The 68,392-nt window shown below is 42.8% G+C and overlaps 2 protein-coding genes across 3 annotated transcripts; one reads left to right on the top strand and one right to left on the bottom strand.

Moving 5' to 3' along the window:
• The first annotated feature begins 24,628 nt into the window (after nt 1-24,628).
• On the top strand, nt 24,629-41,301 carry LOC112255705 (elongation factor 4-like). Its single transcript, XM_042326295.1, is given in 12 exon segments — nt 24,629-24,841; nt 25,326-25,397; nt 25,506-25,706; nt 25,943-26,027; nt 36,538-36,646; nt 36,863-36,954; nt 36,957-36,994; nt 39,997-40,031; nt 40,033-40,189; nt 40,257-40,387; nt 40,620-40,731; nt 40,945-41,301. Coding segments are annotated over 12 exon segments (1,299 nt in total). The 3' UTR covers nt 40,999-41,301.
• A 5,353-nt stretch (nt 41,302-46,654) lies between these two features.
• On the bottom strand, nt 46,655-65,606 carry pcdh12 (protocadherin 12). Of its 2 annotated transcripts, XM_042325646.1 has the most exons (5): nt 61,719-65,606; nt 60,316-60,407; nt 56,047-56,195; nt 47,449-47,891; nt 46,655-47,411 (listed from the first exon to the last, which is right to left on the bottom strand). In XM_042325646.1, the coding sequence occupies exons 1-5, from the start codon at nt 64,626-64,628 to the stop codon at nt 47,367-47,369; spliced, it is 3,639 nt and encodes a 1,212-aa protein (XP_042181580.1). In that variant the 5' UTR covers nt 64,629-65,606; the 3' UTR covers nt 46,655-47,366. The 2 variants fall into 2 exon arrangements, with proteins under 2 accessions (XP_042181580.1, XP_024285241.2); XM_024429473.2 differs by having other exon boundaries at nt 46,655-47,891.
• Nucleotides 65,607-68,392: the final 2,786 nt, after the last annotated feature.

Raw genomic sequence — 68,392 nt, 5'->3', positions numbered from 1 at the left:
AGACTCAAGGCTGTAGTAGCTGCCTAAGGTGCTTCAACAAAGGACTGATTAAAGGGTCTGAATACTTATGTAAATGTGATATTTCAGTTTTCTTTTTAATACAATTGCAAACATTTCTAAAAAAAAAACTTTTCTTTGTCATTTTGGGTTATTGTGTATAGATTCATGAGGAAAAATAATTATTTAATACATTTTAGAACAAGGCTGTAGCGTAACAAAATGTGGAAAAAGTTAAGTGGTTTGAATACTTTCCAAGGGAACTGTACATAGCTTGTCATTCATACTTATGTGCAGTACCCACATGGGTGATGCTACTGCTTCCGTCAGGCACTGAAAGCTCACCACACTTCTGTATGAAGTAGTTTGTGTTTCACTTCGACAAGCCATCGCAGTCCTATCTCTGTTCTGCTCATCACTGTGTCAGGATGTTTCAAGTTGATAAAATTATATTTGGATGATTGACCATTCTACATTGGAGGCAGGTGCCATTTTCCTTGCTCAAAACATCACTGAACTGTGCAAAAAAGAAGGGTGCAATTTTTCCCCTTTATACTTCTATTCATCCATTTTTAAGTTAGGACATGCGGAAGGCGGAGGAGCTCCAGTACAGTAGGTGGCGTTAATGCACAATAATGTTGGATGCCAGCCGCCGATAAACCCCAGAAGAAGGGCACTGTTAACGATGGCGAGCTCAGGTGTTCAGCAGGCCAGAGCGAAGGACATTGTGTGCTAGCTTAGCCAGCTAGTCCTAAGGAGGACTCCGGTACACAGCAGGTGGGAGGTGGGGGCGACACTGTGTGCTAGCTAACTAGCAAGCTAGCTAGCACAAGGTGCTGCTAAATATTATGCTAGCTAGTATATGGTGTCACCCTAGCCTCCCATCTGCTGTGCTAGCGGGAGGCGGGGATGACTAGTAGACAGTGTCCTACCCCACGCCTATCGGGCACGGTTTTTGCCGGTACACAGCAGGCGGGAGCGACACAGTGTTAGCTAGCACATAGTGTCGCTAACTAGCAAGCTAGCTGGTTAGATAGCACACGGTGTCGCCCTAGCCTCCTGTCCTCTGCTGTGCTAGAGGGAGGTGGGGGCAATGGTACACAGTGTCCTTCGCCACCTGCCTGTCTGGCACTGTTTTCCCGCAGTTCTGTTAAGAACGGTGAGAGCAGGTGTTAAGCAGGCGAGAGCGAAGGACACTGTTTACCGGTGTCGCTCCCTTGCTAGCAAGGACTCCAGTAGGCAGGGGTGAAAAAAAACTCTGATAAGACTTTCATTTCCATTTTGACACATGTATATCATATCAGAAGGCGGATATTATGTATCAGCGCGTTAAAATGTGTTGCACATTTACATGCCTTTCATTCACTGAGGTTTGATTCCTGGTTGGTGCTACAGTGTACTTCCATGTCTGGTTTCATTGACTCTCTCCTTTAACTGCCCCTAATTTACAAATGTTTAGCTACAACTTCTGAGTCCGTTGGAGAGGATCAGCTTGAGCAAAGTGAGGTGTATAATCACTGATCTTCAAATAGTATTCGCTGGCAAATAATAGGCTTTTGTGAGATTAAGATTCGCAGAGCTACGCCTCCCCTGGCGTAGGCGATCTCCCCCACCAAACACACACACACACACAACCAGACATTGACTGACTGATTGGAGACAGCTTGTGTCAATTAAATAACACTTCCTAGGATTTTCTACCTGCAGGAAACCTAAAGGATAATGCTGGAAATACTGTTAAATGCCAAAAAAAAAGCCGAAAATCATGGCCCTACACATGACATATTTTGAAAAGTAAAAGTTTAGGCACAGCTTATTGGCAGTTTATTTTCATTTGTTATGAGGGTAGCATTCATTTTATCTACCATCATTCAGTACCTTGGTTATATACATTTTCCACCTCACAAACACAAATGAATACAGGTGTGTTTGCGAGAGAGAGAAATGTCACCCAACATCTATGTTAGTTATGTACACTGTCACACTGACCTTGTTGATGAAGATTATTGAGCACCCAGAAATGAATGGAACTTATTTTGTCATGAACAGGCTTTGTATGAAGTGGCATCAATAGGATGTGTTGTTTGATTGCTACAATGGTGCTAGCCTGTTCTAAATCCTCAGATCAATTTAGCCATATTTCACAGGTAATTGGGTGTTGGTCAAAGACCCTATAGACCAAACACCCACAAGTGCTTCAAAACAAAATTGCACCAGTGTCTACACATTATTATAACAATTGTTTACATTTATATGAAGTTATGTCATGTATATATTTCCTAAGTTTGTGTTAAATAATGTACGTCTTCTACCAATTTGCTCACCATCAACTGTTTCAATGGTTATGTACTGTACAGGGCCCGGAGTTTTCATGGTCACATGGTCAGGGAAAACTTAGGGCACTAGCTAAGAATGCGTTCATCAGATCTTTACAGATGTTGACATGCAACATTTCATGTTTACATACTGTATGTTTGTTATTCACCTTGCAGTTACAATTTATTTCAAAAGTTAGATGTTGTGCATAGACATTATACGTAAAATTAAGTCTTAACAAATCCCCTGTGTCTCAAGAGATTTGTGCATATATTATTAACTATTGAAGTGAACATTTTCATGAATACTTCTACTATTGCCAAAATTGGTGCCGTAGACAACAATTTCAATTGTTTTGCTATTTAGTTTGTCTGACAAATGAACACTAAATTGTGTTGTGAAAATCTTCCTAAAACAACACGACCACATGATGGTGTGGAACACACATTCGGGAAAGAGTGTCATGTGAAATGTGATACAATGTGGGACTCCTCTCTCAGTCATCACCTCTAGTCTAATCCGATATCAATCTAAAAGTCTGATCTCATATAATTTGAGAAGTCATATCGATCTAATTGCAGATGTTCCACTGTGATGTCTCGTGGGAATCCAAGTTCACTGTCATGATCTTTGATGATTCGTTGGCACGTTGTGATCTATTCAAATGAAATGTGACTAGTGCAGACAGGTGAAAAGAAGAAGACTTCTCAGTTGAGCCTCTGTACCAGTTCAAGTCGCTTGAGAAATGAGCGTGTGGATGCGATGCTCAGTGTTTGCTACAGCAACATGACTTCAGGACTTCAGAAGGGATCTTGGCACCATTGCAGTTTACCAAGCAGTTTTACTCATCAGATTGGATATGGAGGTAGAAGGAGTAATGTGCTGTTCAGATTGTATGAGCTTTTATAAGGACGCCGCATCACGGTTCATCTGACGAAATGTCAAAGCAATAAAAATTTAAAAAATGACAGATGAAATTGTCACAACATGGTGTAAATATGGATTGTGTTTGTGCTTTGGAAGATCGTGCATGCAAGTGTTTGACGTTGTGTTGTAGGGGAGCCAATATACTCTGCTGAGCAGCACCAGCGTTAATTAATGTATTCATATATATGACTATACAGTAGTTTAGACTGCATAGTCATGTATTCATTTGAGTAGTTTCACCACCATAGTCTGTATGACACTGCCATTCTACAGTCTCTGGATTGTTTGACTTGAAAATTGATGTGAAAGATGCAATGGGGCCGTCTGTATTCAATGTACTTAACTGTCCATAAGCTATTGTTATACACTGACGTAGAATCAAACAAAACAAAAATACATATTTTTTTACCCTTATTTTCCAAATGGTCTGGTAATTTGGAATCATTTTGACCCCCAATATCTTTTTCACGTATTTGAATTTGACGGTATAAGGAACACACCCATAGAAATCCACCTGACATTCCTACCCAAACAGCTTCTATTTTCTACAAACTCCAATTGTAATTCTTTCCATAGCGGCAAACTAAAAAGACAGAATATCTGAATAAAGTATTCCATTAATTAATTATACATTTGGGTCTTTTGATTTCTCTCCACTGCTTCTCCATTGATCGGGATGTCATGGATGAATTATGCTGATCAGAAATGTAAAAGCAACATGCAACAATTTCTAACATTTGATTGAGCTACAGTTCATATGAGGAAATCAGTCAATTGAAACAAATTCCTTAGGCCCTAATCTATGGATTTCACATGACTGGGAATACAGATATGCATCTGTTGGTCAACGATACCTTAAAAGAAATGGGCCTCAAAATGGACCTCAGGATCACTCAGGAGCATTCAAATTGCCATCGATAAAATGCAATTGTGTTGGTCGTCCTTAGCTTATGCCTGCTCATACCATAACCCCACCGCCACCATGGGGCACATTGTTCACAACGATGACATCAGCAAACCACTCGCCCAAACGACGCCATACACGTGGTCTGCGGTTGTGAGGCCGGTTGGGTCAGCTTATGGTAGTCAGCTTATGGTAGAGAAATTCACATTACATTCTCTGGCAACAGCACTGCAGTCAGCATACCAATTGCATAATCCCTCAAAACTTGAGACTTGATAAAATTGCACATTTTAGAGTGGCCTTTTATTTTCCCCCAGCACAAGGTGCACCTGTGTAATGATCATGCTGTTTAATCAGCTTCTTGATATACCACACCTGTCAGGTGGATGGATTTTCTTGGCAAAAGGAGAAATACTCACTAACAGGGGTGTAAACAAATTATTGCAGAACATTTTTGAAAAATAAACTTTTTCTGCAAATGGAACATGTGTGTGAAGCTCATCAATCTACACACAATAACCCATAATGACTAAGCAAAAACAGGTTCAGAAATTGTAGCAAATGTATAAATAACTAAAAATAAAAAAACATATTTACGTAAGTAAGAAGATAGTCCCATCACCATGTGATTCAGGTACTCAGTCACCACATACCTGTCCGAGAACTGGGCTGGGTTCACTATGCTGATCTTCTCCTTCCCATGCTCCTACAACACAATAGGAGAGTTATAACCTTTGTGATCACTGTTACCAAACAAGGGCTACCATATTTTAGGTTCACATGACATACAATACAGTACATTCGAAAAGTATTCAGACCCCTGGACTTTTTCCACATTTTGTTACAGCCTTGTTCTAAAATGTATTAAATAAAAAATGTCCCCATCCATCTACACACAATACACCATTGTGACAAAGTGAAAACAGTTTGTGACAATTTTGAAAATGCATTACAAATAAACAGAAATACCTTACTTACATAATTATTCAGACCCTTTGCTAGAAGACTCGAAATTGAGCTCAGATGCATCCTCTTTCCATTGATCATCCTTGAGATGTTTCTACAACTTGATTGGAGTTCATCTGTGTTAAATTACATAGATTGGACAAGATCTTGAAAGGCTCACGCCTATCTATATAAGGCCCCACAGTTGACAGTGCATGTCAGAGCAAAAAACCAAGCCATGAGGTCGACATAATTGTCTGTAGAGCTCCCGGCCAGCCAAACTGAGCAATCAGGGAAGAAGGGCCTTGATCAAGAAGGTGACCAAGAACCCGATGGTCACTCTGATAGAGCTCCAGAGTTCTTCTGTGGAGATGGGAGAACCTTCCAGAAGGACAAACACCGCCAAAGCACTCCACCAATCAGGCCTTTATGGTAGAGAGGCCAGATGGGAGCCACATCCTGCTTAGAGTTTGCCAAAAGGCACCTAATGACTCTTAGACCTTGAGAAACAAGATTCTCTGGTCTGATGAAACCAAGATTGAACTCTTTGGCCTGAATGCCTAGCGTCACATCTGGAGGAAACCTGGCATCATCCCTACAGTAAAGTATAGTGGTGGCAGCATCATGCTGTGGGGAAGATGTTCAGTGGCAGGGACTGGGAGACCAGTTAGGATCGAGTTAAAGATGAATGGAGCAAAGTACAGAGAGATCCTTGACGAAAACCTGATCCAGAGTGCCCAGGACATTTGCAGCTCTATCAGAACATTGGCTATCTGGATTTTGATGAAGGATAAATGGGGGAGGCTTGGGCAAGTTGCTGTGTGTGGTGCAGGGCTGTTGGGGTAGCCAGGTGGAAAGCCAGGTGGAAAGCATGGCCAGCCGTAGAAAACTGCTTATTGAAATTCTCAATTATCGTGGATTTATCGGTGGTGACAGTGTTTCCTAGCCTCAGTGCAGTGGGCACCTGGGAGGAGGTGCTCTTATTCTCCATGGACTTTACAGTGTCCCAAAACTTTTTTGAGTTTGTGCTACAGGATGCATAGTTCTGTTTGAAAAAGCTAGCCTTTGCTTTCCTGTCTGTGTATGTTGGTTCCCATCTTCCCTGAAAAGTTGCATACCGCGGGGGCTATTTGATGCTAATGCAGTACGCCACAGGATGTTTTTGTGCTGGTCAAGGGCAGTCAGGTCAGGAGTGACCAAGGGCTATATCTGTTCCTGGTTCTACATTTTTTGAATGGGGCATGCTTATTTAAGATGGTGAGGAAAGTACTTTTAAAGAATAACTAGGCATCGTGTACTGACAGAATGAGGTCAATATCCTTAGAGGATACCCGGGCCAGGTTGATTAGAAAGGCCTGTTCGCTGAAGTGTTTTAGGGAGCGTTTGACAGTGATGAGTGGTGGTCGTTTGACCGCAGACCCATTACGGACGCAGGCAATGAGGCAGTGATCGCTGAGATCCTGATTGAAGACAGCATAGGTGTATTTGGAGGGCAGGTTGTTCAGCATGAGATCTATGAGGGTGCCCATGTTTACGGATTTGGTGTTGTACCTGGTAGGTTCCATGATAATTTGTGTGAGACTGAAGGCATCTAGCTTAGATTGTAGGACAGCCGGTGTGTTAAGCATGTACCAGTTCAGGCAGTTCTATCTTGTCAGAAAATGTTATAGTTAGGGATGGAAATTTCAGGGTTTTTGGTGGCATTCCTAAGCCAGGATTCAGACACGGCTAGGACATCTGGGTTGGCAGAGTGTGCTAAAGCAGTGACTCAAACCAACTTAGAGAAGAGCCTTCTAATGTTAACATGCATGAAACCAAGGCTTTTGCGGTTACAGAATTCAATAAATGAGTGCGCCTGGGGAATGGGAGTGGAGCTAGGCACTGCAAGCCTGGATTAACCTCTACATCACCAGAGGAACAGAGGAGCGGCAGGGTAGCCTAGTGGTTAAAGCGTTGGACTAGTAACCGAAAGGTTGCACGTTCGAATCCCTGAGCTAACAAGGTACAAATCTGTTATTCTGCCCCTGAACAAGGCACAAATCTGTTATTCTGCCCCTGAACAAGGCAGTTGACCCACTGTTACTAGGCCGTCATTGAAAATAAGAATTTGTACTTAACTGACATGCCTAGTTAAATGAAGGTTAAATAAATTTAAAAAAGAGGAACACAGGAGTGAGATAAGGGTACGGCTAAAGGCTATAAGAACTGGTCATTTAGTGCTTTCGGAACAGAGAGTAAAAGGAGCAGGTTTCTGGGCACGGGAAGAATAGATTCAAGAATAGCTTCAACTAAGTACTAACTAAAAGGTCTGAATAAATGTGATTTTAAAAGGTTTTTTTTTTTTTTATACATTTTTTTTTTTTTAAGAAAAAAAAATCGTCATTTTAGAATAAGGCTGTAATGTAACAAAGTGTGGAAAAAGTCAATGGGTCTCAATACTTTCCAAATGCACTGTAGTTCACTACTCCCCCAACACTGGTGATGGCAAGTGATAGCGAGACAGCACCCCTTAACCACCTTAAAAAGGGAGGGACTCTTTGAAATAACACATAGAAAGTACTCAAACTTAGTCCAACAAGACCCTTCTCTCCCCTATCAAGTGTACTAATGCCAGTAATTTATCCAGCACAATCCTGAATTCGTCAATTATATGCTGCATCGTGGCACCCTTAAGATTTTCGGAAAAGACTGTCCTTCGCACCGGATAAAGCTTACCACAGTGACTAAGGTGTGTTCCATGGAGAATACTGGTGGATTCCTCGTCATCTTTCAGAAGATGCTCTTGCCGGCAGGAATATGATTACCAATGCACACTGTCACTCAGTGGCTGCCTACCCATCTGGCTCTCCCCTTTGGTAGAGACGTTGGTGAGACGAAGCTGACCCCTAGCACGTGACAGCCCCCAAGCTTCATCATGAGTGACAGGTTCTCATTGTCATACTCCCATGCTGCTGCCCTCAGTGACTCCTGGTGGCTCAATGGGATTCTCTAGAAGTACCCGTTTCTCCCATCATGCAAATCACAATTGGGTTTGTTCATTTGATGTATTCCATGTAGGTGAAAGTTTTACAAAAATGTTCATGAAATTTTTTATTTTCCTGAAATTCATTACAAATTAGATGTAATTTCTAGAATTGCTCTTTGACTTTTGACATTTAATTTCTAAAATCGTTAAGGAATGATTTACCAAAGTTTGGTTAATGATAAAGAAGCTATGACATTGCAACTTCAGGGTGACATTTTCACCTATTTCTTGGTGTAGTAGTAGCCTGCTGTGATCGGGAGTCCCATAGGGTGGCGCACAATTGGCCCAGCATTGTTAGGGTTTGGCAGGTGTAGGCTGTAATTGTAAAATCAGAATGTGTTCTTAACTTGCATAGTTAAATAATATATATATATTTTTATATACTTTATCCGAAAAGACATAGAATTTCTGAGGCAGAATGCTCTCCACACAACCTTAACTTGGCGATACTATCTTCGTTCTCGATTCGGCCATAGATGGATCTTCTAAAATGTCAGTGTCGAGCTGCAGGTGGTCCATTTGAATTTAGAAAAGGTTAGGTTATTAAAATAAATAAATATTTTTAAATCCATCGCCAAATTGAGGTTGATCGGAAATTATTTGTGCTACGACAAACAGTAGGCTTACCTATCAGGGGAGTCATGCACCCCAAAAATCTGAGAATCACAAAGTACATGAGGATAACATGGGGGGTTAGAGAATTTAGCATTTTTCAAACACATGAAACAGCTTTTTCCTGCAATTTAGAGCCATAGTCAATATGCTTAATTCTACGTGAATACAAATGTTTTCAATTTTTCTGCATGTCTAAGGATTCCCCCTGAGCTGTCTGTATCCGACTGAATGGTGTTTAATTTTGTTTCTCTGCATCTCTGTTAAAATCTGGGTCAAATATTATTCTTTGGGATCAGTGTCCCTTCCACAGGACAGTTGAGCTAACGTAGGCTAATGTAATTAGCAAGAGGTTGTAAGTAACAAGAATATTTCCCAGGACATAGACATATCTGATGTTGGCAGAAAGCTTACATTCTACCTGCACTGTCCAATTTACAGTAGTTTTTACAGTGAAATAATACCATACTATTGTTTGAGAAGAGTGCACAATTTTAAACATGAAAAGTTATTAATAAACAAATTAGGCACATTTGGGCAGTCTTGATATAACATTTTTAGAGAAATGAAATGATTCATTGGATCAGTCTAAAACTTTGCACATACACTGATGCTATATAGTGGCCAAAATCTATATTGCACCTGGGCTGGAATAATACATTATGGCCTTTCTCTTGCATTTCAAAGATGGTACAAAGATGGTACAAAAACACATTTTAGTTTTTTTATTTGTATTATTATTTTTTACCAGATCTATTGTGTTATATTCTATGACATCTCTTTCACATTTCCATAAACTTAAAAAGTGTTTCCTTTCAAATGGTACCAATAATATGCATATCCTTGCTTCAGGGCTAGGAGCTAAAGCCAGTTAGATGTGGGTATGTCATTTCAGGCAAAAAAAAATTTAAAGAGGGGGCTAATCCTTAAGAGTTAAAGGAATGTGAGTCTTATTTAGTACATTTAGATATTACTTGCTTTTCTAAAGTCTACCAAAACATGCCAGCAGACATGTCAGCTAAAATAATCAATGGCTTCTTTGTAGTATGGCCTAGCTAAATATGGCCCATCTAAAGGCAACTTCATAAAATTGGTAGCTAGTAGTATTACAGCGAAACAACATTAAATAATACAGTACATACACATGTAGACATGCATATATATACACTACCGGTCAAAAGTTTTAGAACACCTACTCATTCAAGGGTTTTTCTTTATTTTTACTATTTTCTACATTGTAGAATAATAGTGAATACATCACAATTATGAAATATCACATATCGAATCGTGTAGTAAACTAAAAAAAAGTGTTAAACAAATCAAAATATATTTTATGTGTGAGATTTTTCAAAGTATCTACCCTTTGCCTTGATGACAGCTTTGCACACTTCTGGCATTCTCTCAAGAAGCTTCATGAGGTAGTCACCTGGAATGCATTTCAATTAACAGGTGTGCCTTCTTAAAAGTTCATTTGTGGAATTTCTTTCCTTCTTATTGCATTCAGCCAATCAGTTGTGTTAGAATTAACAGGGTTAATGTAACAGACACATCTCAACATCAACTGTTCAGATGAGACTGTGTGAATCAGGCATTCCTGGTCAAATTGCTGCAAAGAAACCACTACTAAAGGACACCAATAAGAAGAAGAGATTTTCTTGGGCCAAGAAACACGAGCAATGGACATTAGACCAGTGGAAATCTGTTCCAACCACTGTGTCTTTGTGAGACGCAGAGTAGGTTAACGGATGATCTCAGCATGTGTGGTTCCCACCGTGAAGCATGGAGGAGGTGTGATGGTGTGGGGGTGCTTTGCTGGTGACACTATTGGTGATTTATTTAGAACTCAAGACACACCTAACCAACATGGCTACCACAGTATTCTGCAGCAATACGCCATCCTATCTGGTTTGCTCTTAGTGGGACTATCATTTGTTTTTTCAACAGGACAATGACCCAACACACCTCCAGGCTGTGTAAGGGCTATTTGACCAAGAAGGAGAGTGATGGAGTGCTGCATCAGATGACCTGGCCTCCACAATCACCTGACCTCAACCCAATTGAGATGGTTTGGGGTGAGTTGGACCGCAGTGTGAAGGAAAAGCAGCCAACAAGTGCTCAGCATATGTGGGAACTCCTTTAAGACTGCATTCCAATGTAGAAAATAGTATTTTATTTTATTTTAATTGAATGAGTAGGTGTTTCCAAAATTTTGACTGGTACTGTGTATATATAGTAACAGTCAAAAGTTATATATATTAATTTTTTTACAGGACAAAATCTGAGGGGCACATGCACCTGTGCCCCTTATGGGTACGACGCCTCACCTACCTATCCTGTAATGGCTAATGGAGCATCATATTGGCCATTACAATCTTTTAGCTAGGCTAAACAGATGTCATAAAAGGTGACGTCAAAGGTCTCGGCTGACAAATACCTAAAAATAGCGCGCTCCTTAATCTCTCAATTTGGACATGGACTCTGATCAAAGATGATGCAAACACTTCCCATCTATCGTGCTGTGGCACTTCCTCATTTAAATATGACCCTCTACTGTCAGTGTGACATTCCTTGGGTGGTGCACTTCCATAGGAATGAACTTACGATAACAACACATAGTTATACCTACACTTTTCAATGACATGCTAGCTAGAACCAACTCTGTAAAAAGGTAAACATGGATAGGTATTTCTTGCCGTCACTGATTTTCACCTTTTGTAAACATTATAAAAAGGCACAAAAAATAAACCTCATTGAACTATACACTGTCCTTTGAGTGGTGGACCATTATTGATACACAGGGGAAACTGATGAGCGTGAAAAACCCAGCAGCGTTGCAGTTCTTGTCACACTCAAACGGGTGAGCCTAGCACCTACTACCATACCCTGTTCAAAGGCACTTAAATCTTTTGTCTTGCCCATTCACCCTCCGAATGGCACACGTACACAATCCGTGTCTCAATTGACTCAAGGCTTAAAAATCCTTAATTAACCTGTCTCCTCCCCTTCATCTACACTGATTGAAGTGGATTTAACAAGTGACATCAATAAGGGATAATGGCTTTCAACTGGATCCACCTGGTATGTCATGGAAAGAGCAGGTGTTCCTAATGTTTTGCAAACTATGTGTATGGTTGAGGGGAAATAAGATCATACAACGTTTCCATTGACTGATGTTATTTTATAATAACAAGTCAGTGTGTTTTTTGCTTGCTGATTCACTGCACTCTGAATCTGTGTTTTCTATGAAAAAAATTTTGAGGAGAAAATAGACTCTGTAAACAGTTTCCTTGGTAACCATCGAAAGAAGGGATTTTCCTTTTTTAACAGCTAAGCTTCCCATGATGGTACAAAGGCTAAGAATATGAACAATTAAGAAGACTTTGTCTGGACAAAGAGTATCCATGCCACGAAATTACAAACATGTCTCACCAAAAACGAATACCCTCTTATCACTCATATTCATCTGACATTTTAAAGACATCAACATCATGATACCCTCTGCAATCTTTGCAATGTACAAAATGTGCCCTTGAGGAGCAGCAGAGTGTAGAAAATGAATACTCTGACCCATACTTAGGATGTTACACTATGGATGTTAGATGATGCGTTTATAATTACAGAACAAAAGCAACCCTTGCCAAGTTTAGTACCGTGTCACTGGCCAGTGACCATAATACGTTGTTCTGAGCAGAAGACCATTGAGGTCTGCTACACCAAAGCAGTCGGTTCTCATCATGCAAGTAAATATTGATAGTGGTCACTGTAAGGGTAAATACACTTTCTGAGCTCTGTATGCATCCCTCAATGTCTGAAATAGCTCTAAGACAAGACGGAAATGGGTCACATTTCATGTGCAAAACGGTATCATTTCATTCACATTCAGTCACTTATTGTTGAAAGGTAACTGCATTGCTGTTGTTTGGTAATTGCGGTAGTCGTTTTTTTTAACCAGCACAATAATGCAACATTACAGGACAGTGCAACTGCTAATGTATGAAAATTATGGATCATTTTAAATGTAACTATTCCTTTACAAAGGGAAAAGTAAATATGGCCCGATCTTCGTCAAATTTGAAAGACCAAGGTCATAAGAGACTATGATCGCTGACATGCCTTTGGACTTGGCATCTTGCATGGATGGCATGATCTGTCCATATGGGCCTAGTTCTGAAGCCCACGCCAGTCCAGATGGCCTATGCTCAGCTGTCTGACAAGAGACAAACAGGATCCTAGCAGAGGCCATTTCCCTGCCGATGCCAGGTGTCCAACATACTCCATATCATACTCTGGTTCTTAATGGAGTTTGAGATCAGGGACTGATGAGACAGGTGACTTCAAAGTGGTCAGTGCTTTAAAATGTGCTTTAAAATTCATTATTATCCTTCCTCGTTTTTCAACCACTCCACAAATTTCTTGTTAACAAATTATAGTTTTGGCAAGTCAGTTAGGACATTTACTTTGTGCATGACACAAGTCATTTTTCCAACAATTGTTTAGACAAATTATTTCACTTATAATTCATCGTATCACAATTCCAGTGGGTCAGAAGTTTACATACACTAAGTTGACTGTGCCTTTAAACAGCTTGGAAAATTCCAGAAAATTATGTCATGGCTTTAGAGCGAGTGTGCGAGCAAGGAGGCCTACAAACCTGACTCAGTTACACCAGCTCTGTCAGGAGGAATGGGACAAAATTCACCTAATTCATTGTGGGAAACTTGTGGAAGGCTACCCGAAACTTTTGACCCAAGTTAAACCATTTAAAGGCAATGGTACCAAATACTAATTGAGTGTATGTAAACTTCTGACCCACTGGGAATGTGATGAAAGAAATAAAAGCTGAAATAAATAATTCTCTCTACTATGATTCTGACATTTCACATTCTTAAAATTAAGTGGTGATTCTAACTGACCTAAGACAGGGCATTTTTACTGGGATTAAATGTCAGGAATTGTGAAAAACTGAGTTTAAATGTATTTGGCTAAGGTGTATGTAAACTTCAACTGTATTTGTTGATTTGTAGAAGTTCCTCACACAAAACATCTTATATCCTATCCTATTTTAGTAACCCTTAGAACAGAAAACCAGAACTCATGTTAGTAAACCACAGGGGTAATTCTAGTCATGTCACTGACAAGCCTGGCAGTTGCCATGCCAACAGTACAGTGTGCAACTTCACTTTGGAAGAGCTCCAGTCACTCAGAAGAACCTACAGTCACTCTCTCAGGAAGGAAGGAAGAAAAGGAAGACCCACCAATCAGGTTACGATTCTTTTTGCCAGTGGATGATAAGTGAGAACGTGTAGACCTAGATATAGAATATCTCTTGAATTGAGTTTATAATTAGAAGAAACCATCCATTATTAAGAGCTGAAATTCCCTATGTGGGTCAGTCTTGTGTGGAATAACTAGAGCATTTGACAAAAACCTCTTTAATGTATATTTAATAGTGCAATGGTGGCCGATGTTTAGCAGCACGGGTCATGAAGCACTACGCATTCTGCCTCTTAACTTGTCAGTCACACCACAGTCTGCAGCTGCATGTTTCCCCTTGAGCAATTACTGAGAGATGAACAGCAGACGGTGTGCACGCTCAACAGAGCCAGATCTAATCCACAGCTGTGTTGACGCCGGTAACAGGAACCTGTAATCAAGACTATTATTTTTCTTCCAATAAATGTGATTATACAGAGCCTATCCATTCCAGAAATTGGAGGAGAGAGATTACTTCATGGTCTACTTGGCAGAAATCAAATAGTAGCTGTGTGCGCATTGCCCTTTTAGTAAGCTGAAGAGGAAATGAACATCTTGATCTCTAGCCTGAGTTTGAAGTTTTTACCAACTGTCGGCTAAATCCCATGTGTGCTCAGAATACCACAGTCGACCTATAGATAGATAAAACACACTCTGTCATCTGATGAAATATAACACTTTCCAGTTGTCTTCTATACTTCTATTCACATACCTTATATTACTGTCTTTCCTCTGCAGATGTCTTATCCACAGTTTATTAGATAGAGTCCGGATTAGAAATGGCGATATAGCTCAAAATGAGATAATGGAATGGGGGTGCTGTAATCTTGACAAAGATCTGTCTCCTGATAGCAGTGTCGGTTGTCCACTGTCAGCCGCAACCATCAGTATTCATTACAGCTTTAATTAAAATGTCATTACAGAGCACTGTCACAGCTCGCCATGCCAATGTATGATTACTGTGGACACGCAGCTTTCCATCCACAGCATTGTGTTAATGACATGCATTTGCCTCAACACGACACACATCAAATTCTGTTAGATGTAAAAAGCTCAAATTTGGAAAGAAGCACACCGCTATGGCATAATTGCTACCATTTCATGCCAGACAGGCAACTACACAAGTCTTTCATTGATTTAGCATCTTTTTGTAATGTTCCAGTTCTCCCATTCAAAGGCAAAGACTTTATATCCAAGAAAATTACATGTTTTCTAGCCAAAATCATCATGGCTTTGATTATCCTTCCAAATAAAGCAACTACTGTATCTCCTGAGCTAAAAATAGAACCCTCGTTGTAAAACTGAAGTATGCATCATGAATTCTTCATGCAATGCTCAACTAGCAATGCAGATTAGATAGAATATTGTCTTCTGGCTATAATTAGAATGAACCTATGACTATCAACATCTGCTTGTGGTAAACTGATATGATGAGATCAGATGATGACTGAATCACCACATCGTGTGAAACTAGGTGCTACAGTGGGATCTAATGCTTAAGTTACATAACTGTAAAATACCATGTAACACTAATATCAGTATGGCTAAGACAATTGATTGCTGGAAATGATCAATAGTAGTACATTGCTGTTCAACAAGGCAATCATCAAAGGCTCAAATAGCGATGGAACCAGGGATTTAATTTAAGATTTTAGGCACTGGCCAGCCGGGTTCAAATGTCAGGGGCAAATGTCTCCGAGCATTGTACTGGTTGGAATACTTACTTAAAATTGAAAAAAAAAACAGCTTTCACCTCTCAAAAACATAGAGGGCTTTAAATATAAAATGTTTGGGTAATACAAATAGTTTTGGCTGACTTTAGCCATACAAAAATAAAAAGTATATAAACTCAACAAAAAAAGAAACGTCCTCTCACTGTCAACTACGTTTATTTTCGGCAAACAAGATTCAACAACTGAGACATAAACTGAACAAGTTGCACAGACGTGACTAACAGAAATTGAATAATGTGTTCATGAACAATCTGGTGTGGCCACCAGCTGCATTAAGTACTGCAGTGCATCTCCTCCTCATGGACTGCACCAGATTTGCCAGTTCTTGCTGGGAGATGTTACCTCACTCTTTCACCAAGGCACCTGCAAGTTCCCGGACATTTCTGGGGGGAATGGCCCTAGCCCTCACCCTCCGAGCCCAGTGCGCCTCCACAGCCCAGTACGTCCTGTGCCAGCTCCTCGCACTCACCGTGCGAAGTGTGTCATAGTTCCGGTACAATTGATGCCGGCTATACGCCCCAGGTCTCCAGTGCGCCAGTGGAGCTTCCGCCGACAGTCCCCGGTCCGGAGATTCCTGGCGAGGGTCCACGGTCCGGAACCTCCTGAGACGGTCCACGGTCCGGAACCTCCTGAGACGGTCCACGGCAGGAGCCTCCAGCTCCAGGGCAGGAGCCTCCCTCTGAGTCGGTGCCTAGTCCAGGCACAGCGTCCAGTCCAGCTCCAAGGCCAGAGACTTCCTCTGCACCGATGTCCAGGCCAGCGCCGGTGTCCAGTCCCGCTCCATGGCAGGAGCCTTCCTCGGCATCTAGGTCCAGTCCAGGCACAGTGTTCAGCCTGGGTCCATGGCTGGAGCCACGGGATGAGCGGGTTCTTCGGCCCACACCAGAGCCATCACCGACACTAATCACCCCCCATACCCTCCCCATTTGGTTTCAGGTTTTGTGGCCGGAGTCCGCACCTTGGGGGGGGGTACTGTCACACCCTGACCATAGAAAGCCTTTGTTTCTCTATGGTATAGTAGGTCAGGGCGTGACTTGGGAGAATTCTAGTTTATATTTTCTATGTGGGGTTCAAGTTCATTATTTTCTATGTTGGTGATTTTGTATGATTCCCAATCAGAGGCATCTGGTAATCGTTGTCTCTAATTGAGGATCATATTTAAGTAGCATTTCTCTCACTTGTGTTTGTGGGATATTGTTTATGTGTAGTTGCATGTTAGCCCTCCATTGTTGTCACGTTTCGTTCTTTTTTTATTGTTCTGTTATATGGTTCACTTACTTTATATAAATAAAGATGTGGAACCCAGATCACGCTGCACGTTGCTCCGAGTATGCTTCAAACGATCGTGACACATGGTCTCCCTTTTTGTTACGGACTTCGAACCGGTTCGTGACACGTCTAAGGGCATTGCGTCGAGCCTAGGAACAGCCCTTAGCTGTGGTATATTGACCATATACCACATCCCTCAGACATGATTGCTTAAATATAGCAGTAGTTTTGCAGAATACGAGAGGGTACTAAAAGAGCAAGCTTCACAACCTGTGAAGTGCATTCAGCATAATAAAAAAAGGGTGAGCCTTGTTCATTCATTAGACTACATTTTGAAGTCTGATGTAATGTTTGCTTGTTTTGTTTTTTACTTTGATTCAATCAAAGTTCCACCCTTCATCTCTACTTATCGACTGAAAGGCTGTCCCTATGTCAAATCAAATTTCATTTGTTACACACACATGGTTAGCAGATGATGAATGAAATGTTTGAAACTAAAAGGTATGTACTGTATGTAGCCTTGAAAGATGGTACAACTGCCTGATGAACAAGTAGGCTTTTAGCACAGTCTGTACAATACTGTAGCCTTTGCTAAAAGGAACAGATTGTTCGAAGGCGAATATAAGAACACAACTTCATGGTTGCGTTGGTTTGTAGTGCAACATATGCAAAATATGACTTTGGGTTCATAGATTTTGAGATTTATATGTGAGCCATATGCTGAAATCACATACAACTTACCAGAGCAGTAACATGGCAGATGGGCCACTTTGCATCCAGATACCAGAGTACTGTAGAGAATCATATTAAAGTCATTGGAAATAGAAACACAGAATATACAGTCAAATGTCCTCCAGGTAGGGTACGACCTTTTTAGGGCTGTCCCTGACTAAAAACCTTGGTCGACCTAGAGTCATCTGTTCGTTCGACCAATCGATTGGTCCCAAAAAAATGTCACCTGTATTAGTGAGTATTAGTATAGACACCACCTGTGTTTGAGTAAAATCAACGATATGTAGGCTATGGAGTTTGTCTGATGCTTTAAGCACACTGATTAAATAAAGACACAAACGCCTGAGGGAGACCGAGATCGAGAGAGCCTAAGCAGATGGGGAAAAAACCTGTTCCCGACCCTCTACCTCCTGCTTCTGTTGGCATTCGCAGATTCTGCTGTTACGCTCCTAATAGGCTACACCAGGGTTCGGCAACCTTTTCCATTTGGAGTGCCAATTTATCTTACCATTTCTACCGATCTGCATGCCAGTTATGATTTTTATATGCACATTTCCGTGTAACAGTTTCTTTTCATTTATAGTCTTTTAATATTTCAAAATCATGTGTTTCATCACAATTCTAAACAGTAACTTCCATTGCCAACTATGTAAAAATAGCGACAAATAAAAACATTGCAGCCTGCAGGTAGAAAATATTCGGACTTAAAATAAATATCCTATAAATCACATTGGCTATGCATGGCTATGCCTGCAAGGAACTTGAAACATTGTATCAACTATTAACTTGGGTCCTAACTTGGGTCTGGCCTGAAGCTTGCTCTAGCAAACTTATAAAATATTCTGAGCCCTCAGATTTTCCTGCTCCAGTGAGCTCCTGACAGACATAGCTGTAGGCTATTTACGCAAGGGATAAGAAGTAATCAGGTAGGCCTATTTTATGTTTCCACCAGATCAGATTCATTACATTTTTCCCCACTTTCACACGGAGTGGTTATCGAAAGATAATGGCTCTGACAAACTTTTTGGTTTTTACTTAGTTTTTTCCTCGCTCAACTGTTTTCATTGAACTTTTTAATGGTTCAACAGGACCTAACCAGCCGAAAAACCTAAGTAGTAACATTAACACTGTGCCATCTAATCGCTGTACTCATAATATACAGGAAACCTATCACCGAATGGTGAGGATAGCCGTGTTGCAAGCACAGCTTCAGATTCAATAGTTTGGCAAGGGCCATTTAATTGTAGGAAAGTGTCTGTGCCCCCAGTAAGTACAGACGGTAAGGGGAGTGATGAGCTCTACAGCAGAGTCTCACAACTCAATGGTCAGCTCAGCTATACCCATTGAGACCGTGTCTGTGCCTCGATCTAGGTGGAGCAAAACAAAACATGACGGTGTTCGCCTTAGCAATCTCACTGGAATAAAGACCTCCTTCATTCCTGTCATTGTTGAAAGACATTGTGATATCTCACATCTCAAAATAGGGTTACTTAATGTTAGATCCCCCACTCACAAGGCAGTCATAGTCAATTAACTCATCACTGATCATAATCTTGATGTGATTGGCCTGACTGAAACATGACTCAAGCCTGATGAATTTACTGTGTTAAATTAGGCCTCTCCTCCTGGTTACACTAGTGACCATATCCCGCACGCATCCCGCAAAGGCAAAGGTGTTCCTAACATCTATGCAACCTACTCAATCACTTTTTATAGCTACTGTTTACAGGCCTCCTGGGCCGTATACAGCATCCCTCACTGAGTTCCCTGAATTCCTATCGGACCTTGTAGACATGGCAGAAAATATTCACATTTTTGGTGACTTTAATATTCACATGGAAATCTCCACAGACCCATTCCAAAAGGCTTTCGGGACCATCATCGACTCAGAGGGTTTTGTCCAACATGTCTCCGGATCTACCTCTTGCCACAGTCATATCCTGGATCTAGTTTTGTCTTGTGGTATAAATATAGTGAATCTACATGTTCTCTCATAATCCTTGACTATCGGAGCACTTTTTTTTTACGCTTGCAATCGCAACAAATAATCGGCTCATACCCCAACCAGGGACCATCAAAATCTGTGCTCTAAATTTTCAGACAACCCAGAGATTCCTAGATGCCCTTCCAGACTCCCTCCCACCCAAGCACGTCAGAGTACAAAAATCAGTTAACCACCTTAGGATCTTAATTTAACCTTGCGTAATACCCTAGATACAGTCGCACCCCTAAAAACAAAAAAACATTTGCCACAAGAAATTTGCTCCCTGGTATACAGAAAATACCCGAGCCCTGAAGCAAGCTTCCAGAAAATTGGAACGGAAATGGAGCTCCAACCAACTGGAAGTCTTCCGACTAGGTTGGAAAGACAGTACAGTGCAATTTCGAAGAGCCCTCACTGCTGCTCGGTCATCCTATTTTTCCAACCTAATTGAGGAGAATAATAGCAATCCAAAATTGATTGTTGATACTGTTGCAAAGCTAGCAGCCTTCAACAAGAGAGGATAGCTTTCACTTCAGCAGTGATAAATTCAGGAACTTCTTTGAGGAAAAGATCATGATCATTAGAAAGCACATTTTTGTCTCCACATTGAGTCTGTGTATTTCTCCGAAGTTCAGCTGTCCAGAGTCTGCAAAGAACTGCCAGGACCTAGGATCAATGGAGACACTCAAGTTGTATAATCTGGTATCTCTTGACACACTCATGAAAATAGTCGTGGCCTCTAAACCGTCAAGCTGCATACCTATTCCTACCCTATTCCAACTAAACTACTGAAAGTGGTACTTCCTGTGCTTAGCCCTCCAATGTTGAACATAATAAATGGCTTCCTGTCAACAGGATGTGTACCAAACTCACTAAAAGTGGCAGTAATAAAACATTGATTGAAAAAGCCAAAAAACTATAACATTGATTGAAAAAGCCATTGACTATAAAAATGTTTTAAAAACTATTGCCTATATCGAATCTTCCATTCCTCTCAAAGAAAAATGAAAAAGCTGTGGCACTGCAACTGACTGCCTTCCTGGAGACAAATAATGTATATGAAATGTTTCAGTCTGGTTTTAGACCCCATCATAGCACTGAGACTGCACTCAGGAAGGTGGTATAATGACCTTTTAATGGAGTCAGACCAAGACTCTGCATCTGTCCTTGCGTTCCAAGACTTTGGTGCTGCTTTTGACATCATCAATCACCACGTTATTTTGGAGCGATAAGAAACCGTAATTGGTCTACAAGGACAAGTTCTTGCCAGGTTTAGATATTATCTGTCGGAAAGATACGTTTGTCTCTGTGGATGATTTGTCCTCTGACAAATCAATTGTACGTTTTCCTCAAGGTTCCGTTTTAGGACCACTATTGTTTTCTCTATATATTCTACCTCCTGGTGATGTCATTTGGAAACACAATGTCAACTTTCACTGCTATGAGGACGACACACAGCTGTACATTTCGATGAAACATGGTGAGGCCCCAAAATTGCCTATACTAGAAGCCTGAGTTTCAGACATGGCAGCACATTTTTTTATTTTAAACTTGGACAAAACAGAGATGCTAGTTCTAGATTCCAAGAAACAAAGAGATCTTCTGTTGGATCTGACAATTCATCTTGATGGTTGTACAATCGTCTCAAATAAAACTGAAGGACCTCTGTGTTACTCTGGACCCTGATCTCTCTTTTGATGAGCATATCAAGAATATTTCAAGGACATTGCAAAAATCTGAAACTTCTCATCCAAAAATGGTGCAAAAAACCTAATCCAGACTTACTGCAATGCTCTACTCTACGGCTACCTGGATATAGTACTAAATAAACTCCAGTTAGGATTCTATCAGCCGTGTTTAGCACTGACTAGAACCAGAAATGTGATCATATTACTCCAGTGCTAGCCTCTGGCTTCCTGTTGAGGGTAGGGCTGATTTCAAGTTTTTACTGCCAACCTACAAAGCATTACATAGGCTTGCTCCTACCTATCTCTTTGATTTGGTCCTGCCATACATACCTACATGTACGCTACGGTCACAAGGCCTCCTTATTGTCACTAGAATTTCTAAGCAAACAGCTGGAGGCAGGGCTTTCTCCTATAGAGCTCAATTTTTATGGAATGATCTGCTTATCCATGTGAGATATGCAGACTATATCTCAACCTTTAAGTCTTTACTGAAGACTCATCTCATCATCAGGTCCTATGATTTAGTGTAGTCTGGTCCAGGGGTGTGAAGGTGAATGGCAAGGCACTGGAGCGACTAACTTCTCTTGCTGTCTCTGCCTGGCCGGCTCCCCTCTCTCTACTGCGATTCCCTAATACGGGGGCTGAGTTACTGGCTTAGTAGTGCACTTCCATGCCGTCCCTAGGAGTGGTGTGTCACTTGAGTGGGTTAAGTCACAGACGTGATTCTTCCTTTCCGGTTTTGCACCCCCTGTGACTAGGGTGGGCATTCTATGTTCATTTTCTATGTTTTGTATTTCTTTGTTGTTTGGCCGGGTGTGGTCCTCAATCAGAGGCAGCTGTCTATAGTCGTCTCTGATTGAGAACCATACTTAGGTAGCTTTTTCCCATGTGGGTTTTGTGGGTAGTTGGTTTCTGTTTTTGTGTCTGCACCAGACAGAACTGTTTCGGTTTCATTTATTCTCTTGTTGTTTTTGTTAATTAGTGTTCAGTTTAAATAAATAAGATGAACACGTACCACGCTGCACTTTGGTCCACTCCTTCCAACAGCCGTTACACCCCCTCAGGCTTGTACGGTGGAGGAGATCTTTGTGGGCTATACTCAGCCTTGTCTCAGGGTAGTAAGTCTGTTGATATCCCTCTAGTGGTGTGAGGGTTGTGCTTTGACAAAGTGGGTGGTGTTATATCCTGCCTGGGTTGGCCCTGTCTGGGGTTATTGTCGGACGGGGCCACTGTGTCGCGGGGAAAGGGTCAGTCTGTTATATCTGGTGTAATGGTTGTGGACAGGCAAACGGTCAAAACCAGTTCAGAGTCCAGGGATACAGTGTGGCAGGCAGGCTCAAGGTCAGGGCAGGCAGAATGGTCAGGCAGGCGGGTACAAATTCCAGAAAACAAACAAGGGTCAAAACCGGGAGGACTAGCAGAAGAGAATAGAAAAGGCAAGAGCACGGGAAAAAACACACTGGTTGACTTGGAACACACAAGACAAACTGGCACAGACAGACAGAAAACACAGGTTTAAATACCCAGGAGATAATAGGGAAGATGGGTGACACCTGGAGGAGGTGGAGACAAGCACAAGGACAGGTGAAACAGATCAGGATGTCAGGGCACCACCTGGCGTCCTACACGGGCGCATACCTGGCTGACCGGGGTGCCGGTGTTGGAAGTCGGAGATGAGGGCTGGGTCCGGGATGCCTCTAGCGGGGACCCAGCACCTCTCCTCTGGGCCATAACCCTCCCAGTTAACCAGGTACTGGAAACCCCTGCCCTGTAGCCGAATACTCAGGAGGCATCTCACAGTGTACGCCGGATGGCCATCGATGACACAGGGCGGAGGGGTGGGCCTGGAAACATAAGACAAAGGGCTGTGAGACATGGATTTAATCCTAGATACATGGAACGTAGGGTGAATACGGAGAGTATGGGGTAACAAAAGACGAACAGCAGTGGAACTAAGGACTCTAAAGATGGGGAAAGGGACAATGAAATGAGGGGAAAGTTTGCGGGACTCCACCCGAAGGGGCAGGTCGCGTGTGGATAGCCATACCCTCTGCCCAATGCGATAGCAAGGAGCTGGAGACCAGAGCCAATTTGCTTGTCGACGATACCTGGAGTTGGTCTTGAGAAGCGCCGCCCAGGCTCTTCTCCAGGTACGCCAACAGCGGCAGATGAACATCTGGGCCGAGGGTATGTTGACTTCCTGCTCTTGTTCTGGGAAGAGTTCTGGGCTGATACCTCAAAAGGGGAGAGTCCAGTGGCCGAACAGGGACTCTGGGTGTACTCCACCCAAACTAGTTGTTGGCTCCAGGTAGTGGGGTTGGTCGAGACGAGGAATCTTAAGGTTGTTTCCATGTCTTGGTTTGCCCGCTCCGACTGGCCGTTGGATTGGGGATGGAATCCAGAGGACAGGCTGGTCGCCGACCCAATAAGGGTGCAGAACGTCTTCCAGAACTGAGACGAGAACTGAGGACGCCGGTCGGAGACCATGTTCACCGGGAGTCCGTGGATCCTGAAGACGTGCTGCACCATGAGCTGGGTTGTCTCTTTGGCAGAGGGTAGTTAGGGGAGAAGGGACAAAATGGGCTTCCTTGGAAAACTGATCCACTACCGTCAGAATGAAGATGTTGCCATCAGACGGAGGGAACCCAGTGACAAAGTCTAGAGAGATATGGGACCAGAGACAATGAGGGACAGGTAGTGGCTGAAGGAGGCCGGAAGGGGCTCACTGCGCAGTCTTATTCTGAGCACAAACAGTGCATGCGGCAGGATCCATTGTGGGCCACCAGAAAGGACAGGTGAAACAGATCAGGGTGTCAGAAGGCCAGGGTTCGACGGGAACCCGGAGGACAGGTAAGCCTGGAGGAATGAGCCCATTCCAGGACCCGGGACCGGACTGGATTAGGGACGAACAACCAGTTAGCCAGGCCCCCTCCAGGGGCAGGTTGGAAAAGTTGTGTCTTGCGGACCAGGGTCCCAATACCCCAGGCCACAGCAGCCGCAAGGCATGAGGAAGGGAGGATGGTCTCAGAGTCAGAGGATGTGGCTGCGGGAATGTACAGGCGAGAGAGGGTGTCAGGTTTAACATTATTGGACCCTAGACGATAGGAAATGGTGAAGTATTCAAAATTCTTGTGGTCGGTCCTAACCAAAAATGGATGTTCTTCTCCCTCCATCCAGTGCCATCTTGACCGCCGGAAGTTTTCGGTTACCCACATCGTATTTTCTTTCTGTAGATTTGCTATGATGGGACAGGAAGGCACAGGGATGGAGCTTTTAGTCCTGGACAGATCATTGGGGCAGGATAACCCCCACTCCAACGTCAGAAGCATCGACCTCAGCCACAAACTGACAGGACGGTCCGGATGGACGAGGATGGGGGCCGTAGTGAACCAACGCTACATGTCCACAAAGGCTCTGTCAACCGCTGAGGACCATGTGAACGGTACCTTGGGAGAGGTGAGTGCCGAGAGGGGGGCGCCAGAGTGCTGTAGCCTTAAATGAAACTCCGGTAGAAATTGGCAAACCCCAGGAAACGTTGTAGCTGCACCCTGGACTTAGGTTGGGGCCAATCCATTACTTCTTTCACCTTTTCTGGGTCCATCTAGACATTTCCTTCAGCAATGATATATCCCAGAAAGGAAAGGGTAGAACGGTGGAACTCACATTTCTCCACTTTCACAAATAACTGGTTCTCCAGGAGGTGCTGAAGGACTTGTCAAACATGGAGGAAGTGTTCTTGGGCAGAACAGGAAAAAAACAGAATGTTGTTGAGGTAGACGAACACAAAACGGTTTAACATGTCCCAGAGCACATTTTCTACCAGGGCCTGGAAGACGACAGGGGCGTTGGTGAGTCCCAACTGCATGACTAGGTACTCATAATGTCCACTGACAGTGTTGAAGGCTGTCTTCCACTCATCCCCTTTGCGTATCCGAACCAGGTGGTAGGCATTCCAAAGGTCCAGCTTGGAGAAGATGGTAGCCCCCTGGAGAGGTTTGACAGCCTAGGAGTGGTAGGGGGAAACAATTATTGATCGTTATGTCATTAAGGCCCCGGTAGTCAATGCACGGACGCAGGGTCTTGTCCTTCTTTTCCTCAAAGAAAACCCTTGCGCCGGCAGGGGATGCAGAAGGACGGATACCTCCAGCAGCCAGAGAGTCCTCAATATACTCCTCCATGGACTTGGTCTCCGGGCCACATAGGGAATATAGCCAACCACGAGGCGGTGTGGTGCCTGGGAGAAGGTCAATGGCACAATCGTAGGGATGATGCGGGGAAGGGAAGTAGCCCGTGCCTTGCTGAAGATCTCCAGAAGGTCATGGTACTCTGCGGGGATGGCAGAGAAATCCGAGGCTTGACTTAAGCCCTGAGGAGGCAGTCTCGGGGAAGGCTGAACTGCTTTGAGGCAATGGGAATGACTCCAACCCAGGCTTGAACTCGTGGTCCAGTCAATAACGGGGCTGTGTTTTTGGAACCAAAAAAAATCGCAACACAACAGGAACACTTGGGACTCAGAGGAGAAGCTGTATAACCTCCGTGATTTCCTGAAACCTGCAGATTAACAGGAACAGTGCTGTGGGTAACTCTACCAATGGAGCGGCCGTCCAGTGCTCTAGCGCCCATGGGAACAGAGAGGAGTTAAGTAGGGATACCTAATTCAGAAACTAGAGTACTGTCATGACGTTGGCCTGTTTGGGTATAGGAAGCCCATCCCCCTCTCCCTGCCTCCCCCTTGCCTCTTTCAACTAGGCTGCTGTGGTCAGAGGTTGTAAATTCCTGAGAAGACCTCATGGACACACAGTTATAGAGAGTAGTTTTTCATGGGAGACAAAGGAAATCCTTCCACCTCACAGAACTTGAGGTACGAACAAATTTCATGTTCCGGAGAAAGTGTAAAAGTTCGGTGAAGAATCCAGCTACGAACTGGTCCGTTTGTCACAACTTGGGAAGCTCATGGGAGACAGTGTGGCCACATTACCATAACGCTGTTTATATAATAGCCCCAGATATAAGGTTTACATCTAATTGCTGTATAAGATGAATGAGTGAGTATGATACTGTTTACACAATTTTACAATGTGATTTTGGACTGTTTAATGAAGGGAAACTCAAAAAGGGAATTGGATTTGAACTAAATCAGAGGACCGCCAAGAGCCCAGTTAGGGTCAGACATCCTGGGACTGCCCTTTTCTGCCATTCCAAATAAAACCTAACTTTGAGAAATTATCACCAGACCGAGCTTACCTCAATTACGAGGTGTAAAAGATTGCTGAATCGTTTAACCATACCACGTGGTTAAACTCTTAGACTATCGATACCGACAGAATGAGAACAAGTCTTTGAAATTAATTACTAGCCTGCAACTAGGAATTCGGTATCATTGAACGCGAAGAACGACAACCGCTGAAACATGCATTCTATAACGAATGTCACTTTGAACTATCCCTTCTAACCAAGACAGAGAGAGAGAGGGAGAGAAACGGACAATTCTACAAAAGAAATACTTTTCACCAGCGATCAAGACACACTGAGTGTAAATATATATATTGATTGCAATTGTTCCCGAATGAGTGAGTGTTCATGTGTATAGGATTAGCATTTCAATTGTTATAATTATTAACTCTGTAGTGACTTTAGTCGACCCCCACTTCTACTTTGTCTAACAAGCCGCCATGCCGGTTTAGCCCACTAGGACACATCCTCCTATCATTACATTTACCTTTGTTTGTTTGTTTATGCATTTCTGTGAATTACTTAGTTAGTAATAAATAAATGATTTAAGACAATTGATGTATGGATGACTCATAGTGAAGACTGGGTTCGTGCAGATAACCAACAATTTACAACGTTTGGAATGAGACTAACGTGAGGTAAAGTAAATCATTCATTAATTCGAAGACTAATTGATCAGATTAAAAATCTGGAAAGTTATTTTAGGAAATTATAACTTTGTAATCTGAATATTTTTCCTTGGTGCCCCGACTTCCTAGTTAATTAGTTACATGATTAATCAGTTGATCGCATAGTAACTAATTACAGAGAATCTTTGATAAAAATGATCAGTCTTCAGTTAATGATAGAAAAGACACGACAGTACCGTCCATAAAACTCTCATTCGCCCCAAAGTCAATGAGCACCCGGAGAGACTTCGACTGGTCTCCCCACAGCAGTATCACTAAAAAAAGGAGTACGGTTGATGGGAATTAGAGGATTCCCAGTCTGGCTTACCAGAGTGCTTGTACCTACTAACGAAATAGGTCTCTTAACTTATCTGGGATATGTGGGACGGTAGCGTCCTACCTCACCAACAGCCAGTGAAATTGCAGGGCGCCAAATTCAAAACAACAGAAATCTCATAATTCAAATTCCTCAAACATACAAGTATTTTACACCATTTTAAAGATAAACTTCTTGTAAATCCAGCCAGTGTCCGATTTCAAATAGGCTTTATGGCGAAAGCACACCAAACGATTACGTTAGGTCAGCACCTCGTCACAGAAAACCATACAACCATTTTCCAGCCAAGGAGAGGGCTCACAAAAATCAGAAATAGCGATTAAATGAATCACTAACCTTTGATGATCTTCATCAAATGGCACTCACAGGACTTCTTGTTACACAATAAATGTGTGTTTTGTTCGATAAAGTGAATCTTTATGTCCAAAAACCTAATTTGAAATTGGTGTGTTATGATCAGAAATGTATTGTCTCAAACAAACATCCGGTGAAAGTGCAGAGAGCCACATCAAATTACAGAAATGCTCATAATAAACATTGATAAAAGATACAAGTGTTATGCATGGAAATATAGATACATTTCTCCTTTAATGCAACCGCTGTGTCAGATTTCAAAATGGCTTTACGGCGAAAGCACACCTTGCGATTATGTTAGGTCAGCGCTAGTCACAGAAAAACATCCAACCATTTTCCAAAGAAGGAGAGGTGTCAGAAAAGTCAGAAATAGCATTATAAATATTCACTTACATTTGATGATCTTGATCGGAATGCACGCTCAGGAATCCCAGTTCCACAATAAATGTTTGTTTTGTTCGATAAAGTCCATCATTTATGTCCAAATACCTCCTTTTTGTTCATGCGTTTAGCCCATTAATTCAAATGCATAATGCGTTCAGATTAAATGTCAAAAAAGTTATATTACAGTTCGTAGAAACATGTCAAACGATGTATAGAATCAATCTTTAGGATGTTTTTGATATAAATCTTTAATAATGTTCCAACCGGAGAATTCCTTTGTCTTTAGAAATGCAATGGAACACAGCTACCTCTCACGGGCTAAACGCGTGATCAATTCATGGCACTCTGCCAGACCTCTGGCTCAAACAGCTCTCTTTCTCTCCCTCTTCACAGTAGAAGCCTCAAATAAGGTTCTAAAGACTGTTGACATCGACACTGTATATTTGATAGGAAATGACTTGAAAAACTACAAACCTCAGATTTCCCACTTCCTGGTTGGATTTTTTCTCAGGTTTTTGCCTGCCATATGAGTTCTGTTATACTCACAGACATCATTCAAACAGTTTTAGAAACATCAGAATTTTACCCATCCACATGATATCCATATTCTATATTTTGGGCCTGAGTAGCAGGCAGTTTACTCTAAGGCACCTTTTTATCCAAGCTACTCAATACTGCCCCCCAGTCCCAAAGATGTTAACCGGGTAGGTGGCTATATAATGTCCCGCAATCCCAAATGTTGGAACTTTGTCTATGTGAACACGTACCCTAGGCGATAATCTAGATCTGCCCAGTTGCATAGGTTCCGGTGTATCTGACTCACCTGTCGCAGATGATTCTCGAGGGAACTCGGGTGGCTTCGGGTCTTCTCGGAAATACAGCCTTCGGGGACTTCCGGATTCTGCAGCGGATGAACGAATGTGCCCAAGACCAGACCTCCTCTCACTCCTGCTTTCCCGTAGATGCCCATCAATCCTAAGAGTAAGAGTGAGGGAATCGAGGTCAGCTGTAACTCCCGAGCTGCTAGCTCGTCTTTTATTTCCTCTGAGAGTCCATGAAGGAAGGTATCAAATATGGACTACGGATTCCAGGCACTCTTGGTGGCCAACGTGTGAAAATCTACTGCGTAGTCTGCCACACTACAGGAGCCTTGACATAACTCAAGTAGTTTTTGGGCCACCTCTCTCCCGGATACTGGAGAATCGAACACCTTCCTCACCTATGCCATGAAATCTTCCAGATTACGACAAATGGCAGATTGTTGCTCCCAAACTGCCGTAGCCCAGGAGAGCGCCCTGCGCGACATTAGCGTAATAATATACGCCATCTTCGACCGGTCAGAATGGAACGAAGATGGCTGTAGCTCAAAAATAAGGGAGCATTGAGAAAGAAAATCCCAGCAGGTTCCAGGATCCCCATAATATCTCTCTGGAGGAGGTATGCGGGATCTCGGGAGCCGGGGTAAGCTGTACAAACCCACCACTGATAGTAGACAGGTTACTGGGTGTTTGGGAGGTCTCAGAGGTGGCAGGCTGCCTATGAGCTAACTCACTGATTTGCTCCATGATAGCCTTGAACCCTTCCAAAATGTCCAGCAGTAGCTCCTCATGCCTCCCAATGGTGGCTTCCTGCAGGGAGACAACATGGCAGAGCTGGTCCAAGTCTGCTGGGTCTGTCATGGCCAGTTCGTACTATAAGCGCACAAGGCGAGACCCAGATGCAGATGGTTAGTGTCTTTGATATTTATTAATAATCCAAAAGGGGTAGGCAAGAGAATGGTCGTGGACAGGCAAAAGGTCAAAACCAGTTCAGAGTCCAGGAGGTATAGTGGGGCAGGCAGGCTCGAGGTACAAAGTCCAGAAAACAGGCAAGGGTCAAAACCGGGAGGACTAGCAGAAGAGAATAGAAAAGGCAGGAGCACGGGGAAAACCACACTGGTTGACTTGGAACATACAAGATGAACTGGCACAGACAGAAAACACAGGTTTAAATACCCAGGGGATAATAGGGAAGATGGGTGACACCAGGAGGGGGTGGAGACAAACACAAGGACAGGTGAAACAAATCAGGGTGTGACAGTTTCAACTGTTCTGCTTTCAGCAAGGGAACCCGAACCTGTTCACCGGGCGTGCTACCTTGTCCCGGACCTGCTGTTTTCGACTCTCTCTCTATCAGACTTGTTGTCACGACCTCTGAATGCTCGGCTATGAAAAGCCAACTGACATTTACTCCTGAGGTACTGACTTGTTGCACCCTCTACAACCAATGTGATTATTATTTGACCCTGCTGGTCATCTATGAACGTTTAAACATCTTGAAGAACAATCTGGCCTTAAATGGCCATGTACTCTTATAATCTCCACTTGGCACAACCAGAAGAGGACTGGACACCCCTCAGAGCCTGGTTCCTCTCTAGGTTTCTTCCTAGGTTCCTGCCTTTCTAGGGAGTTTTTCCTAGCCACCGTGCTTCGACATCTGCATTGCTTGCTGTTTGTGGTTTTAGGCTGCGTTTCTGTACAGCACTTTGTGACATCTGTTGATGTAAAAAGGCTTTTATAAATACATTTGATTGATTAATTGATCAATGAATAGATTGACAACTCTTGAATGGAATGAAATAAACCAAAACTGGTTCCTCACAAGTGTAGCTTAGATTGTGTAGTCTGCAAACAACGTGTCCACTCAAACAATGAGAACAGTAAAATACTGTAAAAATACTATATTGAATGCAATAACACAAACTACCATAACCAAACAAACATTGTAGATGACAAATTATGGGAATTAACGGTAAATGTACCACTGGTGATACTGGTGTGCGATCCCAGCAGCCACCACTGAGGCAGGCATGAATAAGACAGGTGTCTCGTGCCATGAAAAAAAATATCTGCCTTCCACACTCTTGGCGTTCTCTCAACCAGCTTCATGAGGTAGTCACTTGAAATGTATTTCAGTGAACAGGTGTGCCTTGTTAAAAGTTCATTTGTGGAATTTCTTTCCTTCTTAATGCGTTTGAGCCAATCAGTTGTGTGGTAGGGGTAGGGGTGACAAGGTAGGGGTGGTATACAGAAGAATGCCCTATTTGGTAAAATACCAAGTCCATATTATGGCAAGAACAGCTCAAAGGTATTGATTTTGTCATTGCCTTGGATGCTAAAAAGAGCTGTGCTGCCATGTTTATTGACCTGTCAAAAGTTATCAAGAATAGGCCTGGGATATACAGCCTGTTTATAGTTTCAGAATTATCTTCGACAGAACTTAGGCCATCTTGACAGATGGGGTTAAATCTGAATTTCTTGAGATTCAAAAAGGTGTTCCTCAGGTTTCGATTATGGGTCCATTATTGTTCACCTGGTATATTAATGACATAGGAAACACTGTTAATACTTGTAACATTCATCTCTACGCAAATGACACAGTTTTGTATTCCTGTGCCACCTCAGTGCAGCAGGCCATTCGTGAACTTCAGCATGACTTTGATTTCAATACAGAAATCACTTACAGATTTGAGGTGGAGTTGGAAAAACCAAGAATAAAAATGGAGCTGTGCTAAAGGCTCCAAAAGAAAACAATAACGGTAAATGGCTAGCTACCATTTTAAATCGGGAGCTCAATGGTAAAGCAAGTGTCAATCCAAGATACACGCACACTTTGTTTTCCAGGTGCTAAAGTCACCGACTTAATTGGAATTTTACCAGTAGTCAAAAAGCAGATTCCCGACCTGACAACAGTGGTGTTGCACGTTGGTTCAAATGACATTATGAGAGTTAAATCTGTGAGACTCAAAAACAACTTCTTATTGCTTGGAAACAGCTCACAGCCTTGCGGGAATTATCTTTTATTTTTTACATTGAACCTTTATTTAACTAGGCAAGTCAGTTAAGAACGAATACTTATTTACAATGACAGCCTACTGGGGAACAGTGGGTTAAGGGGCAGAATGACACATTTTTACCTTGTCAGCTTGGGAATTTGATCCAGCAACCTTTTGGTTACTGGCTCACCACTCTAACCACTAGGCTACCTGCCAATATCTTAGGACCAATCCCATCTCCTCGCTGTTGTGGGACTGAGAGTTTTAGTCGTATGTGGTCTTTTCATCTATGGCTAATGCATCTTTCTAAAAGACATGGGCACGTCATTTGTTGACAATAAAATGTAAGATAATATAGAAAATAGCCCTATTTGGTAAAAGACCAAGTTCATATTATGGCAAGAACAGCTCAAATAAGCAAAGAGAAACAACAGTCCATCATTACTTTAAGGCCTGAAGGTCAGTCAATACGGAACATTTCAAGAACTTTGAATGTTTCTTCAGGTGCAGTCGCCAAAACCATCAATCGCTATGATGAAACTGGCTCTCATGAGGACCGCCACAGGAAAGAAAAACCCAGAGTTACCTTTGCTGCAGAGGAAAAGTTCATCAGAGTTAACTGCACCTCAGATTGCAGGCCAAATAAATGCTTCACAGAGTTTAAGTAACAGACACATCTCAACATCAACTGTTCCGAGGACACTGCGTGAATCTGGCCTTCATGGTCGAATTGCTGCAAGCAAACCACTACTAAAGGGCTTTTTGGTTCCAACCTCTGTCTTTGTGAGAGGCAGAGTAGGTGAACGGATGATCTCCGCATGTTTGGTTCCCATCATGAAGGTGTGATGGTGCTTTGCTGGTGACAATGTCAGTGATTTATTTAGAATTCAAGGCACCCTTAATCAGCATGGCTATCACAGCACTCTGCAGTGATACACCATCCCATCTGGTTTGCGCTTAGTTGGAATATTTGTTTTTCAATAGGACAATGACCCCAAAACACCTCCAGGCTGTGTAAGTGCTATTTGACCAAGAAGGAGAGTGATGGAGTGCTGCATCAGATGACCTGGCCTCCACAATCACCTGACCTCAACTCAATTGAGATGGTTGGGAATGAGTTGAACCGCAGAGTGAAAGAAAAGCAGCAAACAGGTGCTCAGCATATGTGGGAACTTCTTCAAGACTGTTGGAAAAGTATTCCTCATGAAGTTGGATGAGAGAATGCCAAGTGTGTGCAAAGCTGTCATCAAGGCAAAGGGTGGCTACTTTGAAGAATCTAAAATATATTTTGATTTGTTTAACACTTTTTTGGTTACTGCATGATTCCATATGTGTTGTTTCATAGTGTTGATGACTTCACTGTTATTCTACAATGTAGAAAATAGTAAAAATAAAGAAAACCCTTGAATGAGAAGGTGAGTCAAAACTTTTGACTGGTACTGTAAATCAACCACATTTCCCCCCCAGTCCTGTCTGGTCGGTGGTACTGCATTAGAGATCAGAACCTTTGTTTGAATCCAACTTTGTAAAATAAGATTGTTACCTCAGTGTCTTGCCTGAGTCATTGGGCAGTTGGCCAACAAATTAAAATGAGTCCACTCATATAGCATGGAGAAGTAATAAATGTAGAATAATTCACTTGTGACAGGTAGTCTAAATCATAATTTTGTTATTTTATCAAATTAATCTAAATCTTAATGAGCATGCTGGCACTGAAAAACCTGGATCCATCTGCAACCCATTGAGCTAATTGATTATTACAATTAACGAGTTGGATATGAACTGGTTATGAAAAAGCTTAGCATTTTCATATTGGAAGAATACCAAGATAAACAGTACAACTGCCCTTAATATATCCACACTTGACAAGGAAGGAGACTCATAATAGAGTTGTCATCGTGAGAAAGAGGCACACGCACATATTCACATGCACACACTCGCTGCCTTCAAGTGGTTTCATTGGATGTTGGTCAGAGATGAAGGCGGTGGAAAGATATTTGATTTGATTTCTTATCTGAACATTATTCTGGGGACCTACTCAGTATGCGTGGGCTGCTGTCTTATGTTGCCATGGCAATGATTTTTCCACCCTCTTATTCTTGTCATCTGTGCAGGGGGCCACCATGTGGGAAATAATGGAATAGCCTAGAAACAGCACCATTCATAGTATAGGCTGCTACACAATACTGTATATTATGATATTTGAACATCTGTCATCACCCTGCAACTCAATAATAGACTGCTCCTACCAAGGTTCACTACTGGTTACAAAAATTAACAACAAATACCCCATTTTCTGTTGACAAATCAGCCGTCTCCCCTTTTCTGGGTTGCATTTCGATGTTTTTCTAAGGCTTTGATTAGGTGTCAAACTCATCCCAGAGGATAATTGGAACTGTCAGATGTGTGGGCCCTACACAAGAAAGGTACACTGTCAGTTTTCACAAGACGTGCCAGTCGCCTATCTGGCTTTATGGCCATGTTAGAAATAGTCCTGTGGAGATTTAGGCTGGGGGCTTTATCCAGGTCAGTGGAGACATAACTCTAACCTGAAAGAGTCGGAAAAGCCACAAGGCATTCTTGCTCTTCAACAAGGATGAAGCGATCTTCCTGAAATGGGGGCACATTTTATTCTGACCCTGACTCAGTTGGTATAACATAAAACAATCTAGGTTATCGAGTGTGTTAGTGAGTGTAACTAAATTGTTCCTATTCCTGTGCTATCCCACTCAAGCTGTTTCTACTCTTTAGAATTTTGTCTTAGTAAAAGCACAAATCATTTTTTTGCAATATTGAAAATCACTTCTGGAACCACCATAGGGCCCCTTTAAGAGCAACAGGTGCCAAACTACATTTCCCATGATGCACTGTTAGTAACCTTAAACCCCAACTTTGTTGTGCCCTGACTGTCTACTGTGCATGTTTTTTTTGTTAGGTGAAAATCACCTTTAGGCACAGTTATTTAAATCGGATGTTTCATCACACCGCTTAGAATTCCCACATTGTGATTGAAATGTAAAGAAATGTAGCTAAGGTTGACACGATTTAACCAGGTCTGCGGCGTTAAATTGGCTAGTTAAATGTCAATGCACTGAAGCTTTGTAACGAATGTATTAGCTAGCAGTAACTAACATGCAACTAACTGTCTTTAATACATCCTGAAGGGTGTAGAACGCATATTTTGGGACTTGAATCAAACAAGATGAAGGAGCCATAACTGTAACACAGTTTGCATTGGCATTAGACACCGATATATGTTGCCTAGAAACCTGGCGTTAGGGGCAGAAGCTAGAGTTTGAATCAGGAAAGTTTACTCTCACGACCTCTACAAGCCAGAATGTTGAATACGATTATATTTTGATGTACTTTACTGGTTGTCCGTGCTGTTGGTTCTTTTGGCTTTAGAAATGTGAGACAATATATCCACAGGAAATTATAATTACATAAACTTGTCAATGCACTGTTAATGCATTTAGATTGATATCCCCTTAAGCATACGCAGATCCATGTCATCACGAACTGGGCAAGTATGCATGTCTCCTGCAAGTTATTTTTTACTTGTGCGCAGAGGAATGCACACACATTGCTTTGAAAATGTGATGTAATTATACTTTCCTGTGGATATATATTGTCTTACATTCCTACCGCCAAAAAGACCAACCACACTGACAACCGGTAAAGTGCATTCAAATATTATTTTATTCAACCTTCTGGCTTTTAGAGGTGGTGAGAGGAAACGTTCCTGATTCAAACACTAATTTCTGCCCAAAGTAGAATTCTCTGCAATTCAACGTTGTGTTCAGGCACCTGTTTTCTGCACACACACCACCACCAATATGCTCAGTACACAGGCTGACAAAGTAAGGAACACCACATTGCAAACGGACAGCGTGCATGCAGTGCCCATTCTTTTATAAAGGCTTGTCCTTTATTGTAACTACACTAACTTTGTTATGTCATAGATATGTCAAAGTTCCCAGTGGAGAGGATCATACATGTCAGCATCATTGCTCACATTGACCATAGGAAGAGTACCTTGGCTGACAGGCTTCTGGAAATTACAGGTCTCGTGTGCATTACCATATCCATACTCATGGATCACACAGATACTCATGCATTTAGTTGTATTGTATGATATGGCTCACCTCATCGCTTGGTTTTGATAGGTGCCATAACCACCAGGAATACCCCCCATAGCTGCGGCAAATAGGGGTGCTGCAGCAACCTTGAAAAATCGACATAATAATAATTGAAACAAAACATTTACACAGCGTCAATAGGCGGTGTTTTATAAACAAACATGTACAGTAGTAGAAGGTGTCTGCATTCTGACGCGAATGTGCTTGTGGGTCTCTCTCTCCAGGGATGTATCCTATTGACCAGTCGGACTACAGCGCCCTCCGCAGTGCTGTGGAGAAACTGCAGTTTGATGTGCAGAAGGACAACAGTCTGGCACCGGGAGCAGGCTGGAGGTTGTATCATAACAATACCAACTAAATTATCATCTAATCTCTCATCCACTACTCAAAGCTATGCAAGTGGTGAAGGGTTGACCTTGACAGGATACTTGTGTTCTTCATTCGTTTTTCTTTTTGAGGGACACCAATTTCAGCCGTGATCATGCACTCCTAAATCGTACTCGCTCTCTCCTCACTTTACTTTCCCTTGGTCTTTCTTTCCTTCCGCAGGCTAGGCTTCCTGGGCCTGCTCCACATAGAGTTGTTTCACCAGCGCTTGGAGAAGGAGTACAACTCCTCTGTCAAAGTGACAGCCTTCACCATGCCTACGAGGCTGTCCTGTCCTGCGCCAAGCTCATTGAGGTAATACACAGCACCACCCTCTACAGGGGGCTTCAAATGACATGTACATCTATTGCTGGGAAAAGTTTACGTGATGATATCCCAGCAAAGTAAATGCACACATATACAGTGGGCTCCAAAATTACTGGCACCCCTGACTGGCAATGCACAAACAATACTTCAAAAAATATTACAAATATAATTATAGAGATACCAACATGTGAGAAGCACTGTACTTTATTAATGTTTCAATAGAACCAACCAAAATCATTCAATTATTTAATACAAAATAAATGTAACCAAAATCAAGGTTTCATAATTATTGGCACTCCTCATTTAGTACTTACACCTCTGGCAAGTATAACAGCATGTAATGTAATGTTTGACAAGGTTAAGGAACACATTTTGGAGGGATTTTGGACCATTCCTCTATGCAGATCCTTTCAAGATCCTTCACATTCTTGGGTTTGCGCTTATCAACTGCCCTCTTCCACTCAGCCCACAGGTTTTTGATTGGATTGAGGTCCGGCTACTGAGATGGCCATGGCGGTACATTGATTTTGTTGTCACAGAACCATTTCTGTGTGGATCTTGAGGTATGTTTTGGGTCATTGTCTTGTTGGAAAGTCCACCTACGGCCAAGTCCCAGCCTTCTGACAGACGCAACCAGATTGTCAGCCAAAATTGCCTGATACATGGTAGAATTCATTATGCCATCAATCTTAACCAGTGCCCCTGGACCTCTGGAATTAAAACAGCCCCAAAACATCACTGACCCCCCTCCCCCTCCATATTTCACCGTGGGTATGAGGTGCCTCTCCTTGTATGGATCTCTGTTTCGACGCCAAACATGTCGATGCTGTATCTGACCAAAAAGTTCAATTTTGGTCTCATCTGACCAGAGCACCTTCTCCCAGTCATGATTTAAATGACGTTTGGCAAACTCCAAGCGCTTGAGTCTGTGTCTTGGGGTCAGAAAGGGCTTTCTTCTGGCAACCCTTCCAAAGAGCATGTCGATGTGGAGGTGGCATCTGATGGTGCTTTTTTAAACCTGGTGACCCCAAGACACCACCAAGGCCTGCAATTCTTTCACAGTGATTCTTGGGGATTTTGTTGCTTCTCTCACCATCCTCCTCCCTATCCTGGGGGGCAAAATGCATTTGCGTCCTCTACCCCTGAGGTTTTCAACTGTTCCATAACTTTTGATTTTTTAAATAATTGCCCTGACAGTGCTCAGTGGTATATTCAATCATTTGTGGACCTTCTTGTAGCCATTACCAGATTTATGAAGGTCTACGAACATCTGTCTCTTTTGAACTGCCAGTTCTTTACTTTTCTTCATGGTGTTGAATGACCAAAGGGATATTGCATGTGTGTTACCTAATTTTTATACCCTAGTGAAACAGGAAGTGATGTAATGGCTCAATATAGTTCCTTAAGACTTAGATAAACTTAAATAAGTGGAATTTAATTCATGTTTTAATTTTGGTAGATGTTATTTACAATAATCTTAAAGAGTGCCATTAATTGTGAAAGCTTGATTTGGAGGACATTGATTTTTAATTAAATCAATAAATGATTTTGGTTGGTTCCATTGAAACATTAATAAAGTACAGTATTTCTCACATGTTGGTATTTTGAGTTTCTCTCTATAATTATGTTGTTTATATTTGTTTAAGTATTGTTTGTGCATTGCCAGTCAGGGGTGCCAGTAATTTTGGAGCCCACTGTATATACAGTGCTTTCGGAAAGTATTATGACCCCTTGACCTTTTCCACTTTTTTGTTAGGTACAACCTTATTCGTAAATGGATTACATTGTTTTCAATCTACACACAATACCCCATAATGACAAAGCAAAAACAGGTTTTAGATTGTTTTACAAATGTTTTGGAAGCTGAACCTTCGCCCCAGTCTGAGGTCCTGAGCAGGTTTTCATCAAGGATCTCTCTGTACTTTTCTTTGTTCATCTTTCCCTCAATCCTAACTAGTCGCCCAGTCCCTGTCGCTGAAAAACTTCCCCACAGCATGATGCTGCCACCGCCATGCTTCGCCGTAGGGATGGTGCCAGGTTTTCTCCAGACGTGACGCTTGGCATTCGGGCCAAAGTGTTCAATCTTGGTTTCTTCAGACAAGAGAATTGTGTTTCTCATGGTCTGAGAGTCATTAGGTACCTTTTGGTAAACTCCAAGCAGGCTGTCGTGCCATTTACTGAGGAGTGGCTTCTGTCTGGCCACTCTACCATAAAGGCCTGATTGGTAGAGTGCTGCAGAGATGGTTGTCCTTCTGGAAGGTTCTCTCATCTCCGCAGAGGAACTCTGTAGCTCAGTCAGAGTGACCATCGGGTTCTTCATCACATTCCTGACCAAGGCCGTTCTACCACGATTGCTCCATTTGGCAGGGTGGGTGGCTCAAGGAAGAGTCTTGGTGGTTCCAAACTTAATCCATTTAAGAATGATGTGATTACTGTGATCTTGGGGACCTTCAATGCTGCAGACATTTTTTGGTACCCTTTCCCAGATATGTGCCTCGACACAATCCTGTCTCGGAGCGCCACAGACAATTATTTCGACCTCATGGCTTGGTTTTTTGCTCTGACATGCACTGTGATCTGTGGGACCTTATATAAACAGGTGTGTGCCTTTCCAAATCATGTCCAATTAATTTAATTTACCACAGGTGGATTCCAAACAAGTTGTAGAAACATCTCAAGGATGATCAATAGAAACAGGATGTACCGGAGCTCAATTTCAAGTCTCATAGCAAAGGGTCTGAATATTTCTGTTTATTGTTAACACATTTTCAAAAAAATGTGTTTAAAAACTTTTCCCTTTGTCATTATGGTGTATTGTGTGTGTGTAGATTGTAAAGGACATTTTTTTATTTAATCAATTTTAGAATAAGGCTAAAACGTAACAAAGTTTGGAGAAAGTCAGATCTGAAGATTGTCATGTGAACCTAAAATATGGTAGCCCTTGTTTGGTAACCGTGATCAAAGTTTATAACTCTCCTATTGTGTTGTAGGAGCATGGGAAGGAGAAGATCTGCATAGTGAACCCAGTTCTCAGACAGGTCTGTAGTGACAGAGTACCTGGATCCCATGGTGATGGGGACCATCTTCGCCCCTGACGACTACACCGGGAAAATCATGAGTATCTGCTTGGTAAGCCAGCCTGGCTTTCAGATGTTGCTAATTATTTGTTTGAATGATCACTGTGTAATCAAGAAATTTAAGAAAAGGGGTTTGGATTTGTCACTTTGCAAAACCAGTTTGACAAATTGAGACATTGTATATTGTTAATTTTCTCAACAGTTGTGAGTATGAGGATACAGGGTACCTGGCAGCCAATGTGATCAAGATGGATATTCTGCTGAACAGGAAACTTGTGGAGGAACTCACCCCTGTTGTTCACAAGTAAGACTTTGATAATTAGTACTCAGACAATGACTGAATCCTAACTCAAACTTTTTTTTTGCATATCTCCCATTTACATTATGGTATGATTCAACTCTTGAATTAGTGTCTGCTTCTCAAATTACTATTTGGCCCAATATCTGAATATTTCAAGGGCCATTAATACTACAATCTATTTGAGAACCGTAATGATGTGACTCTTGTGTGTCTTCTGTTGCGTTTTCCTACGTAGAGAGATTGGGCGTACAGTGCAGGCAATGCCATGTGCGAGCACCTGCATGACGCCAGAACCAGACAAATGTTTGAGATCACAGTACAAACAGCCATCGGTAGCAAAGGGAGACGTAAGTTAACATTTTCATAATGACCATGAAATAAGACTCATACGACCAAGTTGGTAGCTTTTGAGATTGCGTGACACCCTCGCTCTCTCTCGCAGGATTATGAGAAAAATGTGCATGCAAAATGTGCAAGGAAACTTATGTTCATTCATTTAGAACGTGGGTGTGTACGATGTCTAGTATGGTAGCTGATCCTAGTCTCTTACCCTCTTTTAGCACAGAGATGATAACCAGAAAGATGACGCGCCTGAAGAACCAGGCAGAGTGTAAAAAGAAGATGCGGTATGTTGGCACGTGCAAGTCCCCAAAAGATGTCTTCCTCAGTGTTCTGAAGAGGAAAGACAAGTAGAATATCAGTATCCTTATTTATTGAAGCAAGTTTTTGTTCAAGAAAATAGACTTTAAAACGGCAAAATAACTTTTAAATGTCCCATACATCATTTTAACCCCCAAAAAGTTATGTAGATCTCATTGCCAAGAAAAATATATGACGACATGCACAGATTACTCGCTCAAACAGACTAAGTGCAAGGTGCAATACATCAATGAACGCTTGTAAGTAATAAAACAAGATATGTTATGTCATTTGTTCTGTTTCTCTCTCTCTCCCAGTGGATCCAGTGTGTCGGTTGTAACAATTTGGCTGAATCTTAATTATACTTGTATTTCTTTGATTCCTCTCTCCTTGCAGTCTCCTCAAAACGCATTGGTGGGGAAGATCTTCTGCTCCATTGTGCTTTGAGAATGAGACGAGGGAGGGAGAGCTTGAGGAATCAAGGAAATACAATAGAGATGAACCCTTTGTGTACTGTTCTGTGCAGTTGGAGTTCTGCTCCACTAGAGGGCCGGGCACTGATGGTTACACTTACAACCCCTTCTCAAATCAAATCAAATTTCATTGGTAACATATATGGTTAGCAGATGTTAATGCGAGTGCAAAATGCTTGTGCTTCTAGTTCTGACCGTGCAGTAATATCTAACAATTTCACAACAACTACCTCATACACACAAGTGTAAAGGAATGAATAAAAATATGTACATAAATATATGGATGAGCGATGGCTGTGCGGCATAGGCAAGATGCAGTAGATGGTATAGAGTACAGTTTATACATATGAGATGAGTAATGTAGGGTATGTAAACATTATATACAGTGGCATTGTTTAAAGTGACTAGTGATACATTTATTACATCCAATTTGTTATTATTAAAGTTGCTAGAGATTTGAGTCACTATGTTGGCAGCAGCCACTCAATGTTAGTGATGGCTGTTTAACAGTCTGATGGCCTTGAGATTGAAAAACAGCTTCTGTCTCTCGGCCCCAGCTTTGATTCACCTGTACTGACCTCGCCTTCTGGATGATAGCGGGGTGAACAGTCAGTGGCTCGGGTGGTTGTTGTCCTTGATGATCTTTTTGGCCTTCCTGTGACATCAGGTGGTGTAGGTGTCCTGGAGGGCAGGTAGTTTTCCCCCGGTGATGCGTTGTGCAGACCTCACTACCCTCTGGAGAGCCTAACGGTTGTGGGCGGAGCAGTTGCCGTACCAGGCGGTGATACAGCCCGACAGGATGCTCTCGATTGGGCATCTGTAGAAGTTTGTGAGTGTTTTTGGTGACAAGCCAAATTTCTTCAGCCTTCTTCACCACGCTGTCTGTGTGGGTGGACCATTTCAGTTTGTCCCCGATGTGTACGCCGAGGAACTTAAAACCTTCCACCTTCTCCACTATTGTCCCGTCGATGTGGATAGGGGGGTGCTCCCTGTGCTGTTTCCTGAAGTCCACGATCATCTCCTTTGTTTTGTTGACATTGAGTGAGAGGTTATTTTCCTGACACCACACTCCGAGGGCCCTCACCTCCTCCCTGTAGGTAATCAAGCCTACCACTGTAGTGTCTTCTGCAAACCTGATGATTGAGTTGGAGGCGTGCATGGCAACGCAGTCATGGGTGAACAGGGAGTACAGGAGAGGGCTGAGAACGCACCCTTGTGGGGCCCCAGTGTTGAGGATCAGCGGGGTGGAGATGTTTCCTACCCACACCACCTGGGGGCAGCCTGTCAGAAAGTCCAGGACCCAGTTGCACAGGGCGGGGTCGAGACCCAGGGTCTCGAGCTTAATGACAAGTTTGGAGGGTACTATGGTGTTAAATGCAGCTTTGGTTTGAGGAGTGTTTGCTGCTTCTCATTGAGCATGCTTTCATTTGCATGTTTTTAGACCAATAAACCAAACTCTACATGGCAAGTAGTAGATACATTTTTCTTATTAGATCTTCTTCAGCAGGGAGGGTTATGTTACAAAAATAAAACCACTGAGATGTGAACTAGGGATCTTGTGCACAGTAACCCAAGAGTCAAGCACTCTGCCATCAAGTGGATCTGTAAGATGATGCGTGTTGCTTTTATTGTCACTGGTCACTGTAATTAATAACTTTAGTGACATATATATTTTTTGTATATTACTAGTACCTGCTAAAGTTCTTAAAATAAATAAAATATATATATATATATGCAACAAGTGTTGGTCCCATGATCTGAAATAAGATCCCAGAAATGTTCCATATGCACAAAAAGCTTATTTCTCTTCAATTTTGGGCACAAATTTGTTTACATCCCTGTTTGTGAACGTTTCTCCTTTGCCAAGATAATTAATCCACCTGACAGGTGTGGCATGTCAAGAAGCTGATGAAACAGCATGATCATTACACAGGTGCACCTTGTGCTGGGGACAAAAAGCAACTAAAATCTGCAGTTTTGTCACACCACAGATGCCTCAAGTTTTGAAGGAGTGTGCATTTGGCATGCTGACTGCAGGAATGTCCACCAGAGCTATTGCCAGAATGTAATGTTAATTTCTCTACCATAAACTGCCTCTGTTGTTTTTAGAGAATTTGGCAGCATGTCCAACCGGCCTCACAACCTCATGTATAGCGTTGTGTGGGCAAGCGGTTGACTAATGTCAACAGAGTGCCCCATGGTGGCGGTGGGGTTATAGTTTGGGCAGGCATAAGCTACGGACAACAAACACACGCATTTTATCAATGGCAATTTGAATTTACAGAGAAACCGTGACAATATCCTGAGGCCCATTGTAGTGCCATTCATCCACTGCAATCACCTCATGTTTCAGCATGATAATGCACAGCACTAGCTCATACCAGATACTGACTGGTTTTAAGTATCTGTGACCAACAGATGCATTATCTGTATTCACAGTAGTGAAATCCATAGATTAGGGCCTAATGAATTTATTTCAATGGACTGATTTCCTTTAAATGAACTGTAACTCAGTAACATCTTTGAAATTGTTGCATGTTGAGTTTATATTTTGGATGGAAAAGTGGTGAGGTTTGAACCAGGAATGTTGTGGGTCACAACACATTTTTAACACACCAACCTACCACCCTGATAGTTTGTTTTATTTGACTCCCACCTGTCAATGGACACTCTGCCCACTAAGTTTTCAAATCAACCAATCACATTTTGTCCTGTCCTCAAAACAGCTGGGTCCCGTTCGACTGATTCAACTTATTTAGACAGTTAAATGCAAGGGCTCCGCTATTTGGGCCTCAGCTGAATTATTTCAGTGCATAATTTCCTTTAAGAAATCAGATTATTTATCCCTGGACAAGCAAGAAGAATCATCTGGTACTGGAGCACTTGTCCAATTATGTCTAGTCAAGATTTGTTTCCAAGGAAGAGAGGAAGGAAGGATGCACTTTGAAGGAATTCCAACAAGCCCTTGGTACCTGAAGAATGAATAAGGAAAACTCCACTGAGCTACTGGCTAATCACAAGTCAAGATAAAACATTTACATAGAAGTGGCGGCAGAGGGTGTGTTCTCACATTTCTCCTAGAGGTGTTCTTGCACTGTAGTCGCTCATTTTGCAACATTCAAAACAAAAGTCCAAATCCTTAACATAGTGTAATTTGTAGGAAGAAATGTTTTAAAATTTCGTTTTAAAATGATTGTACATTGTATTTTCCAAGACATTTTAATACAAAGTGCTGCTGGTTTGATTTATGGCAACAAAAACTCCCTATTCTCCTGAGCAAGATTACAAATGACACCTTTCATCAGAAAAATTATCATTTATAACACTTTTACAGCCATTCAAATATCTGAAGCCAAATCCTGGGTGTATAATGCCTTGTTCACACTGCAGGCCTATAATGCTCAAATCAGTTTTGGAATACTGACTGTCCAAATAGCACGTTATAAGTGACCAAATAGGATTTATATGTGTTCAGGTGGCAGTAATTTGCTGACATGACTAAGCTGTCATAGTTGTTGTCATAGTAAAGACAGGTGTGTGCGCGCTGGTGTAGGCCGATTGGTGCAAGTGCTTCCTATCACTCAGAAGTTATGTAGCAAACTAAGGTGACAATGCCTGCCATGGATGTTTCCCAGGTGCTTTGAATGGTCAAAATCATAGTGTGAGAACACTTAAGGCCTCAAAGGATAAGATGATCCAACTTTCAAAACGAGTCCTTTTTGTCGAGCCACAGCAGTCAACTAGCTAGCTAGGTAGCAGTTTAGCTTTCTAGCACATTCACTCATTTGTTTGTAAACATTTAACAAGCTAGTTAGCTACCACATTTTCTTGGCAAACTGTCAACAGAGTAGCTAGCAAGCAACAAGATATGCCAAATAACAGTCTAAAAACCACTTGAGGGCAAATAAATCAGATTTGACCGCATGGCCAGGAATAGGTTTTGTATCGGACTTCTAACCACCTACGAAAGTGGTTTGAAATGTGGCTTGAAATATCAGATTCCATGTGCTTTTTTAGCTGTTCAGACTGCAGGAAAAAGAACAGATTCGAATCGGTTATGCAAAAATATTGGATTTGAGTAACTTCAAGCTGCAAATGAGAACAAGGCTTTTACAGTGCCTTCGGAAAGTATTCAGACCCCTTGACCTTTTACACATTTTGTTCGGTTACAGCCTTAATCCAAAATTGATTCAATTGTTTCTTCCCCCTCATCAATCTACACACAATACCCCATAAAGACAATGCAAAAACACGTTTTTAGAATTTTTGCTTATTTATAAAAAATAAATAAAACTGAAAACATCACATTCACATAAATATTCAAACACTTTACTCAGTACTTTGTTGAAGCACCTTTGGCAGCGACTACAGCCTTGAGTCTTCTTGGGTAGGACGCTACAAGATTGGAACACCTGTATTTGGGGAGTTTCTCCCATTCTTCTCTGCAGATCCTCTCAAGCTGTCAGGTTGGATGGGGAGCATTGCCGCACAGCTATTTTCAAGTCTCTCCAGAGACGTTCGATCAGGTTCAAGTCCGGGCTCTCTGGCTGGGCCAGAGAGGACATTCAGAGACTTGTCCCAAAGCCAGTCCTGCATTGTCTTGGCTGTGTGTCCTGTTGGAAGGTGAACCTTCACCCCAGTCTGAGGTCCTAAGCTCTTTGGAGCAGGTTTTCATTAAGGATTTCTGTACTTTGCCTTTGTTCATCTTTGTCTAGATCCTGACTAGTCTCCCAGTCCCTGCCACTGAAAAACATCCCCACAGCATGATGCTGCCACCATCATGCTTCACCATGGGGATGGTGCCAGGTTTCCACCAGACGTGACGCTTGGCATTCAGGCCAAAGAGTTCAAACCTGGTTTCACCAGACCAGTGAATCGTGTTTCTCATGGTCTGGGAGTCTTTAGGTGTCGGCTGTCATGTATCAAGTCGGGTGACTCCAAGTCGGCTGTCATGTACCTATTACTGAGTGGCGGTTTCCGTCTGGCCGCTCTACCATAAAGAAATAATAAATAGCAAAGGGTCTGAATGCTTATTTAAATAAGGCATTTCTGATTTTTAAACATTTAAAAAATTTGATTTGCAAACATTTCTAAAAACCTGTTTTCGCTTTGTCATTATGGGGTACGTCGTGTAGATTGCTGAGGATTTTTTGTTGTAGTATTTTATCCATTTTAGGATAAGGCTGTAACATAAGAAAATGTGGAAAAAGTCAAGGGGTCTGAACACTTTCCAAAGGTACTGTAAGTGTTTCCTACACAGACAAACATTTATACCTCTGTAAATACTACATTTTTCAGTGGCTAAATAATTTACTTGAGTAAATACAAATAGTAATCAATAATGGAAACATTTCTCAAAATGGTGGAGTAGGAAGTGTCGGCAGACTCGGTCCAATGTGACAGACATTTCTCCTCAGGAACAGGACTTAATGTTGTTAGTGTTTTGTCTTCAGAGAAGAGAGCGAGCAGTTTCCTTCTTGGGCTCTTTGCTTGGGGCTGCTAAACTCAGCCATTCATACCATGGACAACGCTAACAACGGATAGCACCATGTTGTTGCTCCCACTGAGAAACACTTCTGATGAGTCAGAAAGTGAATCTTTGTTGCATCACAATGATACAGAGAAGTATGTGCCACATGAGGAAGACTTTCATTATGTAACATTTATCTCAAGGTAAATGTACACTTTTCTATGTAGGGAGTACTGTATAGTACATTGTGCTTTTTCCAGCACTGAATAAAGGCCTTTGGTTAACTCCTCTCCCTCTTCTGACCTTGTCCTGTTTCAGACAGGGAAGCAGGCTGTCAGAGCTTAATGGGGATATGTTAGGAGAAGGAGGGGAGTTGCTGTTGTAAGCTTGAGCATTTCAGTCATTTCAGCAACATGTAAAACAAAGTCATCAGTTTGGGGGGGGTCTTAGGCATCCAAACACACAAGAATCGATCAAATAACGTTGAGACAACTTTTCTCATACCAGGGGTTGGGCCTAAGGGCATTGAGCCAGGGGGACCTCTTTTCGGGGTTCACAGAGTTCCTTTGTATGTTGGCGCCCCCTGCTGCGGCGGTATCTCCTTCCAGCCCCAGCGAGCGCCGGTAGGTGGTGGACAGTCTGTAGAGCACGTCTGGCGAGGGGCGGGGCTGGGAGTCCCCTTTCTGGGTCAGGAGCATATTAAACAAAGTGTTGACCTCTGAGATTAAGGCCCCGCCCAGTGAGCCATCCTCCGGCTTCTTACCGAAGGTGGAGAAGGAGGCAGAGTCAAGGGTGTCTGGGGAGCAATGGGTTTCAGGGGACGGTGGCCCATTGGGAACAAAAACATTCTCGTGGTAGTCGGCCGTTAGGGGGAGGGAGAGGCGGGACATCCACGCAGGGTCCTCTATGTCAGCAAAGACGTCATCTGATGAGAGAGATGAGAACATGTCAATACCGTTTTTAACAACATAGGACAAAGCAACAACTCTACAGTGATACAGTGCTGGATGTGACACAGGGAACATGTGGGTGTTCTTTGTTATAGTAATTGTTGTTGGTCAGTATTGTTGTTTATCCCTTTGAAAATGAATTTCTTCACGTGAAAACGTTAAATGAAATCTGAAGATGGGAGAATGATGATTTGGTATGTCGAAGAAGACAAATATAAACTAAGTTTAAAAAAAATAAGCTTACGGAGGTGCAAGTCGAATCTGGCCGTTTCCTTCAATTTCCTTGAGAAAAACACTATGTGGGACGAAAACAGGATATATATCACAGGACTATATTTAACCGGCATTTCCTGTCATCTCCTGGCTGTATCCGGAGTTATAGTCAAGTAAAAGCTGATTTATGCTTGATCTGGGAATGCGGTGCAGAGGCACCGTACAGAGGGTGTGACGCAAAAGGCCGTAGCAACAATTTTTAACAATGCGGTGGGCTCTATATAACTCCGCATTGACATGATTGGATGACGTTAGGTGAGGGCGGTACATCCTGTATAAACACAAATTCACTTCCTTGACAAGCGCAAGAAGTATCAATTCTCTTACTTATGCAGAGGCAGCATTGCAGTAAATGCTGTATGGCCAATGCAGATTGCGGCATGACCATATATCGGCATTAAAGTGGTCAAGTGGTTTTACGCACAAACCCTGTTTAGACAATCAAAAGACACATTGTGATCGGATCATCCTGCCCACTTCTGGTAGTCAGACACATATTGTGTCTTGATATCTTACAAAGTGTAGACAGATATGGACAGAGAAAACATTTAAATCATTGGCAGGTGGCACCATTGACTGTTTAGATCAATATGTGTCTTAACAATAAATAAATATTATGATGAAATAATTTGCATTAAAGGGGCCAGGAAATCTGGTCACAATGCAGCCACAGTGGACGGATAACAGACATTTTAATTACATGAGTAGACAAATTTCTGAAAATGTGGGCACCAACAGAATGTAGACATGATCCGGACAAAGGACTCATGTTAGCACCAGGTAAAAACGAGGCTGGAATGAGCACGTACACACTCAACAGGTAAAAATCAATTTAAAGCCGTTCTCTACAGTTAAGCATTACAGGCATTCTATGTATATCTTTTTTTTTGTATGGGGATGTGCAAACCTGATTATCATGACCAACATATTGCTTTTGTTTTGTTGATAAAGGGAAAACTTTAGTTGTGGTATAACTGTATGGCAGGGGTAGACAATTACATTCAGCCGCGGGACGATTTTTGTCGGAGCTGATGGATAGGGGGCCGGAACATCATTATAATTATTTGTACAATGCAAATTGTACAACTAAGCCCAAAAAAGAGATTATATTTGAAAATGACAATTTCATGAAATTAATGGCATGATGAAATGAATGACATGAAATTGTTTCAACTTATTCCTATCGTAGGTAAATAATCCAAGCAATACATCTCTCCATAATAGTGTAAAATTATAAATCTACTGTTGTCTTGCCACAGATTCCTCACATGAATACAATGCCAAAATAGATTCAACACCGTTTCTGGGTGGTCATTACAAAAGGTACAATTTGACTCCATGTTTTGTTTTTTACTTCATCATATAGTGGTCGGCAGGATGATATTTATAAATACTTTTAACGTTTAAAAAAAAAAAAGATTTCCCAACTATATTATCAATAAAACCATTCCAATAAGGCATGACATAACATCCTGTTGAAACAAGGTTCTTATAGCTCTAATGTTGTTGAATGGACCAAAAGAAAAACAAATATTTCTTACTGATGAGTCAACAGGGTTAATCGTAGGTGTGTTCTGAGGGTCAGGTCTTGACACGTTCCTGAATAATAAAGCAACACCTGAGGGGATGGCATCTAAAACAATTACGCAAACTCTTTAGATGTTACAGGGATCTTATGATAAGAATAAGATAGGAAAAGTCCCTCTGCATTTACAAGTTGGCTCACCAATAGGATATTATTTTGGGAACCAATATTTCAAACAAAAACAGTGCATTCGGGGGAGAAGGGCCTTGGTCAGAGAGGTGACCAAGAACCCGATGGTCACTGACAGAGCTCAGGACTGAGTGAAAGATGAACAGAGCAAAATACAGAGAGATCCTTGATGATGAACCTGCTCCAGAGCGCTCAGGACCTCAGACTGGGGCAAATGTTCCCTTTCCAACAGGTCAACAACCCTAAGCACACAGCCAAGACAATGCAGTAGTGGCTTCAGGACAAGTCTCTGAATGTCCTTGAGTGACCCAGGCAGAGTTTGGACTTGAACCTGATCGAGCATCTCTGGAAAGACCTGAAAATAGCTGTGCAGCGACGCTCCCCATCCAACCTGACAGAGCTTGAGAGGATCAGCAGAGAAGAATGGGTTAAACTCCCCAAATACCGGTGTGCCGAGCTTGTAGCGTAATACCCAAGAAGACTCGAGGCTGTAATCGCTGCCAAAGGTGCTTCAACAAAGTACTGAGTAAAGGGTCTGAATACTTATGTAAATGTAATATTTCAGTTTTTTATACATTTACCAAAATGTCTAAACCTGGTTTTACTTTGCTTTGTCATTATGGGGTATTGTGTGTAGATTGATGAGGGGAAAAAACTATTTAATAAATTTTCAAATAAGGCTGTAACGTAACAAAAAGTACAAAAAGTCAAGGTTTCCGAATGCGCTAAGTATTTTTTATACAATATCTCTATGGAGAACATTTATGGTTATAAATTAAGAACCATGACAATTAATTTTTTACTGGAACTTTGTTTATACTATAACTGCAAACCAACATGAAATTATGGCCACCAAAAGTAGAGAAGACAACATGATTAATACCGTTCCACATAGAAGTGGGTCTTCTTAGGAATTGTTTTCTCAAATTGATCTTAAAACTATGTAAAGTACAGAATTCAGCCCATTATACTCATAAGTGTTCATGACAACAGTTTCCCTAATGTAATGGGCACAGTTTCTCCACAGAAAGTTTAAAAGCATCTGGTCTCTCTTTTTGCTTATTTTACAGTCAAGATATAAAGATAGAGCAGTCTAGAGACACCTTCAGCCTTGGTTATTAGAACTCTTTCTTTGATAGAGAAGTCCCTCTGTAGCCATTGATTTAGCTTCTTCTGTTTTTTTTTTAAATAAGAGGGTTAAAATGTTGTAAGCCTCTACACTTCTGATACTTAGTAATGGTTATGCCTAAATATGTAAGTTCTTCTTTCACTGGAATATAATAATATGAGGGTGTCACACAATCTTTGACAGCCATGAGTTTACATTTATTAATGTTAAGACATAGACCAGATGCTTTGGAAAAGGATGAGATCACATTGATCGATATGGGAATCTGACTATTGTCTTTCAGAAAAAGTGGAGTATCGTCAGTCAGCCAGCTGGCTCATAATTTATTTACCAGCCATGGAAATACCTCGTACAGGACTATTATTTAAAGACTTTGTAATAAGTTGGATGACTAATAAAAACAGATAAGGTGAGATAGAGAGGATTTAGGCAAGGTTGTCCCATCTCAAATCTAGGTCAGGTGCCATGTTTCAGTTAGATAGAGCTGTTAACATCAGTATAGTGTCTTAATAGCCTCACAGACAAAAATCCCTAAAGCCACATTTCTCACTGTAGTGGAAGAGGAACCGATCCTCTGCTGTGTTAAATGCTCCTCGGTCCTAAACCCTTAGCCCTTGAATGACGTTTTACATCATCACATCCAAATGTCCCTTGCCCAAGCGAGGGAGACTGATCAGAGAGGCAACGTTGTTGATGGAAGAACAACCAACCTAAAGCTATTATATGTACCTAGTAAGCTAACCTAGCTAGCTAGCACTCCTGTCAAGTATCCCCAGAGATACTTGCCTGCGAACATCCAAAAACAACATCTGCCCTTCAGACCAAGAGAATTTTCCCTCTTGGTCTTAAGACATTGGTTGCTTCCATGGGAGACCCGGGTTCATATCCTGCATGTTACACTTGCCCTGTGGTCCTTTTCATCTAATCACAACCAGACCTGGGCACGCACACACTAACACAGTGGTTCCCAACTAGGGGTACTGGGACCCCTGGGGGTACTTGGCCTATCCACAGGGGCTACTTCAAAAGACTAATGAGTCCATAGGGATACTTTAGAGATACTCCGGGCAGAGCGAAATTCAGTTGGGGGTACGGTAACCAAAACAAAGTTGGGAACCACTGTTCTAACACACAAACTTACAGAGCAGTCACTGAACAACCCCAGAACCTACCCCACCACACCGACACACACACACACACACCCTCATTCCCTCTCTCATGCACACACACACGCGCACTGTGTGACACTGGCAGCCCTCAATTTAAATCTCAATCCATAAACGAAACAAATCCTTCTGAGTTAGTTATCCTCTGCTGTATTTGTTTGGAATGTTCAAAGGCTCTGCTGTGAGATATATTTGTTTTTGAATGGAAGACTGAGCTCCATATATGTGGTGGGGTTTGAACTACAGTGCAGTGATCAATCAAACTCACAGCAAGCCACATCAGAGAGAGGTTAACTCACAAGCTAACTGCCTGGGTTCAATCACGTTTTCTAAAATGCGGCTTCCTTTTCTGGCCCCTTCCTCTGCAATCGCCTCAGTCCCGTCCACCCTTCTGCATCTCATTTTATAAAACGGGATGGGATCGTGTTGTTTGGATCCTTTAAGCTGATTGCTAGCAGTGAGTTATAGCGCCACAATTCTGCATTCCATGTGTAATGCCTGTTAACTGTTCCTTTAGATGTATCAATGCACATCCACTGCCCCACAGCCCAGCCAGTCAATTTATAACCTTAATCTCCCCTGTAAAAAAGTGTCTTGAGAATATTTCCCCATGCTACTAGCCGAGCATTTGGTTTGGTACAGAGGGGGTTAATAGTTAGCTAGCAAAGGAGAAGTAAAGTTAGTTAGGGAGGATAGCTAGGCTATCTTATTGACTCGACCATTAGCTGGTTGTTGCCTATTTATAAATTATGCATTACATTTAAATTCTCCTCTCTCTTGTAATAATTGAACCTCTGCTACCTAGCAAGCTACATGCCAATGGCTTGTTTAGCATAGCGACGACTTGGTCAAAACATGAGAATATAATTAACAACCAGTCTGATGGTTAGCAATGTCAGAACCGGCTTTTGCCCGGACTATATCGTCTGGTGGAAGGATGAAATAAAGCTAATTTACTAATTAAAATAAAGTTAATGAAAACATGTTGTCAACTGTTTTATAAAAGCAATAAGGCTGTCGAACCTGGGAATTGTTGTGTGATAACTCCCACCTTAGGGTTATTTCCCGGCCCTTGGCTTCGTCTCGTGTCAAAGAATTGCCCTCAGTCAGGAGTTATCATGCCTTATTAGTCAAATCTCTCCCTCGAGCCCCTCGCTCTCTCCCTCCAGCCCCTCGCTCTCTCCCTCCAGCCCCTCGCTCTCTCCCTCCAGCCCCTCGCTCTCTCCCTCCAGCCCCTCGCTCTCTCCCTCCAGCCCCTCGCTCTTTCCCTCCAGCCCTCGCTCTCTCCCTCCAGCCCCTCGCTCTCTCTGTGTTTCTCCCATCCTTTTACTAACTCCTTGTTTTTTCCCCGGAAACTCCTCTCGCTCTACACCCCCACTCTGCGCCTCATCCCCCTCTCTTCACCCCCCACCTCATCCCCCTTTCTCTTCCCCCCCACCCCACCCCCTTTCTCTTCACCTCATCCCCCTTCCTCTACACCCCCACTCTACACCCCATCCCCTTTCTCTTCACCTCATCCCCCTCTCTTCACCCCCACCTCATCCCCCTTTCTCTTCACCCCCACTCTACACCTCATCCCCTTTCTCTTCCCCTCATCCACCTTTGTCTACACCTCATCCCCATTTCTCTTCACCTCATCCCACTTTACACCCCATCCCCTTTCTCTTTCTCTTTATTCCCCTTTCTCTACACCTCATCCTCCTTTTCCTCATCCCCCTTACTCCACACCTCATCCCCCTTACGCCACACCTCATTCCCCTTACTCCACCCCCTTACTCCACACCCCATCTCCATTTTACTCTACATCTTATGCCCATTTCACTCTACACCTCATCCCCCTTTCTCTTCATCCCCCACTCTACACCTCATCCCCCACTCTACACCTCATCCCCCTTCTCTTTATCTCTCATGATCCATGGCTCCCCCCATTCCAAACTTAATTAGACTGGACCCACCAGCAGGGAAACCCTAAATCCTCAGAAAACAATTACCCTCTCACTGGAACCAAAGCAACCCCCTTAGACACACCACACATACACATGTTTGATGTGAAGAACACCCCTGCTGTGGTTGATTGACTACAACCACAACAAAACACCAGAAGATATTGAAGCAGTTTTAAAGCATACTGCAAAGCGTTAGATCCACAGACCTGACTAAAGTCAGAGCTCAACTTTGATAAGTCCTAATGGTAAATATTGAAAAAATCATCAGTTGACTGAAAACTGACAATTCAATTGGTGATATGTGATTCATCGTCTATCAGCTCTAAGACTGATTTTCGAGTGAACTGTCCCTTTAATAGGTGATATGGCTACCAAACAAAGGAATGCAGACTCAAGAAAATAGAAAATTCTTCCGCATTCTGAAGAAGGGGTGCTGAAAACACACTGATCTGCGCACACACACACACCTTTGCATTGTGTCGATCAGGACGAAAGACAGATGTGGAACATGATATCAGAGGTCAGATTCAAGGCTATCTGTTCAGATCACACTGACACACTGCCTCAGGGCAGAGTGGGTGGTGGTGACTGTGTGGATTTTGGTGTGTGTGTGTTGGGGTTGTTCTATGCAGATGGGGCTCTCCAGGTGAAAAGAAAAAAACGTGTTGCCCAGGGAATCAGAAACACAGGCTGTTTGAATGTTTGAACAACGTCATAGGTCCTCAAAGAGCATGAGCTTCTCACCGTTCGTGAGTCTCACAAATCTAGTGTGAGTTACAATGCTAATGGTGGACCCCTTTGGGCATGGGTGACTCAAGCATGACACACACACAAACACACACGCAGGTCTTTGTAACACCCCTGTGTGAGGTTACTGTACCGGCATAGACTTTAAATGGCTCTCACTCAAGATCAACTGAAAGAAGTCTTAAGAGAGACTATGTGCCGTGTTTTGAAAAGAACAAAGACAGAGCCGACGTGACGATGACCTGAACAATTGGAAGGAACTCAATACGTATGCTTACTGTGTACATACACTGAGTATACCAAACATTCGGAACACCTTCCTAATATTAAGTTGCAACACCTTTTGCCCTCAGAAAAGCCTCAATTTGTCAGGGCATGGACTCGACAAGGTGTCAATATCATTCCACAGGGATGCTGACCCATGTTGACTCCAATGCTTCCCACAGTTTGCTGGATGGCGTTTGGGACCATTCTTGATACACACGGTAAACCGTTGAGTGTGAAAAACTCTGCAGGGTTGCCGTTTGAGACACACTCAAACCGGTGCGCCTGGCATCTACTAACATACACAGTTTAAAGGAACTTAAATATGATGTCTTGCCCATTCGACCCATGTCTCAATTGTCTCAAGGCTGAAAAATCCTTCTTTAACTAGTCTCCTCCCCTTCATCTACACAGATTAAATTGGATTCATATCAATAAGGGATCATAGCTTTTACATGGATTCCCCTGGTTAGTCTCATGGAAAGAACAGGTGTTCCTAATGTTTCGTACATTCAATGTAGGTTGGACTATATAGAATTTGAACATGTGTATTAGTCTGGTCAATCATACTAAGCGCTGCACTCATTGTTTCACTTCAAACAATGTCACATACAGTACAGCAATATGTATCTTTACGGCTGAGAGAAAACAGCCACGCTCAGCGTATGATATTGCTAGTCACTTAAGTTTGCTAAGAATTTTAAGAACATAATTACGTGGTAAAAGCCCAACTGAGAGCTAAGAATTCAAGTAAGTGTTTCCTTTGTTAATGTTGACCATTAAAATATTTTCCCTTCAATCTATTGTTTTGTTGACTATAAAATAGTATAATTTCTCTTGTCAAAACGGTCAACCTGGTTAAATAAAGTTTCAATTTGAAAAGGTTCTTACCAGGGTTGTTGAGCATGTTATTAAGCCCCTCCTCCAGTAGCGGGTCGACAGGGGAGTCTCGGCCCATGTCCCAGTCCATGTCTCCGGCCTCACTCTCACCATGACCGCTGTCCTTGGTGCTCTGCCAATCAGTGTCCTGAGCGTAAGACCTACAGGGAAGCAGAGGAAACAGACAGGGGAGCGTCAGGGACAGTGAGAGGGCATTTTAGAACCGACGTTTAGGAGTCATATTATCGACAGTCAGCCATCTTGTGGAACCTTCACTATGACTGTCATGTCATATTCAATTGTTCCCAAGAATCAAGCTGTTCTGGAATGTGTTTACCTGAGCTCACTTTAATAGCTTCCAACCCCGGCTCAATGCTGAGGTGCATTGAGCCAGACAAAGGGTGTGGTGGTGTGCTAAGTGGCATTTAACTGTGCTGAGATGCTCTAAGCCATGCTAAGAGGTCTTGTGCAACACTAATCTTTGTCTCCTACTTCATGTACTTCTGGGGGTTTTAAAGTTTGGTGATAAAATACCAGAGACTCGAGGTATAGACTGAAGACAGAACATGCTCCCTGTCAGAGACTTTATCAGAGCCAGTTAGAGAACAGACAGACCGTAGGCCTCTTTATCAAAGGTGCATACGCACAAAAAAGACTAAACCCCGCAAAGATTGGTATTTATCCATTTTGAACTCGACTGGAAAGTGTGCGCATCTCCACACACAGCTCAGACCATGCGTACACACAACTTCTAATTGTATTGCAAGCATATTCGGGGCAGCAGGGTAGCCTAGCGGTTAGAGCGTTGGACTAGTAACCGGAAGGTTGCAAGTTCAAACCCCCCAGTTGACAAGGTACGAATCTGTCGTTCTGCCCCTGAACAGGCAGTTAACCCACTGTTCCTAGGCCGTCACTGAAAATAAGAATTTGTTCTTAACTGACTTGCCTAGTTAAAAAAAAAAATATATATATATTGTTCTATTGAGATGTTTGAGGCACGGGAAATAATTCAAAATAATGTTATAAAAACATGAAAATGAAATGATAAAACAGACGCATTTACCACTGGTAAGGAGATTGCATAACAGCATGTAAGTTTTAATATGTTTCTTTCATTATCGTTATTTCCTTTTCTGACATGATTGGTTAGTTCCCGCTACTATACATATGACCATTCATCATTTCAAAAGCCAAGAATGCTCTAAAGTAAACAGACCAGTAGCCTACTTAAAATATTTGACAGAAGGCCATGGGTAGGGTAGGATAATACACAGTATTTCTGTGCAATATGAGCGCGACATTGTAGCCTATTTCATCTCAGCGCCTATACCAAGGCAGGAGATTGTGTTTCTATCATCTATCGATAAACAAAATATTCAACAACCGTTCGTCTTTTGCATATAAGTGTGTGCTCTAGCATTTAGTTTGAAATTGTTTGAATGAATAATCATCTGGCAGAATGCATTCTGTGTTTGGCACTCACTGTAGGTGGCTAGCGCCGAGACCCCTAGAGGACGTAGTTCTTCCTGATGCCGTATTACCTCTAGGTATCGACACAGTCAGCCCAGCCAGTAATACACTCGTGTCCACCATGGACCGGATTTTGTATAAAACATCCTCAATTCAGGCTGCAACGGCATCAGTTTCCTCCTTTACTCGATTTAGTGTACCGTCTTAAAACAACTTTCCACCACCATACTAGGGTGGCTAATGTTACTTTTTGATGTTGCGGTGCGCATTCAGCCAGGGGTAAACAGGCTCACATGGTGTACAACATCCAGAAGTTGTCCGAAACTCTTAAAATGGTTGTGGAAAATTGTGTTTTATTAAGACAATATGCTTATTTCGCCCACCATGTGTTATATGCTTATTTTTCCCCCACCAATGAGCCATTAAATCGAGTTAAGGAGGAAACTTTGTAGCGGGAATGGAAGATGTTTTATGTACAATCCGGTCCATGGGAGTCACCAGTGTATTGCCTGCTGAATACATCAAAGTCGGACGTAAGATGACAAACTATGTAAAAGGGATAATAGCGCCAGCTTGCGGATGGTTGGGTTGTGTTTAGTTTGAAAGATTCCGTGCAAAATGTTACAACATTCTGCCCACACCTTTACAGAAATTTGATAAAATTTGCCATAGCTCTTTCATTTAGAAACGGTCATGTCTGAAACGCTCATTCTCGTGAACAGAATTATACAATGGTTGGGTCTAATCCTGGATGCTGATTGGTTAAAACTGCATTCCAGACAGTGTCTATTCCACAAATTACCACAGGCTAAAGCTATGAGGTTGAAATGCCTATTTACTCCATCTCACTGCGCAATCCACCGTCTCATCAGCCCAGCCAGGCAATTTATAATCTTGATCTCCACTGAGATGGAACAGAGTAAATAGGCATTACACAGTCATAGCTTGTGGTAACTTGTGGAATAGACACCGTCTGGAATGCGGTTTTAACCAATCAGCATCCTGGATTAGACCCACCCATTGTATAACTGGGAGATAAACCAGGGGGGCCGACAACATCCCAGATAGTCGGCCATGACACAAAACATACACCCCACGTGGACAGATTCTTAATTCTTCATCAAAGCGAAGAGGCTGAGCCATATATGAACCCCTCACATCATACTGTGTATAGAATATAACATTGTGGTCAGTGGATGTGCTGGCTCCTGCCTTAGGGAAGGAGTCATGGCAGTGTGGTAGGCACTCAGTCCTGCGTAGACCTGCTCCCTGCCAGTGACTGACTGGCAGAGCACTTATGGTATGAGACACTCTTCCTGTTATTGGGCAGACACATCTGAGCAGCATTGTCTAGCTATAGTACCACCCACTGGGCACAAACTGGTTGAATGTCCGGGGGTACCATCGGATGGGGCCACGGTGTCTCCTGAATCCTCCAGTCTCAGCCTCCAGTATTTAATGTGTCGGGGGGCTAGGGTCAGTCTGTTATATCTGGAGTATTTCTCCTGTCTTATCCGGTGTGAATTTAAGTATCTCTCGACCTCTCTCTCGACCTGAGCCCTAGGACCATGCCTCAGGACTACCTGGCTTGATGGCTCCTTGCTGTCCCCAGTCCACCTGGCCGTGCTGCTGCTCCAGTTTCAACTGTTCTGACTGCGGCTATGGAACCCTGACCTGCTGTTTTCAACTCTCTAGAGACAGCAGGAGCAGTAGAGATACTCTGAATGATCAGCTATGAAAAGCCAACTGACATTTACTCCTGAGGTGCTGACCTGTTGCACCCTCGACAACCACTGTGATTATTATTATTTGACCCTGCTGGTCATCTATGAACATTTGAACATCTTGGCCATTTTCTGTTATAATCTCCACCCGGCACAGCCAGAAGAGGACTGGCCACCCCTCATAGCCTGGTTCCTCTAGGTTTCTTCCTAGGTTTTGGCCTTTCTAGGGAGTTGTTCCTAGCCACCGTGCTTCTACACCTGCATTGCTTGCTGTTTGAGGTTTTAGGCTGGGTTTCTGTACAGCACTTTATGACATCGGTAAAAAAGGACTCTATAAATACATTTGATTTGATTTTAAATCAATGTTATTTCGACAAATTTCAATGTGATGACGTTGAATCAACGTGGAAAACTGATTGGATTTTGTCAAAATCATCAACGTAAGAGAATTGTGTATTTTGTTCCACACAAATTTCTACCAAAATCCCTTATTTTATTTTTCCCACATTGACCTTATGTTAGTTGACAACTCAACCAAATGTAAATCAAAACTAGACGTTGAACTGACGTCTGCGCCCATTGGGTAGGAAGATTTGAAACAATATTTATAGGGTGCTTGTATTTATTTTGTGTCTTCGGTCAGGTCTCCTTTGAAAAAATGATTTAAAATCTCAGTGTGATCACTTGTACAAAAAAAGGATAAATAACAAATACAAATACATTTAATGAAAAGATGATAATGTGAGTCAGATTGTAGCCTGTTGAATCATAAGGCATCAATACAATCTAAAACTAATGATGCATGTAGTGGTAATAGTGGTCAACAGCCAACTGGCTCTGAAACAAAGGAGGGATAATGATGCATGTAGTGGTCGTGGTGGTCCACAGCCAATTGGCTCTGAATCAAAGGAGGGATAATGATGCATGTAGTGGTCGTGGTGGTCCACAGCCAATTGGCTCTGAATCAAAGGAGGGATAATGATGCATGTAGTGGTCGTGGTGGTCCACAGCCAATTGGCTCTGAATCAAAGGAGGGATAATGAAAAGAAAAAGGGAAAAAAAGACAAGAAAGAGGAAATGTGCTCACCTGCCAGCACGCTGGGAGAACTTGTTGCCTCGGAAGTTTGGTCTTGGCTGCAGCTGACCCTGGTGGAGCAGGGAGAGGAGCTGAGAAACCTGCTGTAAGGAGGCAGGAGATGATGAAAGGGTTAAGGAGACAGTGATCTTATAACACAGAAGTCAGAATAACAAACTAGGGTTTTGAGAAGGTGCTGTATTGAGGCTGTTGAGTGTATTGGGTGGAGGTGTCAATCGTCAAATGAATAAATATTATTTGTTCGGTGAGAATCTATGCAACCTGTCGCTCACTATGGCAACCCCTAACATTGGGGAGTTCATTTGGAGCAGTTTGTGCTGATATCTTTCCTGTGGATATGCTGCTAACTCTGGCCTCCACATTCAGAGAGGAAACAGCCTTTGTGAGGTGTGGAGAGTGGGCTTGTGTGTGTGTGTGTGTGGTGTCAGATGGTGGACAGGAAAGCGCTTTACGTAAAGGGCTATTATTCTCTGACCTGTTTCCTTCCAGGATGAACCTCTGAAATATGGTCATGTGGAAGGGGGGTCTGAAAACCTCCAGCTGGGGCGAGCAGGCGGAGATGAAGGAGAGGTGGGTCAAAACTCAGTCATCTTCCTGCGCTTATAATGGAATATACGTGAAGCCTTAAAACATTGCCAGACTCTTTATTCTAAGACTATTGGGAGTTGGCATCTCCGTCTGCGCCTATTCCCCCTCTGCGTCTATTCCCCCTCAATGACGATGTGTCGATTTGACTAGCACAGCACTTCTTGAGTAGACATTTACAGATGCTGCTTTTTTTTGTGAGATCAGCAATTTGGACCATTTGTCACTGGCGACTCACAGTGTTTAAATGTCAAAGCAGTATTCCCTTACTCTACAGACAGAGCTTACTTTGGCTGGGCTTCCCCCTTAGAGAATAAGAGTGGTCTACTGATCTTTCCTGGCATTTTTCCTTCTCTATATGAGTGTGTTATGCGATATTGAGTAAAAGGATTGGTGCGAATGCTTGAGGGGCATGGGAGTAGACAGGATTACAGTGGCTGACACATGAGCACCTGAATAAACGCAATGCTTTGGCTCCAGCATCATCTGTTAGTTGTCCCCTCAGGCTTCCTATGTAAGCCATACACAAGAGGGGGGAAATGATCTGATCTGCTCTCAGGACCTTCAATTTAAATGCATCTCAATTCCTGTAGGTTACAATTAATTGTTTCAGTTAGAGCACGTGAAAAAATTAAGGCTTATTTATAATACGAAAGTCTGAGAAGATAAAAAGGTTCCCTTTCTGTTATTTGTTAAATGGATATAGGGTATTTGACATGAGAATGATTAAAACCAATGTGATGCATTGCATAAGATATACCAAATGTGCATTCACGTTCGAAGTAATTATAACTAAAAAGGTTTATTACCTGCACTTCGGGAGAGGCAGCAGACAACTCAATGGAGTTCTCTCCGAAGGCAGCCATGGAGAGACGGACCAGGTTCCTCAGCATCCGTCTGTGGTCTTCAGCGTCAAGTCCACTTCTGGTATCTGTGTTCTTGGGCCTTCTAAGTGTTGCCAGCTGGGACGATGTTTCTGGCACTTCAACGTCGGGGCTAACCTGGATCTCAGAGTTCCCATGTCGCCTCAGGGTACTGGTCTGATACAGTGAGGAGGACGATGAAGGGTTTCTTGCCTTACGCAGGGTTCGGTAAGGAATGGCAGGGGTCCAAGGAAGAGTGCCATCCAGCTCGATGCTCCCAGGTTTCCTGAGTGTTCTGGAATGGGAGACTGGTAGCGTTGATCCCCCCTCTGGGTAGGCCTGGGAGTGGACTGTTGGGTTCATGGAGTTGGCAACGCTGTACTGGGTTTCGGTGTTTTGCTCTTCAACCACCAGGAGCATAGGGGAGAGGGGCTGGGCTTCGTCATCTTCTGGAGGGTCCTCCCTTCGTCCCCTCAGGACTGGCACCAGCTGGATGTCTGTCTTCCTGATGTTTTTCTGCGGGCGGCGAGGGTGGCTCGTGTAGGTGGACTCGGCCGTCCTGCAGTTGTAGGAATGGTTGTCTCGTTTCGTGGGGCGACAGAAGGTGGTCACCAAGGCAACCGCCAGGAGAAGCAGGATGCAGCTGGCCCCAAGGCAGATGGCCACCATCATGGTGAAACTCAGCTGACCATGGTTACCAGGGGCTGAGTTCTTCAAATGGTCCCGCAAGTTGATGAAAGCCACCTCCAAGGTGGCCTTTGTCAATAGCCTTGGAGAACCCTTGTCCGATACAGCAATATCCATTTTGAAAGTTTTCCCAATGAGCTCTGTAGCATTGGTCGTGTTAACATACAGTTGTCCGGTGGTGTCATTGAGTCTGAATAGTCCTGTGGGGTTTCCATCTGTGATCATGTAGCTGAGTCTTCCATTCAGGCCAGAGTCTGGATCATTAGCCTTGATGGTAGTGGCCAGGAATCCCATAAATCCATTTTGGACAGAGCGACCAGTTTGAGGATCGGGGGAGCCTTCTTCAGCACCATCCCCTAGTTGTGTCACTATCTCCCCCTTCTCCTCGTTGACCAGGACACTCACAAAGGCTATGCCTTTCTTTGGCATCGGCTCCTTGATGACGGGGTAGTTGTCGTTGACATCCTGGATCTCGATGAGTACCGTGGCGGTGCTGGTGAGGGGTGGATGCCCATGGTCTATGGCCTCCACAATGAAGGAGTACGTGGGCGACTCCTCATAGTCCAATGACTGCTGGGCGCTGACTACACCACTGGTGGGGTGGATGGCGAAAGACGCCGTGGGAGGTCCCAGCTCATTGGACTCTCGGATGGAGAAGGACACCCTGCCGCTGAGCTCAATATCCACATCATTGGCCTCTACCTTGAGGACCTGGAGACCCACGGTATTGTTCTCCTTGAAGGAAGCCCTGTAGTGGGACTTGGAGAACACAGGGGCATTGTCATTCTCATCCAACACATGTACAACTAGGTGTCTAACACATGACAGTGGAGGGTCACCGTAATCCTGGGCAAGTAATGTGAGATTATACTCCATGACCTTTTCCCGATCCAGGGTGCCATTGGTTACGATCATGTAATTGTCGCCATGGATTTTCTTGAGGCGGAAGTGGCCGGATCCATGCTGGATGTGGGCGTGCACATTCCCGTTGTCCCCGGAGTCTGCATCAGAGACCATCACCAGTGCAAGGAACGTGTCCTCTGGTGCACCTTCTAAAACAGTTGCCACTGGGGAATCAGGGGGTGTCCAAGTGACGTGGATCCTTGGTGCATTATCATTGACATCCCTTAGCTTGATGTGTAGTTTACAATGAGAGGGGATGGCGTTGGGCCCAAGATCACGCGCCTGGATGTCCACCTCATAAAAGTGTTTGGCTTCATAGTCCAGTGGGCCTTTTAAAGTCACTACCCCACTCTGGGGGTGGATACTGAAAAGCTTCTGCACCTCAGTTGGCGCATGCTTGCTTAGAGAGTACTCAACCTCCCCGTTGGCCCCTTGGTCAGGGTCCGTGGCCTTGAGGTTGATGACGCTAGTCCCACGAGCTGTATCCTCGGCTAGTTCCACAGTGGGGGTGCTATCCTCAAACATGGGGCTGTTGTCGTTAGAGTCCAAGACGTTGACCTGGACCAGAGTACTGCCCGACCTGGGAGGATTCCCCTTGTCCCAGGCCACCAGAGTCAGCTCGAAGGAGGAATGCACCTCCCTGTCCAGCTCCTTGATCACCACCAGCTCTGCCTGCTTTGGCCCATCCACAGCGCTCCTTACATCCAGGGCAAAATGCTGGTTGACGGACAGCGAGTAGGTCTGCAGACCATTGGGGCCGGCGTCCGGGTCCACCGCTCGGTCCAGGGGGATCCGCATCCTCAATGTGGCCATCTCAGAGATTTCCATCTCCTGCTGGCTGCTGGGGAAAGTTGGGCTGTGGTCATTTAGGTCCATCACCTCCACCCGCACCCTCAGGAAGTGGATAACACCACCTTTCCTGTAGAGGACACTGAAGGCCAGCTCACACAGGTCCGAGCCTCGACACAGCTCCTCCCGGTCCAGCTGGCCTAGGGTGGCGACAGTTCCATCTCTTACTCCAATGGAGAAAGGCAGGGCTTGACCATGCTCCACGACCTGGAAATCCTCCAGTACCCCGGTCTCGCCTCTCTGACGCAGGTCATCGACCAGACGGCCAACCCTGGTGCCCACAGGCTGCTCCTCCCAGACTTGGTACATGACAGTTAATGGGGCCGGGTCTGAAGACTGGGCCCCAGAAATAAGCCACAGAACCAGCAGTAGAGCCAGCAGCATGACTTTGTGAGATGTTGCTGTCCTGTCCAGCATTTAAAAGGGCATGGCTAACACCCACAAAAAACTACTTATTTCCCCTTCTTCAATTTAAATAATGACTGGTGAAAAAACTAAACTATTGATAGAAAATATATCCTTTTAAAATAGCCCGATACAGTAAACAAGTCAAATATTTTAGTTATAAATCAACAAAACATAAAATACATTTATCAATATAAGCCATGAATCAAACAGCTCATCTACCCATATTCTTACACTTTTACCAAGCTGAGTATCAGCACAAAATATACCAACAATTACAGCTCAATCTAGCAATGAAACAATCTAATATTTTTCCTAACAAAACAGATTTGAATTAAAGACTAAATGAATGAAAGACAACCCTACATCCCTTTTATACCAACAACCTTAGAGCCCTTAAGTTTGGTCAGATAACTAAATTACAGAACCCTATAACTAGAGCTATTGCCTCCCTCTCTTACACACACTTACAGCTTACTGCATGAATCACAGACAGCTGCTGGCTCCCAGTGTCCCGCTTCATCAGCCTGTAGCTACAAAGTAAAGCAAGGAGAGCACTGAGGAAGTTTGGATCTGTGATGAAACATGCAGGATAGGACCCAGCCAATCAGAACAGGGGGGGGTGGAGCATATGCAAATCTAAACTCCCCACCCCAAAACAGAACAGTGGGCCCTCAGGAAATCAAGCAGGAGTTGAAACAACATTGGAGTGCTTTTAAAGAAATGTGATCCTCCCTCCGCCTCTAGTCCTTCACTCCTTTTGCCTTGTTGCTTTTTTCCTGCAATCTTCAAAAATCCATCACAACCTTGCATTGTGGATCTTTAACTCAGTAGAAACCAGAGTGGGCTTGAAGCGTGGCCCCTATGGGACTTTGAACTGTAACCAGGCCTGCTCTCGACTCAGAGCTCCATGACGTAAGGTCTGGGCTCGCGACAGAAATCCTAAACGCTAGATAGCTCTTGCTGATAAATGTGTTGCAACCTCAAACTTGTCAGCCGTAAATGTCTTTTGGCTGGTAAAACAGTCCCTTTCTGGACTACTTTTCATTTTTTTGTTGTAATATGTGTTTTTTGTTGGGTTTCTCAGTAGTAAGCTGCAAATGTTGTTTTCACACATAGCACAGTGAAGAAAATAAAATTTGTGCTGCTGTAAAAAGTAGAATCTATCCATACCAAAGGGCTCACAATAATGACATAAAACTACGGTTCCGGATAACATAAACAAGGTAAACAATCCTGATAAACAACATCAGACCAATATACATCTTCGCAATTATATGTACAGGATCTCCACGATAGGAACATTTAAAAAAATATATATATATTTTTTAAAAGAGTGTGAAATGGCATAATCTTAGCTCTGCATGTATAAATATAACAATTTAATGTGTGACGGGAAATTATCCAATAGCCTGAGCCTATAAAGACAACGTTTGTTATACTCTGTACGGTTCAATCAACACACAAAACCTGATCAATCAATGTTTACATGTCCATAATTCTTCTGTTTACATTAATATCATTCTTATTTTTCCATCTACTATTTGAGGACCTAAAATAAAGGAGCCGTAGGCCTATAAGCTACACCAGCAAGAATAGCATGCGAAGTTTCAAGCATAACACTTCCCCTTCAGCTCAGACATCAACAAACCCATTACTGCACGGGCCAATAAAAGCTTTTCACAGAGTGATAACTCTGCGAAAGATGATGCTAAAGATATCAGTCCCCGTAGTCCACTAACTTCTCAGAGACACCGTCAAGGGCTTCGGTCACCATACCTCGTAAAAAGCCAAAAATGGGCGGCTGACTCCCAGTCTCTGTGTGGCCAGAGAGAGCAAAGGTCGGCCAATACGATAAGGCTCTCTCCCCTAAACAAACAGGGGATCCGTTTCCACACATAAAGCTGCTCTCCGTCAACCAATTATCCCCATTTGGTGAGCTGGGGGGGGGGGGTTCCTTAACAGTTCTCTCTCTATCAGAGCATACACACACATGCACACTCACACACAGGCACACACACAACCACGCCACCATAACACCCACCTTCACAGATGTTAACCCCCAACAGTCTCAACCTTCACATCTGTGGGAGGGCATGTGGTAATGATTAGCAAATCTTCAGTGCTATTTGTTTTGTTGTTCTACAAAGCAAACCATAAGACACGGTCAAAACATAAGTCTTTAGAAGTTTTACAGGCTTCATGTGAAGTCAAGCAGTCAAGAGCACCTGGAAGTGAACTTTAAGCTGGACTCTTAGGATCAATTAAGAATTCAGAGAGTGGAGATCAAGGAGAGAGAAAAGTAGCAAGGTAGTGGCGTGTGTGTGTGTGTGTGTGTCAAACTTACCTACTTTGCGTTTGTGTGCATTCCACTTGTCATCCTCATCACTGCAGTGGAACAAGAGAAGCAAAGGAAAGCTTCTTACACAAACAGCCGAGAAGTGACCATCGGTGACCATTTTGTTAACACTGCCCTTAGGTTATGTAGTCTGATCCAAAGCTTTACTTTGCATTACAAACACACATACACATTCCAGAGAAGCTACTAATATACTTCTTTAGAATAACGCTCAAATCGCCTTTTTGGCACTCAGATAATTCCTCTGTCTCTAGTCCAGGGTTCTCCAACAGGTCGATCGCGGGCTACCAGAACCTCGCAGCACACCCCTGAGTAGCTCGCAAAACAATTCTGAAAAGGGCATGTATTTTTTACGCGTTCCACCTCAAACAAATCGCAGAAGTATCAGACACCTATGACATTATCCCACCCCCAGTTAGCCACAATTGGCTTAAAAAGCCAAATGTAACAATATCTGCCAATTAATTTCCAGCAATATTGCCCCTGAACAGTATGTGTGGTACACACATTTTTAAAAATCTTTATTTAATTAGGCCGTTAAGAACAAAAACAAATCTCATTTACAATGACGGCCTACCCCGGCCAACGCTGGGCCAATTGTGCGCTGCCCTATGGGACTCCCAATCACAGCCGGATGTTATTCAGCCTGGATTCGAACCAGGGACTGTAGCGACACCTCTTGCACTGAGATCATGTCATCTCCCTGAGGAGGATGAGCTGGCCAATCAGCGGCCTAGTTGCATGAATATTTTTTATGACGCATCATTTTACGACACATCAACATCATTCTGTGGTTGGAGTACGCAGACACCATTCCAACACAGGTAAGCTGCTTTTTACCAAACTTAATTACAATTTTTGGTAAGAAAAACAATTTCACTCATATTGTAAGTGATTATATTTCAAATTTAAAAGACACATGGAAGCACTGTGCTGTTACTTTAAGCATTAACATGGACCCAGAACATTCAATTCCATTATTTCTGTATGAATACTTGTAATTAACGACAGGATGAAGTTAGTGAAAAACTGAACATGAATGGGATTCAGGAAAATACCAAGACAGTACCCATTTGAAAGCTAGGAACAAATTAAGGAGTAGCTCGTGACATGTTCCATAATATATAAAAGTACAAATGTCGGAGACTCCTGCGATAGTTACTACATACAAATACATAGGAGCTAAGGAAAAGGAAGAAAACTTTTACAGACAAAAACACAGCCTCAGGGAGTGTAACATAGTAAGGCCATAGGGAGATTTGGCTGTGGCATTTGTTGTGCTCTCCTGTTCCATATAGCAGATAAGCAGAGCATGCAATAGAGACGACAGATCAGAGAGGATCTGATGGGCCATTTGCTCACTTATCTCCCTGTCCGCCCCACTCCTTCCCCTCCGAAGTTGTTCTGTTTGTAGGCT

The sequence above is a fragment of the Oncorhynchus tshawytscha genome, linkage group LG08 (assembly GCF_018296145.1).
Source record: "Oncorhynchus tshawytscha isolate Ot180627B linkage group LG08, Otsh_v2.0, whole genome shotgun sequence".
Lineage (NCBI taxonomy): Eukaryota > Metazoa > Chordata > Actinopteri > Salmoniformes > Salmonidae > Oncorhynchus > Oncorhynchus tshawytscha.
Note: the sequence above shows the minus strand (reverse complement) of the source record. Positions and strands in the feature narration are given on the sequence as shown.

What these genes read in the sequence shown, in the direction of transcription:
- pcdh12 (XM_042325646.1), bottom strand. Translation starts at nt 64,628, where the DNA reads ATGCTGGACAGGACAGCAACATCTCACAAAGTCATGCTGCTGGCTCTA. An exon ending in CTGCCTCTCCCGAAGTGCAG is followed by an intron (nt 60,408 to 61,718) that starts GTAATAAACCTT and finishes GCCTCCTTACAG; the next exon opens with CAGGTTTCTCAGCTCCTCTC. An exon ending in ATGAGAAAAGTTGTCTCAAC is followed by an intron (nt 47,412 to 47,448) that starts GTTATTTGATCG and finishes TGGATGCCTAAG; the next exon opens with ACCCCCCCCAAACTGATGAC.